Source organism: Adiantum capillus-veneris, chromosome 5 (genome assembly GCF_014529385.1).
Source record: "Adiantum capillus-veneris isolate H3 chromosome 5, ASM1452938v2, whole genome shotgun sequence".
Classification (NCBI taxonomy): Eukaryota; Viridiplantae; Streptophyta; class Polypodiopsida; order Polypodiales; family Pteridaceae; genus Adiantum; species Adiantum capillus-veneris.
The window spans coordinates 49744749-49816837 of record NC_140935.1 but is presented as its reverse complement, the minus strand read 5'-3'; the positions used below and the strand labels follow the sequence as shown (position 1 = coordinate 49816837).

Genomic DNA, 72089 nt, shown 5'->3' with positions numbered 1-72089 from the left:
ATTTTCACTCCAATGATCCAAATCTTACCAAATTTCATTTGTGTGCTTACTATAACATGCTAAAACCAGTGGTATGCTGGGTTAGTCAAAAAAGTTGAGAAAATTGACAAAAGTAAATAATTACGATTACACTTGTTTAACATTTCAATATAAGCCTCTAAGTCAAGTTTCACTAAGTTAACAAGATTTTCCCAATTCACACTCAAGTTCTCGACAATCAGTACATATTTTAGTTTTTATCAAGGTTTTGGTCAGTTTGGTGATCCAAATTCTATGGACCTTTACAAAAGATGTTTGTACACATGCATAGAGTCTCTGGTATCAACCTTGGTCACTTTTGAGCTGAAAGTAAATAATCGTGATTATTTACTTTTGATTGAAAATGAGCACTTTTTTCAACTTTTGCAGTGGACAGTCTTTTTATGATCTATTTTAAACCTCTGAGTCAAGTCAAAACTTAATTTGTCCTAAAATGTCAAGAAAAAGTAAATAATCTGAGTTTTTGCAAACTCTTGAAAATTTACCTCAAATACATCCTTCCCGAAGGATTCACCATGGAAAACTTAGCGCTTTGCAAGTTACATAAGCGTATAAGTTAGGATAGGCCCTCAGTTATTTATCTCCCAAGCTTAAAAATAAGGGAGGGGGTATCATATTTATGGTGGGGGAGGGGGGGAGTGAGAAAAGGGAAACATGAGAGACAGTTTTTGTGTTTCAAAAGTATGGCTTCTCTACCCTCGAACTTGTGAGTCACTAGCTACAAAGATACATGCAAGAACTAACATAGCTTTGTATATAGTTCATTTGTTGAGGGACGAAAGCTATAAAGAGTTTGTATAGATGCAAATTTACACGTAGAACCTAACAAAAGTTTATCACCATGTTTTTTGAGTAATTTAGATGGTTCAGAATTGGACGAGTACCTAGAGTGCAGGCTGAACGGGCACATAGTTTCAAAGTCAAACTAAAACACATTGAGGGTACATCTAGTTATCAATAGAATTGGTTGCTTAGTACGTTGCAGTTACTATGCTAGACGCTCTTTGACAAAGTTCTACTCAGTTAGATAATGTAAGACTAAAGTCTATACGTAAGATAGGGGTATGATAGTTTTTTGCATGGATTGTCGTATAAGCATAGCAAGGGGGGTCATATTCCCTAATATGAGTCGTATATAGGAGTTTTATCAAAGTTGTCCGCTTGCATTGCGCGCGTACGGTCCAGTTTTGTGAGCTCCATCTCCGAGCTTCATCTGGTGATTCGGTGAGCATACGTTGTCCGATTTCGCATTACAGCATATCCACGCGTTCGCATTGAGTAGAGCTACACATTAGGTACTTTTGATTTCGAAAACGACGACCTTAAAATTTCGGTCAGACATCCTACGTGATTCTGCACCAGGTGTTTTGGGTTGGCGTTTTGGTTCATAGACCTTAGGGAGAGCGACCTATTGGTTTTAGTAGGATCTCCTTCAAGTTCTGTGGTGTTTCGAGATTGTTTGATGGGTGTTCGGCTCTAGAAATCATTGTAGGAAGTTTCCTCGTATGCACTCCTGAAGGTTGTAGCTTAGACATTGGGTAGATACCTCTGTAGGAATTAGATAGGATTCGGTCGACTGTAGGTTGACACCCTATGCTTGCTTCCACGCGCCTACGGGTCGAGCTTCATCCTTAGCTGACAAATCTTGTTAGGTGAGTTCTCCCTATGCTGACGTCCGTCGTGGCGTATCCGTCCAACATTAGCGTCGCTGTCGGGGACGAAAACCTTAGGTAGGTGACCGAGACTAGTCCTTGAGGATAGAGATTCTTTGTCTTGCCAAGAGTCTCGTTTTACATTTAGATAGGATCAGAGGGTGGAGGACTCTTTAGGTCTTAGAGGGAGTCTAGGGAGCGTGCGTCTAGCCTAGATCCTTCGACTTAGGTAGATTTAGGTAAACTTAGGTAGTTTTTAGTTGGGTTGTGTTGTAAAGAGTAGGAGTTTGAGTGGTAGAAGCGGTGAAAGGAGAGCTTGAGAGTTCGGAGAGGCCAAGAAGCAACCAAAACACCATTATCACCATTTCACATGAGGAGGAGGAGTAGAGTAAGTAGGACATCATGATTCAGGATTTAGAGCACTTCATGCATGTATACTTGCTTGATAGATTCATCACAAGGTTGTTAAAGACGCAAAAGTGTGTTTGAAAGCTAAGGTGAAGTCCAAAAGTTATTGTGAGTGTTTCTGATAGAGCTGCAGAGCATCAGGAGCATTTCTGTCAGGAAAAAAAATAATTTTAAGCCAGGATACATCCTACGCGTAGGATATCTACAGGCTAATCTGGTGGGAATTTTTTAATTTTGAGTTGACCAGTGTGTTCAGAAGGTAGGTTTTACCCTATTTTTACCTAGAAAGTGGAAATTTGACCATATCTTGACAGGATAAGGCCCGACACACTGAAATTGCCAGACATCCTACCCAAATTGTGCCAAGGCATTATTTTAAGACCAAAACCATAGGATGGATGCATGAGCATGATCTGCATGATATATTGAGTGACTGAGAGAGGTTTCATCTCATTTGGGTGAGAAAATTGGGTTCTAAGCAGACTTTAGCACGTTTGACTGAAAAAGGCTAGAAGAGCTAAAATTGGGGACTTTTGAAATCCAAACCAAAATCTAAGCATACCACTAGGTTGCTGACATCAAGGGGAAGTTGTGGGTCAAGTCTGGGGTCAAACAGAACAAAAAGACATCCTACACGTAGGATGTCATCTATGTGATTTTGCACTCCAAACCTAATTTTGAGCATACCAAAGTGATCAACACCTCAAGAGGAGTCTGTGATTTGCATTTGAAGCTATTCTGAGTGAAAAGACATGCTACGCGTAGAATGTCTAAAGCAAGAAATTGAAGCCAGATACTGACTGTAGGCCTAGTAGGGTGTTGTATAGCCTCAGGCAAGCCTCCTAGTCCATTTTGGTCCAAATTGGAGTTGATTAGACTGATCCAGACCAACAGCAGGCTGTCGGAACAGATTTCTGATCCATTGACCAGCTCATAGGTGTCTAAATCAAAAAGTAAAAACAGTTGTGGACTCAACACATCAAGGGAAATCCATATTGCAAAAATCCAGGTAAAACTGAGTAGGAGACATCCTACGTGTAGGATGTCTACTGGGGCTTAGTGAAGAGAAAATTTAAATGAGCTTATACAGTGAGGTTCCATTTAACTTAAGGGTTCCAGAACTTCCTTCAGAAGTGAATTTGGACCTTGTTTGACCTTTTGACAGAGCAAAGACTGAATTCAGACTTTTCACGTAAATTGACCAATATTCGAGGGAAGTACAGTTCCAAATCAGCAGACCTATCCAGAACATCAGTAGTGTATAAAATACAGTAGTGGTTGAGGTTAACTCTCCAATTATACAAATCATTACTAAAATCACCTCTAGCGGTTAAATGCTTTGATTAGATTGGCGAAATTAAATGCTTGTGTACAGGTATATTCAGCGGGCGGCAAAGCAAGAAGTTGTGCGGAGAGTGATCCTTTTCCAGGTGAGTGGTTGGATTTGTGATAAATTACATTGATAATTTTGATGAATTTAAGATCAGGAAGATACATTTTTAGAGTGGCAGGTGACCAAGGTAGCTTAGTGTCCACCAAGGAGAGTGTAACTCAGGCAAGGTAGCTTAGTGTCCACCGAGGAGAGTGGAACTCAGGCAAGGCAAGACTAGCACCGATTATTGAGGAGAGTAGTGATACTGACAATTCATCAGACAAATCCTTCTTCATGCTGAGTAGTCAACAGCTATGAGGTTTCACCTATGACGGACAAATGCCAGGAGGAAGCACCTCCCTTAATCCTTTGAATGATTCCAAGTTCACTGTGATCTTCTTAGAAGGAATAAACTCGAGGGGAGCCCTAGTTTATTCTGACTATCGAGGACGCAAGTGTATTTGTATTGAAGAAAGGCTGGCTCAGAGATTGGAGATAATCTGAGTCTATGATGATGAAGATAGATTTCGAGACGAAAAGGGGAACCACTATCTGATAGTTAGTAACCCTGAAGATTACAACAGATATGGAGATAACGTGGTGAAGGGGGAAATGGTTTCAGAAACTCAAGAACCGCCTCCAAACATTGATCGACTTGGAGCGATTTTTATGTATGATAAGAAAACAATCAGGGTCTCAACTTATAATGAGAATGTGGGAATTTACAAGCATGAGAGCGAGGGAATAGTCTCTTACTTTCGTTGCAAAGAACCATGCCCAAACAAGCTAAGCAAAGACAAGGTTCTTTACTTATTCTCTTATGAAATTTCTATGGGTAAGGATATCGTTTTTGTTGATAGGTACGCGCAAGAATACCAACGTATTCTCCCAGAGGAGGTAGAAAGGGCAATAGTTCCAGGAGCATCAACATATGCCCCCGATGAAGTGCCAAGAGCCACCTACACCCCTAGCAAGTCGACAAATCCCTTTTCAGGGGAGGATGACGCGACCTCACATTCTACCCGACCGCAGACACTCAACAACCAAAACCAACCAGCAATTTAGCCATCATTGCAGGCATGGCTTCGACAGACTGCAACATTGGAGCAAGACCGAAACCGAGATGGTTATCAAGCTGTATGAGGGCTAAGGGATTTACAAGAACCACCACTCTATTCAAGGTATCAAGGAGAGAGTAAGCCAAAAACTCAAGGGTCAACAGAGCCTAGAAGACCACCCATAGAGAGAGTTCGGAGAGATGAACCATCTCGTGCAAGAACTGTTAGAAATTATGGCCTAGGAGCACCACTGGGAGAGGAACCATCCTACTACATAAGACCAAAGGAGATATATAGATTGGGAAGAGGAGATCAAATGATGAGATTTGTAGACCATCTTAGAATTAAACCTTCTCAAGTGCAAAAATGGGTAAACAAGAAATACACGGGAAACAGGGATCCTAGAGATCATGTAGCAGCCTTTGTGCGTGTAATTAGAGTGGAAGAGGTGTTGGACTTCCCTACCCAATTTGCAGGGTTTGGACTAACCCTAGAGGATGACGCTACTACTTGGTTTGACTCTGTGGAGCGTAGAGACTTTGAGTCTATGGAGGAGGTGTTTGACGAGTTTATCGAAGATTTCTCACAAAGGGGGATAGCTCATAATACGGTCTTACAAATCCATAAATTCAAACAGAAAGAATGGGGAATCTGTGTGAAAGGCACCCTTACGACGACTAAAAAGATATGTTAAGTTCTATCCTATGGAAGAACTGCGAACTCAGTCCAGACTTATGCTTATATTTATTCAAGGACTAAGGAATGCAGATCTCCAAAAGGACTTACATATGAAGAGTAGCACGACGTTGAATGAGTTAACTAAAGAGGCTCTTTACCTTGTGGACAATTGTGAGGTCTACAAAGAGGGTGAGTTCAAGGATCTTGATGATGATTCATCCTCACAACAAAGCGGAAGCAAGTCTTCTAAGACAGCACCGAAAGGAGACGTATCTGTAGACCAAGAGCAGCTTGTTGAGGAAGTGCTAAAAAAGATTAACTTGTAGGCCAAACCCCATGCTAAACAGCCCAAGTGGTGCGCTATTGAACAAAAATGGACAAACCATGGGATGGAGGAATGTTATTATAATAAGGGATATGTGAGAGAGAGACCTTATGCTCCCCAAGCTCAGGTAGCATCTCCTCAAGTTCCACCAATGCCTAGGTATCATGCAGGCAACCTACCAGGACCTGTAGGTGTAGAAAGACCACAATCAGTGTTGGGGCAACAACCACCCCTACCAGGATTATGACCAGTTGTCGGCGGCATAAGATACACACCAACCGTAACTGAATCAGAAGAGAAGGCTTTGGTTCCTATGCATGCATAATATGAAGATCCCAATGGATATGCTGCAAATCCTATCTATTATCCACCGGAAGAACCCTCAACACCAGAACCATGGAGCATGATGGGAGGTGCAGGACCACCAACTATTGCACAGGCAGCAGGAGAAAGAAGATATAGCTTGGATGAATGAACATTGTTGTTCATAGCCAACGGAGGCATGGGTGGGCAAAGACATGCATACCAATAAAGAGGAGCTCAAGGAGAACCTCAACAGCCTAAAGGACCCTGCTACAAGTGTGGTGGAGACCATTGGCTAAGAGACTGTCCTCATGATGAAATCATTAGAGTCAACGCATATTGCACCGAGTGTGGAGTTACTCATTTGATTCGTGATTGCCCTAAGAACCCGAGCAAAGGAGCAAAAACTACCTTGAACATGCTGGAAGCAGTGCCTTCCAGTGGAGGGTCCGAAAACAAAACAATAATACCTATTCAGGCAATGACACGAGCCCAAGCTCAAAGAATGACGAACGAACCCATAATTGAAGAGCCAAAAACCGATGCCCCAAGTTTAGAAACGAAAAATCAGAGAAGCACTTGGAAAGGTAGAAAAGCGCATATGAAATCCAGGAAAGAACGAGAGCAAAGGGCTCTATCCGAGGAGTTAAAACACACAAAGGATAGATTAGAGCGGTTAGACGATCTAGCAAGCCTAAGCTCACACACTGCGGCAACCATAGCACCCAAGGAAATAGCAGAACCCAAAAGTGCAAGATCAGGAGGATCAGTACTGGCCGACAAGTTAAATGAGCAGTTAGATGCACTTCTAAAAGCTTACAAATCCATACTCAAAAAGAACCAAACCCAAGATCAAAGATGGATGACTTATCCATATGATGAAATAAAATAACAGAGGTTGGAAATGTGTAGAAAGATGATTGAAACAGTTCAATCTTTGATAGAAAACATGTTTGGTAAACCTGCAAATTGGAATGAAGTACCAGCTCCAACCCCTATCACACCAGCTTTAGAGGAACAAGTAGAAACGAAGGAAAGACTCGCGAATGCTTATGAGTCTAGAGGAGAACCTATCATAGCGCCAAATACAACAGACGAGGCAAGTGACGGGTTCCAGCCTAAAACATTGGCAGAAATGGGCAAGGATTGTAACAGTCTAGATGATCTATGGAAGCAAATCCGTGAGGCCAACGAAGCTAACAGGGTGAGTTACCACATGAACAGCACGAAAAAAGAGAAAAGTGAGATCTTACCTCCTATTGAAGAATTTGAGGCAAGATCACAAATGAACTTTGATATACATTCACAAGGGGGAGACCAGGGGTCAATTAGTTCGGGGCAAAGCCAACCAGACTCGCTAAAAACTCTACCCTCTTACCTAGGAGAGTATGAAGCCAAGTCTGAGGTGAGAGAAATCCCATCTCAAAGACTTTCTTCTAACAAAGTGATGGATTCACAAGGGTTGATTGAGTTATTGTCCACCCCGATGGCATGCACAATCACATTAGCCGAACTCCTAAGGTTACGACCAAACATCTGGACCACAGTAGGCAAATGCTTAGAAAAATTTGGAGTGAAAGACCCCACCTCGAAGCTTCAGGAAGGGATCAGATAATTGGACAGGCCTCAACTAAACACTAGGCCAGTACCTTTAAACAAGGTTGGAGAGTATTGTGAGGGAGAAGATGGAAACACCACGCTACCAGTAGAATTCCAAGGAGTAGTTTCCAAGGCTATTCTTGACAGTGGAGCAGAGTTGTTATCGCCACCAAGGAAATCTGGAAAAAATGGGGAAAACCAGCTTTGAGAGCTACCAGAATGAAATTGCAATTGGCTGATGGGTTCATGGAGAAGCCTCTAGGACTCTTAGAAAAAGTGATTGTCATTTCATGCAGAATCGAGTATGAGCATACATTTGCAATAGTCGATTTTGACAAAAAGAACAATTATGAGAACATCTTAGGAAGACCATTCATGAGACAATTAAAGATGGTCCAGGATTGGAGTTACGGCCACATATAACTCAGACATGGTGAAACAACAACCAAAATACACCTAAAAGACCATAGTTACAAGGATGTGAACCAAACACCAGTGGAAGAGTTTGATTCAGCTACATTAGCAGGGTCGGAACTCCCAACATGTTTAGGGCAACAAAAAGAGCTATGGATGTGCGGAGCTTCATATTGTGGGAGCTTAAAAAGAGAGGAATGTGTCTTAGAAAGAGCGATTGAGGACAAGGAATATATTCCGGAACCTTTTCCTGAAGATTCCTTGGAACCTCTGGAATGGGAACACATACTAGCAACATTGAATGTTTGTACCATTACAGATAGTCCAACAACAAAATTTTGTGATAAGGATGGCTATGATGTGTTACCCTATTACATGGTAAGCATTATGCCAGGAGGAGATGAGATTGTAGAACCACTAGAACAAGAAGAGTTTTATAACTCCTCTAAACATCTGGAGGTAAATAACGATGCAGATAATGAGTATTCAGAAAGCGCAAGTGAGCATGGAGAGAAAACAGAGAATATCAAGTTTTATGATTTTGCCAATTAGCACCCTAGACGCCAAGAACGCTATAGGAGAAAACGAGCAGCAAAACGAGAGAGAACCTGATACCCAGGAGAAAAGATAAAACTCACTATCTAATGCTTGTGAAAGCAGAGGATTGTGTAAAAGATCAAATATCAGGAAGATTCTCAAAAGTTTGAAGGGAAGGAACGCGAGAGGAAATAAGACAAGTACGGAAAGCTAAAACAGAAACAAAATCGAAAAAAAGAAACAACAAAAGACCCAGAGTGGACCAAACTGGAGCGTAAACAGAAATACCAAGAACTGAAACAGTCTTTACGAGAGGAATGGACTACTGAGGGAGATAGTGATGGAAAAGGGGAGTCAGAAAAAGGAAACATGAATGTACCATCACACTATCGAAAATTCACCATCCAGGATAGAAAAATCATAATGACACCACCAATCAGGGAAAGAACAAACCAGGAATCTTACGATGGGCCGGAAAATGCGAAATGGATAGACCTTGCTAAACCAGGTGAAGAGCCTCAGCCGGTCTATATAGCAACTGATTTAGAGTCTGAAGAAGAAGAACAGCTAACACAACTTCTCAAGAAATATAAAGATGTGTTTGCATGGTCCTACAAAGACCTCAAAGGAGTTGATCCATCGATATGTCAACATACAATTCCTTTGAAATCAGATGCCAAACCTAGCGAACAGCGTCCTTATACATATAATGACACATTTTCTAAACGAATTAAAGAGGAGATTGACAAGTTGATGGATGTTGAATTCATCTATGAAATCGAACATACAGATTGGGTGTCACCCATTGTGGTAGTCCCCAAAAAGAATAGAAAATTACGAGTGTGTGTAAACCTCAAAAAGATAAATGCATCCACCATAAGGGACAATTATCCCTTGCCAATCACAGAACATGTACTTGAGAGGGTGGCCGAGAAACGGGCTTATTCCTTTCTAGATGGGTTTTCAGGATACAACCAACTGGCAATTGCAATAGAGGACCAACACAAAACAGTGTTTGCCACAGAATGGGGAATATATGCGTATAGAGTTATGCCGTTTGGCTTAACTAATGCCCCAGCTACCTTTCAAAGGTTAATGACGCATGCGTTTAAAGAATACCTGAGAATATTCTTAGAAATATACATGGATGACCTTTGTGTACACTCTCTACTACGAGAGGAACATATTGACCATTTGCAAAAGGTATTTGAAAAATACAGAACATATCGAATCTGTCTTAACCTGGAAAAGTGCATTTTCATGGTTAGGCAAGGCCGCATCTTAGGACACATTGTCTCCAGAAATGGCATAACCACAGACTTAGACAAAATCAAGGTCATAGTAGACCTGCCCAGGCCTACTAATGCAAAACAAGTGCAATCCTTCATGGGACACTATGGATATTATCGAAGATTCATATATATGTATGGAGTCATCGCACAACCTCTGTATCGATTGTTAGTCAATTTTGATTGGACTGAGGAGTGTGAAACTTCATTCCAAAAGCTGAAGGAAAACCTTGTATCAGCACCTGTACTTAAAGCACCGGATTGGAAAAAGTTGTTCCACGTTCACATTGATGCATCTGCATATGCAATCGGGAGTATTCTGGCTCAACCTGGAGACGGAACCATGGATTTTCTAGTTTGTTACGCAAGCCGACAGTTAAATAGTGCAGAAAAGAACTACACAACCACCGAAAGAGAGGGGTTAGGAATGATTTATGTTGTAAAGAAATTTCGGTACTATTTGCTCACAAACAAATTTGTGTTCTTCATAGATCATCAAACTCTCTTGTATCTGGTAAATAAACCATGCAATACAGGGAGAATTGTACGCTAGTTTATTATATTGCTAGAGTTTGATTTCACAGTGGTGGTCAAAAAGAGTAAAACTCATCTACGGGCGGATCATCTTTGAAGGCTACACAACGGGGAAGATCCTGAAGGAGTAGACGATGACATACCAGATGCTTATCTTTTCAATATTGAAATGATATCCAAATGGTCTCAAGAAATTGTTAGCATTCTTTCCTTTGGAGGTAGGTTTGATAACACGGAAGACAGATCCAAACAACAAACAATTCGACAAACAAAAAACTTCCAGTTGATTTGCAGGACGACTGTATCATCTAGGCTTGGACCAAATTCTAAGATTATGTATAAATCCGGAGGAATTTGAGTATTATCTTGAAGAAGCGCATGTCCAGGATTGTGCATTTCATTGTTCAACAGTGAAAACACACCAAAGACTGAAACAGTTAGGGGTTTATTGGCCAACTATGTATGTGGATACACATGCTTATGTTAACAATTGTACTATATGTAGTGCCAAACGACCAGTGGATCACGCGACATTGTTTCAGGTAAACATTGCACCTGCATGGAGTCAATATATCATTGATTTCTTAACCACAAGAAAGTTTCCTGAAAACATAACAAAAGCACGAAAAAGGGCTATAGAGCTGGAGGCTCATGACTTTCAGTTAATTGGAAACCAACTCTATAAGCGAAGAAAGGACAATCAACTTAGAATCTGTGCAAGTGAAAGTGAATACCTACTTATTCTAGAACACGCACATAGCGGAATAAGTGGAGGCCATTTTTCAGGCGGCAATAAGACGGCAAAAATTGTCTTAACCGCCGCAGGAATATGGTGGTCTACATTGCATATGGATGCACGAGTTTGTAAAGCGTTGTGTTTTACCGGAACCTTGACGCTTGTCAACGCGTCAAGGTTCCGGTAAAGAGAGATGAGATGCCACTACGGCCAATGATGGGAGCAAGGACATTTGCAAAACGGGGCATTGATTTTGTGGGACCTATTTCACCCCCTGCATATCGCACCCATACCCAATATATCATCGTGGCTACGGACTATCTCACAAGATGGGTGGAAGCCAAGACAACACAAAAAGCAGATGCACGAACAACTACACAATTTTTGTATGAGAATGTTTTTATACGATACAGTTTACCAATAGAAATTGTCAGTGATCGAGGAACACATTTTCTTAATGAAGTCGTTGAATATCTGCTAGAGGAATTCATGGTCATACATAGAAAATATGCTCCATATCATCCACAAGCAAATGGACAAGCTGAGGCCACAAATAAAACACTATGCACGGTTCTCACTAAAATTGTATCAGAGTCAAGAACAGACTGGGATCAACACTACACTCAAAATTATGGGCATACAGGGTAGCTTACAAAACATCGATAGGAACGACACCGTACAACATGGTGTTTGGCCTAAATGCTATATTACCCATAGAGTTTTTAATTCCAACTCTACGAGTAGTGAAACGCTTAGAATGGACAGGGTATGAGCTCTCTTCAAGAATAGATGATCTTGAAAAGCTAGATGAACTTCGCTTGAGAGTTGTAGCTTCGATCTATGCTAAAAAGAGAAGACAAAAGGAGTTTTTTGACAAGCATGCGACACGAAAGAGTTCAAAACAAGTGATTATGTACTTGTGTATACCTTGAAGCAACATGCCAAGAAACTTAAAAAGCGAGGGATGGGAACAAAGTGAAGCTGTCAAGCTTGCTACATTAGCCGGCGAAGAAATGCCAAATTGGATTAGTGGGTGTCGATTGAGAAAATATCATTTACCACTAACACAGGATATGCTTCAACAAATCCATCAAGAAAAACAACGGATGAAGGAGAAACAGAGGGTACGAGAAAAAGCTCAAGCAGAAGCAAAAGAACGCATTGCAAAAAGAAGACTTCTGCGACAACAACAAAAATGTGGATCACAGTTGTGAATCAATGCCATTCAACTAACGAATTTTGATGAAGACACAGTGGAGCCAATAATTGCAATCAAAGTGGGTAGCAATCGAGTCGAATCGACGGCATTGCTTGATTCTGGAGCTCAAGCAAATTTGATCTCTTACAGATTATACAAACAGCTCAAGCCCATAGGTCAGCTTCATCCTACTCCACAAGTTCTGGAAAGTAGTACATCACATTCACTGAAAACATTGGGTTGGACTATATTGCATGTACAAGTACATCAATATATTTACCCACACAAGTTTTATGTGGTTGACGATGAAAGTACACAACACCCCATGTTGTTGGGACAACCTTGGCAAAAAGAGTACAATGTGCAGATAGATTGGAATGCGAATGCAGTCAAGATTCAGCATGCACAAGAACAACAGGTAATATCCTTTGCTCAGCAACCCCGGAATAATCCGCTGCCAGCAATGCAATCACTGGATAAAAAGCCAAAAGGAAGGGTGCCACTAAAGCACAAACAAGGAACCGCCAACCATGTTCACTACAAGCACAAAAAGTCACCGACCGCAGTGCAAAGATCAAGGTTACCAACACGAGAAAACCAAATATGGGTGCGGAAGGATAGAAATGACATGGCAGACAAACCACAATACAAGAGAAGAATTCAACCGAAACAGATAGTTCAACCAAAACCCAAGGTAATTAAAAAGATATAGATCCCTAAGAAAATTCTCAGCACCAACTCAAATACGACTCACATCTGGATCCCAAAACCAAAGCAAAAGGAACTCCCTTCAGTACAAACACCATCGGAAGGCAGACAGCTGCATATGAAACCAACAAACCGACTTATGTGGATGCCAATCAGCAACAAAAAAAATGCACACAAGGAAGTAGCAATAAACCTACAAACACCGGCAAAACAAAGCTACAAATGGAAAGAGAAAGAGATAAGGTCTACGGCCATTCCGACCAAGCCAATTCTCTCCAAGGAGACAACTACGGCCATATCAACAGTAGCGGCAAAGCAAGCGACTTTTGCAAGAAAGATAATCAAACAGAGAGCAGTAGAGTTACAGCTTTTACTTGCAAAAAAAACAAGAAACCTCGACGGAGAATGCCAATAAGCATCTTGCTTATACCCTTCTCTTGCACAGCATTAATTTTTCCATGCATTGATCAAGTATGCATAATATAGGGCCACATTACACGGCCAAGCATTAGCACAATTTTTTCAACCCGTGCACGGCACATACTTCGAGGTGATACCTTGTCGTCCGGGAGGACTCCGGCTAGGAGGGGGGAAGACATTCTCAAATGCGGACCCAATGGCAGAAAGAGCAAAAAGGACATGTTTTTCGACTAATTTTAAGGGTTATCGTCTGATTGAAAAATTTTCTGGACTAACCCAAGTACGTATGCCCTTATACAACATGAATCTACAAGTATATGGGGCCAAACGCCAAATCAAGCCCTTAGGTGTGTGTGTGTATATACGTAAAAATAGCCATTTTTCAAGCAAAATATTGGTAAAGCGGAGAAATCCGGCCATAAAAATTGCAAATGAGTGTATATAATGTTTTGCGGTGATTTTTTTGATTTATTATGATTTTTGGGGATTCTTTGGATTTGATTTGCTATTTTTCTTTTAATTTTACTAATTTTCAGTAGAAAAACTTCAAAAATACAAAAAGCAGGTGAAAAAAAGTTGTAATGAAAAACAAAAAACATGGGGATGATCAGTGTATATAGGACAATCTATGGTACAATGGGGGTGCAATTATGAGACTGGAGCGGAAAGCGTGTTTTGGCCAGATTTTGACCGAAACGTCAAATTTCTTGTAAGCTGGGCAAATGAAGTCCAAATCAAGAAATTTTTGAACCTAAACTACATCTCGCAAAAATTTGGGAGCACATGTCAAATTTCATGAAAAGTGGTTCGGGGACCCCCATTATAAGAATTTTTCACTTCATTTTTAGCTCATTTCCACGATTGACCTTAGAGAGAGAGCTCCTTCCACCTAGAGCGAACGAAACTTCCAGCAGCTTCTACGATGCACACGACTACCCGACAGGCTTCAGACATGAAAGGTAGGCTCACCACCTTGAGCTTTTCGCGCATGTTTGTCGTTTTGTCGCGAAAACTAGCGTAGGGTTCACACAGAAAGCGGGCAGTAGAGACCTACAAGTAGAAGTGTCCACCTAACGGCTAAACCAAAAGCAATGAGACATCATCGGCAGCTTATCCTAGCATAGGAGACCAGTCTTGGATATCCAAAGGCAGTAGAAAGCCATCGGGAAAAACCCTAAGTCCTAGAGCCCCGCAAGAGGCCACCAAATGGGAAATCGGCGGAGAGGCACCCAAATGCTACCAAAATTCATGGGTAGGAGTATCTCGACATGCTCGACAAGTCTATGTAGCCCACATTACCAAAAGGTGACCCGAGGTGGCACTAAACTTCAGAAACAGGATCAGACTCACAAAGCGTCAAATAGCTCTCGCGGCCAAACCGCTTGTCCGTTTGCCACCAAACTTCACGAGCGGCTTTCCTAGACCATCAACAACCAAGTCCTATGATGGTAGACCACCACAAGTCATCGAATACATGTAAACGCAACCATGGGTGCTTCTAGAGCGACAAATTGCCAAACGGAGCTCTGGTGAAGCCAAAGTCGAACAAAACCATACAACAAGGATCCCCAAGGGAACGGGAAGCTATGGAGACCAACATCAAGAAATTTCATCGCCGAAAAGCAATCCAAAAGTCAGAAAACGGCTCGGAGGCTCTGAAATCCACACAGGGAATTATTTTATATGTATTTGACGTTTTTGGTTAAATTAGGCTTAAAAGGGACTCAAGGGGACTAAGGGCAGGCACTAGTGGCAGTTTCCATAAAACATAAAAAATTCGTCAGGAGACATCCTACATGTAGGATGTCTCAAGGCCATTTTTGGGCACAAAACCCAACATTTTTCATTGCATAAAGTTTCTAAATAGCCGTTACATGCTAGCCATCAAGTTTCATCACACTTGGACCAAAATTGACCTCATATGCATGAAAAAACGCAAAGTTAGGGCATAGAGGCAATAATGGGCCATAGACCTACCAAAACTTGTCCAAATCACATGAAACTTGCACAATACATTCATGAGAACATTGCCAACCAATCTGTGTGGTCACATGCAAAAAATGATGAAGTAGACATCCTACGCGTAGGATGTCTATGTTACATTTTTGGCCTACAGAGGGTGTTTTTCCATTTCAGATCTATTCATATCATCTTCAAGAGCTCACATATCAAGTTTGATGCCATTCTAATCATTTTTGACCCCCAACACCTCCAAGATACACTTTTTGAGCCCAAAAACACTACACATGGTCTTACCAACATCAAATCTTATCCAAATCAAAATCCAAGAGCATGGCCATGTTCCACATACCAAGAGCTACCCACAGAACAAATCCCAAGCAATTTTGATGAAATAGACATCCTACACGTAGGATGTCTCCATCTCATTTTTTACCTTTTGTGCAAACAATGACATCATGGGAGCCATTATCATGGTGCAAGGAGCCCATATATCAATTTTCAACCCATTTGGATATCATTTTCCACCTGTGTGGACATTCTACCCAATTTGTGAGCATAAAGCCTGAATCTACCCAAAATTCTACTTTATGATGCCTAAACCCAATTCCAATCACATAGCCTTGTTGCACAGGCCAAGGACCACCAGCATGCCAAGTATCATGCCAAGTATCACCAAAATCTGATGAAAAAGACATCCTACGCGTAGGATTTCTAGATGATAATTTTTTGCCAGAATTGCATTGTGAGCACATGCACAATTTCCCAAGTTCCTTTTAAGTTTTATTTTCAATTTTCAAGTCATTTGGATAGTTAAAACTCAGTTTCTCAGCTGATATGGAAAAAACGCTAACTTCGGACTACTGAGTGCAACAGGATCTATGGCAGTCGCAAAATCACCGGCAAAGAAGAAAAGGATGACCATAAAAGATTATTTGGAAGAAGTGGAGCCCTTTGTCATCCCAGAAGGAACTCTAAAGCCAACCAGCATGTGGATCCAAGAGGACTTGTTAGAGTCAAATGATTTGAAGATCTACCAGGGCGTGTTCAAAGACACCTAAGGAAATGTAATAGAGCTACCCATGCTACCACGGGAGCTCAATGAGTTTGTCAAAAGCAAAATGGCAGAGTACTTGGAGAAGATAGATCTCCACAATTATTTTGAAGTTTTGCCGGTAGGAATTGACATAAAAAGAGTATGGGAGTTTGTGACTACAATCAAAGAAGATGGAATGGCCAGAGTTACGGATCTACAAGGCAAGCCAAACACGGTGATTGAAATCACAGAAAAAGTAGTGGCAGCTGCACTAGACCTCTCCAACAAAGGGGATAGTGTAGCCAGAAGAAGAGACGAAGTAAAGGTGTACGCAGAAAAGAAAGGCAACTACACCTTTGAAGACATTGCCAACCCTAAAGTGGAAATCATGAGTCAGTTATACAACCATTACTTCCATATGTGTACAAAGCGGACACAAAAGTAAAAAATGCCGCCTGGAGAAATTGCCACAACCTTCACATGGGCAATGCAGAAAAGCAAGCCGAAGGTAATGAACTATGCAGCTTATATACATGACAATCTGGTGAAGATGGGCAACAAGAATCCCACATACATTGTGCCTAGTGAGTTAATCATGAAAGTAGTCTATGGGGCATTGCATGCCAAGGGAAGATGTCCCGACCCTTCATCACAGAATGACTGGCTAAGGCTCAATGAAGATAAGGAAGAGGAACATCCCAAAGCACCAAGGGTTGCCACTAGGTTGAAATGCCGGTTAGAGACCGTGCAAGAGGAGCAGCCAGAATTGAAGAAAGGAAAGAAAGAGAGTGTCCAAGTGCCTGTCAAAGAGACGAAATCACAGAAGGCGGCACGGTTAGAGCGGCTAATGGAAAGTTTCAGAGCCGAAAGAGCCCTAAAGGGAGATTTGAGCGAGCTATGGAAGCCGTCACTAGAAGCAATGTCGGGATCATCCCGAAGGGTGCACAGGGACAGATTTGAATACTATATTAAGAATTTTGAGATTCTGGATGCCACGGCGGAAAATATCCCACATGTACCATTTACAGAAGCAGAAGTGGAGGAAGTCCGACGGCAACTGCTAGAAGAGCAGGAAGGCCGAGAGAGAGAGAGAAAGACAAAGGCGAACAAGGACTTCAAGAAAAAGCCGGCAACTCCACCGTCCAGCCCTGAGTCCAGTCCACCACCATCACCACCTCCTCGTAGCCCTCCTCAAACTCAACAGAAGGAAGAGCTAGACAAACCTAAAGATTAGGAAGATTCAAGGCAAGAACAGAGCCAAGAACAAGAGCAAAAAGAAGAAGCGAATCCCAAAAGTGAGCAGCCAAAGCCAAATGAAGCAAGGTATAACACTTTTCTTTACCTACTAGCTGCTGGATATTCAAAAGAAGAGGCTGCCACAGTCGCATTTGACTTGGCAAGCATAGGGCCCAAAGAGCAGATGCAGAGCCTGCGATTAGTGGAGCTAAAAGAAATGGCCACTAATACAGTGGACCCGCACCCACCCACCAATGATTGGGATGTGGTGATGACCAAGCTAACCGGGCTAAGCGCACAATCATTGGCCACAGAAAGTGAAATGTCTAATCTCAAAGCCACTGAAGTGCAAATCAAGTATGAAGTCAACACTCTACACAAACAAAGCCAAAGGCATATAGAGAGAGAAGCAGAGCTGCAAGCCAGTCTGGCAAAGGCATTGCAAAGATGCCAAGAGATGGAAAGAGAGAATCAGGCGGCAGCTCAAAGACTGCAAGGAGCCAAAGAAGAATATAGAAAACTTAGCAATTCGTTGACAGATGCAGAGAGGGAAAGCGATAACCTAACCCTACAACTTGCTGAAGTGTTCAAGGAAGTGGAAGCAATGCGGAATGCCAAAGAGAAGGCAGAAATAGAGCAGGAGGCTAGCCAGGATGAGGTCATTGAGCTCAAGGACCAGATTAAAGTTAAAGATCAAACCATCCAACGGCTACGGGCTTCTCATGCCACAGTCAGAGCTACTAGCTCGATTCACACCACTTCGGAGAGTCAGATTTATAAAGAGCAAATGAAAGAGCTCCAGAAGAAGTTGACCTTAGAGAAGAAGCAAACGCTGATGATGGCCGAGGGGTCAGTGGTCATGCAAACCCGCATGGAAGAAGAGCACAAAGCAATGCAGGATGAGCTGGAAAACATCAAGAGAAAGCTCGAGGAGGCAGAGAAGATAAATGCCGATTTGAATGACCTCCTCGTGAACATGGGAGAGCAAGATAAAGCGGAAAAGCAAACTTTCCAAAAGCAAATAGAAAAGCTGAGAGGCCAGCAGACAGAAGAGCAGTTAAGCACAAGACCAGTAGCCATGGAAGGAATAGATTTAGAAAATGTGGCAGATCCTGTGGACACACCCATGCAAGAGGAAATCCTTGTAGGACCCTCTCAAGAGCCACAAGATTTGACACAAGAAGAAGAAGAGAAGCTGTGAAAGGCAATAGAAGCGGAAATCGAAGAAACGGCCAAAGAAGCCTTAGAATGGGAGCAGAGGGTTTTTAAATCCATGACTATTCAAAAGATAGATGCCAGCAACCTTCAGCATGAATGGCTACAGCCCTCTCTCCCATATCCTTTGCTAAAGTACGAAGCCGCCACAATCAACAAGAGAATCAGAGAAGAGCCAATAGTGCCACTGTACATAGCAGACATCTCCAAGCTTGAAGGGGTAAAGTTGATAGTTGCCAGCCCAGGTGGAGAAAGGCATGGCTGATGAAGTATCCACAGTATCTAATCCATTTGGAAGAGGCACAAAAAGTCATCAGAGATCATCTAAGTTTCTGCCCTCTACCAAGGATACGGACGTGGAAGGCCCATGAGCTACTGCAAAGAAGCCAACCTACTTGGCTAAACTATCCGAAGCTGTCGGGCTTGAAGACAGGCGAGAGAATAAGTGTTCAATACATGGTGAAAACCCTAACGGGCACCATCAAATTGTTCACTGGCTCGCGTGACCTATCTTGCATTATGATGAGGAAGATTTGCAAAACCCTTTTGGCAGTCTTCTAGACGTTCAAACCAGGTCAGGCGCCAGACAGTATCTTCTTTTTTCAAGATACTTACAGATGTGCATACAATCTATCTGGTGAGCCTTTCAAGGAGGTGATACATGCATTGTATCAAAGGATCATGTTTTTGCCATCCTATCACCTCCAGGACATTGAAGAAGCTTTCTACACCGGCTTCTTCACCATCAACACTGACATTTTTTGGCCCAACACTACTAGCTCAACATGGAAGATATGAGTCACTGCTCAAGATGCGAGAAACCCTAAGATGAAGAAGCAGCTCAACAGGCATGTCGGGGACCACATGAGAAAGGGGGGGGGGGGGAGTGTTAGAAGCTGGACACACCCTACGGAAAAGGACTACTCATCATCAGATTATTATTTTTTGTATCACCTCCTTTCAAGGAGGTGATACATGCATTGTATCAAAGGATCATGTTTTTGCCATCCTATCACCTCCAGGCCTTTGAAGAAGCTTTCTACACCGGCTTCTTCACCATCAACACTGACATTTTTGGCCCAACACTACTGGCTCAACATGGAAGATATGAGTCACTGCTCAAGATGCGAGAAACCCTAAGATGAAGAAGCAGCTCAACAGGCATGTCGGGGACGACATGAGAAAGGAGGGGGGGAGTGTTAGAAGCTGGACACACCCTACGGAAAAGGACTACTCATCATCAGATTATTATTTTTTGTAATTATTCATTTATTGAGAAAACCCGACATTTCACCTTGTAAATATTGGGGTTTACAAAAGTTTCCAGATTGTATCCCAGTTTTGACATTTAGATTGAGTAGATGGTTAAATTGGAACATTAGGGTTTGAGAATTGTAAGGTATTTCTACCACTTTTTGACCTTAATGAAAGACCTTTTTGTCATTTTAAAAAGTTTGAAGTCTGTGAGTGAGCGTACTATGTACGAGAGAGAGTGAGAGCTTCATCTTGACGCTACGCGCACATCGGTGGTCGGAATCAAGTGCGGAAAAGTGCAGTGTGTTGCCCCCGACGAGAGCTATGCGCCAATACCTACATTGCGTGCGTACGGTCCAGTTTTGTGAGCTTCATCTACGAGCTTCATCTGGTGATTCGGTGAGCATACGTTGTCCGATTTCGCATTACAGCATATCCACGCGTTTGCATTGAGTAGAGCTACACATTAGGCACTTTAGATTTTGGAAACGATGACCTGAAAATTTCGGCCAGACATCCTACGTGATTCTGCACCAGGTGTTTCGGGTTGGGGTTTTGGTTCATAGACCTTAGGGAGAGCGACCTATTGGTTTTAGTAGGATCTCCTTCAAGTTCTGTGGTGTTTCGAGATTGTTTGATGGGTGTTCGGCTCTAGAAATCATTGTAGGAAGTTTCCTCGTATGCACTCCTGAAGGTTGTAGCTTAGACATTGGGTAGATACCTCTGTAGGAATTAGATAGGATTCGGTCGAGTGTAGGTTGACACCCTATGCTTGCTTCCACGTGCCTGCGGGTCGAGCTTCATCCTTAGCTGACAAATCTTGTTATGTGAGTTCTCGCTGTGCTGACGTCCATCGCGGCGCATCCGTCCAAAAGTGTTTTAAGCCATAGACCTGAAATTTTGTAGCTTCACATAAACAACTTACAATTATTTTTATGGAGAGAGCAATGGTCTGAGATCCCACCTTGAATTCTACTTACCCTACTCCTAGATTCTACTACAATGGGGTTGCATTAGGAGAAAGTTGGACTCAATTTTGGGCCCTGTAAGAAACGCCAACTCGGCATAGAGAGACGTAATCCTGAAAAATACAAAAGTAGTTTTTTGGAATTATATTTCTCATAGTACATACATAAAAGTTTGCTCGATCACTTAAATGCATGCTCGTACAAAATGCTTTTCGAGAGCCCAACTTAAGTGTGCACCAAAATCCATGTTTGTGAATCTTAATGAGTGATGTGATGTGCGATGAGAGGAAACACATAAGAGATGTTTTCAAAATACAAAAAGAGCACCATGGATGCATGTGAAACGTCCAAAAACCTTAGGATAGCACTTTAGAACATTGAAATCTAATGTCTCTAGCTCAAGATACAACCGTTTTAAGATGAGGGGCTAATGAGGTCAGAACCAAGCGAATAGAGGTCCCCAAGACCCCTCATGGGCCTTTATTCGCTTGGTTTTGACTCCTTCATAGTCTTAAATAGTACATATCAATCGCTATCAAGTACAACCCATTCGCGTTTGAATTGCGAGTACCTCATAAAAAGGTGATTGATGCTTGTGCAAGATAGCAATGGCCGTTCAGAAAAAGACACTTGGCCCTTGTGCAAGATGTCACTATCAAGCGCCTCACTTTTCTCATGACAATGATAATTTCACCAAAATGTTTTTCATGGATATTTTTAAAAATGAGACAAAAGGCTTTTCAACGTTGTGAGCGGGATGGAAACACACAGAACGCCTCTATAACGACCCGACACACACTATTGGGAAGATACACACACACTAGGGGGCACCACTCGGCTTACACAACACCCCTGGCCGAGACAGGGAACACACCTCTGGAGTGAGAGGAGAGAGACTATCCACTTGCCCACTCCACACGGACACACACACACACACACCCAAAAAACTCATCTCAAAAGAGGATAATTTTCTATGTTTAGATACAATTGAGCTTGGGCCAACACCAATGGGGCAAATAGCTCACACAATATGGGTAAAATAAGCCAGATACAATCACAAACTAGAGCAGAAACTTCGCTCATAGAAGAAACTTACACAGAAAAACAACAGAAAAAGAGTGAGGAATTTGGCAAAATGGGCAGTGCCATCGCGTCCGGAACGGCCCCAAACCCCAGTCTACAATGTCAAAGTGCTCAAATCCGACCTCGGATGAGCAGTTTACGGCCAAAACAGGCTCCCAAAACCCCAAAAACACACCTACGGCTGTTCCTCCACTCTTCTCCACGTTTTTTCTGGTCTTCTCTCTGTTTTTTCAGTTCCCACACTTATCTTTTTTAGTTGGGCACCCTTGGCCTTTTCGATGACCTCAAACGGACCCCGAACAGGCCAAAAACTGACCTCGCAGTGCATAGTTGTCACCTTTTTGCATCATCCGCACACCTGGCACTCATTTCTTTTCAATAATGCGTCTCCCAACCACGTGAAGTGGCCCCAAAAAGTGGTCCTAATGATGACCTTTTTGCATAACTCTCACAAGAAAACACCCACGTTGTGTCCGTCCTCATCCGCATGCAAATATTGACCCCGTTCGCCCTCCCGACGTCACTAGATGCCATCTGACGCACCTGCTTACCTCAAGTCGTCGGCCCGCGGATAGCTTCCTCGAGAAGTTTTACGCGCTATAAACTCCTCATTATTGTAGAAAAAACATACTAGTACTGGTGATAGTGAAAATCGATGCACTATGTACATGATGTCCTACCTGTACACATGTGGGCCCCACGTAACCACCTGGCTCTGAAAAATGGGCACTTCTTTATTTGATGCACCATGCATGTATATGTACATATGCGCAATCCCTTGCTCCAAAAAAATCTTGGCATAATTTGCCCATCCCCTAGCCTGCTAGATCATTCATGATCAGCAGTAGCAAAGAGAGATATGAGACTCGCCGCATCACAGGTCTCCTCATCCCTCACCAACACTGCTTGATCCATAGACAGCTCATCTTGCTCCACCATCATCAATCTAGCATGATACAATTTAAGACGCAATCCATTTACCCTTGACTTATGTAGAACACCATCCAGGTTAGCCAGCTGATATGTGCCATTTGGAAAACACTCCACTACCTTGAAAGGGCCTTCCCACTTAATTTGAAACTTCTTTTGGAAGGTGTTGTCCAGCTTACTGTTGTAGCGCAAAACCAAGTCATGTTTCTTGATACCCTTACTTTTGACCTTTTCATTTATCTTTGCCAAAGCCTTATCCTGCATCTGCCCATAATGCTCCAATGCGCTCATCCTATCCAACTGAACCTCTTGTAACTACAAGAGCCTCTCTTTGAATGCATCACTAGGCGGCCCAAGCAACTTCTCTAACATCTTGACTGCAGGCAACTCTACCCCCACAGGCAATAGTGCTTCCTTTCCATACACCAAATAAAATGGTGTAAACCCTGTAGCTGTCTTCACCGAAGTACGGTAAGCCCATAATGCACTAGGCAATTCCAAATCCCAATTCTTTCCTTGGTGCTCTGTCACTTTCGAAATAATCTGTACCAACTCGCCATTGAATCTTTCATTTAATCCATTACACTGTGGGTAATAAGGAGTGGTATGCTGGTGCTTAATCTTCATCTTTGTGCATAAGAAGTCTAGCAGTTTAGCTCTAAATCCTAGCCCCTTATCTGAAAGTAGCTCTAATGGCACCCCAAACTTGCAACATATTTCATCATACACAAATTTTGCAACATCCTTTGCAGTGATCTGTTTTACTGCTATAGCCTCTACCCATCTAGAAAGATAGTCCACTCCCGTCAAGATATAGCTTTTGCCCCTGCTTGTGATACGTAACGGGCCTATTGGATCAATCCCCCACTTTTCAAACACATCAAACGCCATAATCGTTTTTCGTAGATCTGGCTTCAACACTCTCTTCCCAAATGCTTGACACCTAATGCAAGACCTACACCAATGGTGAACATCCTTGTGCAAACTAGGCCATACATACCCCTCTTGCAAAATCTTATGCAAGGTGATCTTTAGAGCAAAATGGCCACCACATGCGCCTTCGTGATTCTCTTCCAACACTCTGTAAAGCTCCTCCCGCCAAGGTACACGTCTCAACACGAGATCAGCCCCTTTCATGTATAAGACATCACCAATCAATTTGTACCTGTATGCTCTACGCACAAAGCTATACTTCTTAGACTTCTGAATCTCCTTTGGAATGATTCCTGTTAGCAAAAACTCCTCTTCTTGAGCCAAAATTTCCCGGCCATGATAAAGAGGTAAAGTGGTCCTCAACACAAATAGATCCCCAATCATGCCTTGAGCTACTTCATGTGCCTCTCCATTTAGAGCACGTTCAATGTGTCTGATGCTCCATGCTTCGAACTTTTTTAACAGGCCTTTAATTCTGAAGCACATTTCCTTCAATGAGGTGTTCTTGCTCTTCCACACACCGAGCACTTACTTCACCACTAACAAGGCATCACCTTTTATGCTCAACCTTCGAACCCCATGCTTCAAACAAATGTGTAATCCGGCTTCCAGAGTAGCATATTCAGCTTCATTGTTACTATGAGCATCCAATTTGAACCCTCTCTTCCATACTAGCTTCCCCTCTGGATCATAAAGTGCTATACCCCCTGAAGCTGCATCATGGCTCTTTCTGTATGAACCATCAAAGAACAAAACATGTGCATTGCTGATTTGTGGCACTTCTTCAACTACCTTTCTCACCACCTCTTCCTTAACAATAAGGGGATTCTCCTTGTAGGTCAACAAATCATCTAGGGTAGCCCTTGTACTATCTTCCACTAGAAAAAAGAACTCAAACTCCTGCAGCTCAATTACCCATTTCTTCACCACATTTGACATGTTAGTACCATTAATTAACTGTGGCAAAAAGGCATAACTCGTCAAGAAAACAAAAGGCCATGGCAGCAAGTAATGACAAAATCGTCGACAAGCAAATATTACACTGGCCATCACTAGCTCTACTTCCAAGAACTTTCTCTCCGCTACCAACTTCACTCGGCTTGCACAATACACTGGCCTCATATAATGGCTGCCCTTCTCCTTTTGCAATAGCATGGCTCCAATGGCATCATCCCCTACTGAGGGATTTACATAAAAAACATTCTCCCAATCAGGAGCCTACATGGCTGACAACCCCCCTAACACCTCTTTCAACTCTTGAAACACTTCTTCACACTTGTCATTCCATTGCAATGGATCATGCTTTGCCACTTGTTGTAATGGATAGAGAATCTGAGAAGACAATGGAATAAACCTTGCCATGTACTTCACTTTGTGTATAAAGGTTGCCAATTGCTTCGTACTCGTAGGTGATGGAAGAAGAATAATAGACTTAACCTTGTCTGGATCAGCCTCAATGCCATTTTCTGACACCATGTGGCCCAATAACTTCACCCTTGGCTGTGCTAGATGACATTTCTTTGGATTTATTTGTCCTCCACATTCATCATATCGAGCCAATACCATCTGCAGCTTCTCATGGTGTTCAGCCCTACTGCTATAAACACAGAAGTCATCCATAAAAGCTTTAACACAACTACCAATGAATGTTTCCAACACCCAATTTTCTCTCTCTTGATAGAAGGAAGGTCCATTTGACAACCCAAATGGAAATACTGTGTAGCAATAGCAGCCCCATGGCGTAATAAAAGTGGTCTTTGTGCGGTCTTTAAGAGCAATCTTCAATTGAAAATAGCCTGAAAAACCATCACACACACTGTACCTCTCATAACCTGCCACTGAATCCAAGATCTGATCGATGAATGGAAGAGGATATGGGTTCTTCTTAGTGGCTACGTTTAAGGGTTTAAAATCTACACAAATTCTCCACTTCCCATCCTTCTTTGGACTGACCACTACTGGACTCACCCATTTTGTGGTCTCTACTGGAACTATGAACCCTACCTTCAATAACTTGTCCACCTCTACCCGCAAGGCTTCCATTTGCTCTTGACCCATCCTTCTCAGCCTTTGCCGCACTGGCTTAGCACCTTCTTTCAGCTCTATATGCATCTCTTCGCCCTTGAACCCTCTGATCTCTTCATAAGAAGTAATGAACAAATCAGGAAAACTAACCAGCATGTGCAAATATATATCCTTCTCCATAGCTGAGAGGTCTCCACTAATCATTTGTGTCAACAATTCCTGCTCCTTTGACAACTCAACCTTGGTTGGCATCAGCCCTTCAATCACTTCATAAGGCCCTTCACTCTCATCTTCAACTTCATTCGCAAATGCAACTAAACCAGACTCCTGGATTTCTTTGTCCATCAAAAGAAATGCAACATCAACATCCTCATCATTGCTGGTAGTGCTATCACTGTCCTCATCTGTCACCGTGGAAGAGTCTTCATCACTAGACTCATCCTCAACTTCAGAAAGATCCTCTAATCGTTTCCTTGTGTCCATATTATAAAGCTTCTTGGTACCTGTCTTTCCATAGAGGCTAATCGTACTATGTCGCCAATCCTAAACAGCTCCCACTACACGTAACCATGGTCTGCCCAGTATAATAGGATATGCTCCCAACCCTGCTGGCATCACATGAAAATCAACCACTTCCTTTGCATCATATGCCTCCACTTCTAAGCTCTTTACAACACCCAAGCATTTTACTTTTTGATGGTTTGCCAATCTGATCCGAAAACCTCACACCCCAGCCACTGTGAGACCCATCTTCTCAACGCATGAGTGTGTTATGACGCATATTTGGGCTCCGCCATCCACATAACCTTGTCCCAAATTTTTTCTTTTATGCCACACTTCTACTATTGGACAAATGTCTGGTAGCTCATCCATTGCCAACACCTTTACTGAACCTCTCTCTGGCTCTTTCTCCATTGGGTTAACCATCCTCTTCCACTGTCGCTTTAGCTTAGGCACCATCTCTATAAGCTGCCCAAAAGTAACATCTGCCTTTCTGCTCGTCATATCCTTCTTCAAGTCATAGCTTAATTGCCCATCCCCTAGTGGAAAATCTGGAACATGAAACTTCCGACGAGCTCTCTTTTTCCTCTTGGCCTTGACATCCTCGCCTTCATGGCTCTTTCCTTTCTTCTTACTAGGACCTGGGGCACTTCTTCCTTCCTTATCCTCTGTGGTCCTCTTCCCAATAGGCATCACTAATGTATCCTCTAGCTTTGATGCCTTCTCCAAGGTGACTACACTTAGCACTTTTGTCTTTCCCTTTTCCTCCTGGGTCAGTCCACTAGTTCCTTCGTCTCCCTTAATTTCGATGCCATAATCATTTGACCTAGTTAGCACCTGTCTTGGCAATGGATACATGTCTCCCCCCATCCTTGGTGGCTTATCACATTGCGGGCTGATGTGACCCAACTCTCCACAATTATAACATGTGGGCGTCTGCCTCCAAAACCTACCATTGCTTTGTCCAACACCATTCCTAGGCCTTTCTTCACCTCCTGGCTGATTTGCAAACCTCCCTCGACCTCGATTATTTCCCACTTGACCTAGCATTTTTAGGTTGAGATTCTTCATCAAATCTACCACTTGCCTCATGTCTTGCCTTAGCCCATCATCTTGAGCTGCTGTAGTGACCACTGCTGGCATAACCTGAGTAGTAACAGGAACCACTGGTTCATGATGAACCCCTGACATGCGACCTTGTAAAGACTCTATAGGCTGAAAGTCAGACCTCATGGGCAAAGACTCCACCCCTAACTGGCTCATTTTCATCAACTTCCACTCTTTGTTCCTTGCTACCTCTAGTGCATCTTCATATGTCCTACACTTCTTTAGCTCCACTATCCAACGTATATTCTCCCAAAGACCAGCCAAGAACCTGTCCTTCTTCATCATGTCAGGCGGGGGTACCTGTGGTGCTAAGGCCTTGCACATTCGCTCCCATGCCAATGAAAACTTACGTATGGACGCATCTACTGGCTCACCTTCCTTTTGCACCAAAGCCTGTACTTCTTGCCACACTTTGTCAGGATCTTCTATCTTCACAAACTCCACTTCCAACCCATGTGATAGATTGTCCCAACTCAACCTTACAGGTGGATCAGCCACACGCAACTCCTCTTCAAATGCTTTAGACCAAACTCGTGCATCACTCTTCAAACAAATTTGGAGAAGGCGTAACATCTGCACAGGGTCATGAATCTGGTTGCTAATGCAGGCAATCTCCATCTTTTCCAAAAATTCTTCCACATCTTCATCACTTCTTCCATGAAACTCCGAATAAGAGAAAGCCATGGCTACCCAAGTTTCAATGCTTTGAGAACCCCTTTGAACACATGTGCAAGAACCCAAAACTTTTGACTACCCAATCCCCAGAAACTTCAATGGAGCTCAACTTTAGATAAGGACAAACACATGCACATCAAATGAGTTTTCATAGTTGATCATCGGAATTACAACAGGCAAAGGACATTCCAAGATCTCTCGTAATCTTCTTGGCCCGAACATAAAGACTATGCGCTGCAAGAAAAAAAATCTTCCAGGACACATGAACATTTATCTGGATTCTTTGAGTTAAATGAAATGGAGTGAATTGAGGGCCATTTTGATCATCTATTAAAGCCAACCATGAAGCTCCCAAGAAGGCACACCTGACTTAACCTCTGATTTTGCCAAAATTTCAGTAGCATAACAGCATAAATGGCTCAAAAGACCAAAAAACCAGCCATCATAACTTGGAAAAATTTTGGCAGAGTTTCCCCAGAAATAGAGCAGTAGGAACCCAAAATATAGACTATATATGTATGCATAAACTGTCAACAATAGAACTCGAGCATCGAGTAGGACTCACTAGTACATAGCCTATGGCGAGGTCACAAAAAGGGTGCTCCAGCTGCCTGTATCACCGAAAGGATCTCTACATTTGAGAATCCCCCAGCTCAATAAAAACCTCACGCTATCGACCCTCACACGAAGGCTAATGCAAATCGCGTATAGTCAAGTCTCAGAAATGACTATCTTCCAGACCAAGTCTCAGAAATGGCTAGGACTGCCAAATACAACCCAGCATGGCTCCACAAATGCGTACAATGGCAGTTTCCACAAGTAACGTACAATCCAGCAGACAATGCGCTCAAATAGGCGCCAAGTGATGCATACCCACAACAACTGCAAGTGACATCACTGCTAGTATATCATTGTACTCCAGCTACCTGTACCTGTGTGAATCACTTGTACCTGTACCTGTACCTGTCCCATTAACCTGTAACCTGTAACCTGTAACCTGTAGCCCCGAATCTCGAAGCTTCAAGCTCGAAGCAGAAGGTAGTCGAAGCAGATCCTTAGTGGGGGTGCCAAAAGAATGTGAGCGGGATAGAAACACACAGAACGCCTCTATAATGACCCAACACACACTCTTGGGAAGATACACACACACACACTAGGGGGCACCACTCGGCTTACACAACACCCGTGGCCGAGACAGGGAACACACCTCTGGAGTGAGAGGAGAGAGACTATCCACTTGCCCACTCCACACGGACACACACACACCCACCCAAAATACTCAGCTCAAAAGAGGATAATTTCTGATGTTTAGATACAATTGAGCTTGGGCCAATACCAATGGGGCAAATAGCTCACACAATATGGGTAAAATAAGCCAGATACAATCACAAACTAGAGCAGAAACTTCGCTCATAGGAGAAACTTACACAGAAAAACAACAGAAAAAGAGTGAGAAATTTGGCAAAATGGACAGAGCCATCGCGTCCGGAATGGCCCAAAACCCCAGTCTACAATGTCAAAGTGCTCAAATCCGACCTCGGATGAGTAGTTTACGGCCAAAACAGGCTCCCAAAACCCCAAAAACACACCTATGTCTATTCCTCCACTCTTCTCCACATTTTTTCTGGTCTTCTCTCTGTTTTTTCAGTTCCCACACTTATCTTTTTTAGTTGGGCACCCTTGGCCTTTTAGATGACCTCAAACGGACCCCGAACAGGCCAAAAGCTGACCTCGCAGTGCATAGTTGTCACCTTTTTGCATCATCCGCACACCTGGCACTCATTTCTTTTCAATAATGCGTTTCGCAACCACGTGAAGTGGCCCCAAAAAGTGGTCCTAATGATGACCTTTTTGCATAACTCTCATAAGAAAACACCCACGTTGTGTCCGTCCTCATCCGCGTGCAAATATTGACCCCGTTCGCCCTCCCGACGTCACTAGATGCCATCTGACGCACCTGCTTACCTCATGTCGTCAGCCCGCGGATAGCTTCCTCGAGAATTTTTACACGCTATAAACTCCTCATTATTGTAGAAAAAACATACTGGTACTGGTGATAGTGAAAATCGATGCACTATGTACATGCTGTCCTACCTGTACACATGTGGGCCCCACATAACCACCTGGCTCTGAAAAATGGGCAATTCTTTATTTGATGCACCATGCATGTATATGTACATATGCGCAATCCCTTGCTCCAAAAAACTTTTGACAACGTAACGTTAGCCTTCTTCCCATTGGCTAAAAGGCATTCTCTCACTAGAGCTAAAAGGCCCGAAAATGAGTCCATTTCTTTCCTAATGTGGAAAGTGTCCACAAACACTCGTTTTCTTGTTTTTATGGTTTTCTGAGCCTTGATCTTAAGATTTGTCTCGTCCACCATCAATCATTCTCAAAATCCAATCTAATCCTACGATCCTACGATCCTACAATCCTAAAAGGTACTTAGCAAGTACACTTACTTGAAAGCTATCTCTACACAGCAAAAGACGACAATCTTAAGCTATGCGGTTTTAAAAAGAAAGCTTTGACTCTAGGTGATCCTAGAGAAAGTTAAAGGACAACTACACAAGATGTTCGTGTTTTTTCCTAGCTTAGGTCTCTTCAATCCCCGACAGCGGTGCCAAATGTGGGACGGGTGTCTAACCTCACTCATATCTTATTGCAGATGTAGCGAGAACCACAAATATAATTGTCAATCCATGGGACGAAGCTGACTTGACTGGTGCATAGAGGTTACAAGAGGTTGTCAATCTCTTGGCAAACAACAGACAACTCGCATCTAACTCAAGCTACACTCAAATGACAGAAATCATCAAAAGCTAGTCGCTAATTGGTAAACAAATCATAACCGTTACAGCATCAAACCACATCCAAACATTACAAAACTTCTAGGACATGTTTATAAGATCTAAGCATACATGTTTATGGTCTCAAATCTCACTTTAGGTCAAGAAAAAATTGCGATTATTAACAACAATGATTTTTCGACCTAGAATGCATCTAAATGCTTAGGAATGATGCCCCAATACCCTGCCTATAGTTATTTTATGATTTTTAAGCTTAAATTCCTACTTATGATGAAATTAGGCAACAAGTCGGCGATGTCAAAAGCTACGGATTGCCATGAAATTCTTACGTTAACATGTAGAGCTCTTACCTGCGATTGCAATGCAATAGACGGCACTGCAATGTGACAAGCGAAAAGGGAGTAGGAAGTGTGAGAAGGAGAGAAGTGAGCGCCGTTAGGTCAGGTTGTGTTCTATTCTCCAAAACTTCCAAAATACTTACAAAAATTGGCTTTTATACCTTAGCCAAGGTTTTTGTGGTCAAAACTAATAATCTGGGAGCTCCAACTAAAGATAGGTTGATACAATCTGGAAGCTTGTAGCCCTGGCTCATCAATTACACTGTTTATCTGGAAAGTAGGATTTACAACATTCTCGATTCATCAAAATAATAAGTTTTTTTACAATAAAAGGTCCGAAAAATGTTATCCGAGTTAGCTTGTTGCTAACACCTGACGATTCCACAAGCACGCAATCGAAGCTACACGCAAAGAGAGGGATACAGAGAGCAAGACAGAACGAGGAAGAACATGCAAGCGCACCTCCTAGAGCGGAGTGCTACATCGGCACAAAGAGACAAAAGAGAGGAGAAGAGAGAAAAAGGACACAAGCACTGGGTGCAATCTCCGCCCGTGCAAGATTGAGCATTCCCTCTTGCATGTATTTGATTTATAGATTTCTTGAATGGTCAAATTGAGTACAAACTGGCTGGTCAGTCATAAATGGTCAAAGCTCATAAAAGAGCACTTGAATAATAGGATGTACATAAAATATATTTATCCGTTCGCATAGGCCTAGATCGATCAAGCCTTTTCTACCGGTCAGTTGCAATAAATAGTAAAATATCAACTCCATAGCATACCTCTCTGGTAGAAAGCAATTGTCCTCAATTGCAAAGATAAGAATCTGCAAACAATACTTGTCAAAAATAGTGATTAGTATTCTATGTTAGGAACGTGTCATAATAAAAGGAAGAAATTATTGAACCAAACAACATAGTTTATGTCTGCCGTCATCCTGATACTACCTATTCTAGTGTCCCATACCCCTAGAATAAGCAATATATGTCATATCCTGATGAATCAAGATATCATTGGTCACACTCATCATTTAATAATCCATTTTCATCATTCTTAAGTTCAATACTATCGCGATAGAAAATCATCATATATCTATTCCAAATCCAAATCCAAACATCTGCCAATAAAATGTACCCATTTAAAATCCAAATCCAAATATCCTTCATGTTGTATACCCGGGTAACAAAATCATACCAGTTACAATGGTGGCCAGCCACTGCAGCATGATTTTGTGCTTGGTGCTGCCTAAACCGGTGAATCTACACCTGATGTGCTACCTAAATCGGTGAATCGGCACTTGTGCTGCCTAAATTGGCGAATCTGCATTGATATTATGAAACTTCTGAATCTGTCGTGTGTTGTGTGCAGCCTAATTCAGCGGATCTTCACGGACATCTAGTGCTACCTAAATCGGTGAATCTACACCCGGATGAGCATTGATACACAACCTAAATTGGCGAATCTGTGTGCATGTGACCAATGGACTAAGCAAGGCATTAAAAAATTAAAAAAAATCCATCTATTTGACACCAACTTATAGTATGTTGCATTAGCAAAGCACTTACAATCTGTGACTTGATATCCCAGAGCACCCGAGCCCATATCAGGAGCTACATAGCTAATGAATAATCATGTCAATAAAAATTCCATACAGTCCAAGTAGTAAGTACAGTTAATAACATCAATTGATGAAAGAACATTAATTTATGAAGTCGTACGTAGATTCCAGAGGTTAAATGACAATAGGTTGCTAGCGATTAATACAGAGCATGACCCTTATGTACCTTGTTGGTTATCTAAAATGCCAACAATGATGAATATAAACATGGAAATAAAATTCAAATACTTGCGAAACAACAATGCCAAGGTCATTTAAAGTATTCTTTCAAAGGTACTTACGTTGAAGAGGTTCAACATAAATGTAAGCTGAGTATGTTAGTTGAAAAACTACTTAGAAATTGATTCTAATTAATGTAACTAGAGTGTTACATATTCTTACACTTGACTTAGAGTAGGGTTTGAGCAAACAAGAAATAACTTTTATTATGGAAGCACATCCTCATGGAATCTCTTATGCATGGGATTAAGATATGAAATGAGTCCGCAAAGACACAATGTACATGAGAAGTTTAAAAATAAAAACTTTACTTGTCTAAAGTCAAGTAAAACTATTGTTTACTACTGAACTGTACAAAATGTATCTTGTGTACACGTCGGGAGGTCACACGCAACTGCATGCTTACGGTGGAAAAAAAAAACATCATGAAAAGCATGGGATAAAAATCATAATGAAAATGAGAATGGAAAAGGATCAATAAGATCCTACCAAAAATGCAACAGAGGCTATCAGAGAGAGTAGAGAATTGTTTACTTTTCTTACTAGACGTTAATACTGTCCCATGGAAAGTGGGCTCAAGTGTTAAAAGCCTCTAATGGACGGCTAAGAGTGCCATAGATTGGAGATCTGATATGAGAGTGAAGTTGATTGCTCCACCTTTTGAAATCGGCCACAGATACTTTGTTCGCAATTAAGTATGTCCCATCATCCTTGCCCCTTGTACTGTACCTATGTATTGCCTTCTTCCCTTTTCCCAGTCGGCTATCGCATCACAGTGTTGGCGAGTAGCTTAATTTTGAACTCTATTAAGACATATCAATTGCAATGATTGGATCAATGATTGGTTTCATTGAAATTGACTGTAATGTAACTGGCTGGTTGGTAAAATAGCAATGATGATTTCCCACATTGTTGCATGCTCAAAACAACAACCGGATGGTATGTGGCAAGTTGAAGGACTTTGTTTGCAACCCAAGTTAAGAATTTTTATTAAAATAATAATAATAAAAATAATAACAAGATCGATGGTGCAATTATGATCAAATGGTCAAAGGTGACATTGCAGCAATGTGTGTAAAATGCACTCAAATATTAAAAGCTACCCAGTTGACAGGGATTTTTTAGTGGGGGTGCCGTGACAATGTTTTGTGCACAATAAAAGAAAGAGAATGAGTCTTATAAGACAAAAACATTGTTCATTTAAAATGCATTTTCATTTGCTTACTCTAGTGTAGCATTGTAAGCATTGACAAGGTTCATATTATCCTAAGCTAAGTTCCTTGCATCCATCTAGCATCTTTAAAAGGATAATTCTTGAACTTAACAAGATATCATTGGATAATTTTACCGTTTCTTAGTACCTTGTCTTTGTGTCGAAGAATCAATTTGGGTTGCAACACCTCTTCTTGAACTTTGATCTCTGGCGGGTCCTCCATTATTGGTTCTTTTTGTGGATCTCCTTTGTAAGGCTTCAGTAGGCTCACATGGTTAGAATTGTGAATGAGCCAATGGTTGGGAAACTTTAACTAATAAGCCATCTTATTGATTGGCTTAAGAATTCTAAAAGAAAGGACCATAGTATCTTTTTGCTAGTTTAGCATAATACTCCTGGTGGCTCGTAGGATTCTTGCCCGTAGTATGCCTTAGAGGAGCCTTGAGAAACTTTAGCAAGACCCAATCATTTTTCTTAAAGGCTAAGGCTCTTCTGTGCTTATTAGCAGCAGCCTTTTTTCCTTTGAGTGAGATGGAGATAACCTTTTTAATCTTTGGAAAAGATTCTTGTAAGTCTCGGCTATATTCATCAACAGCGAAGATCTTCCCATATATTTTAAGTAGTAAGGGACTTTTGGATCTTTCCTCTTTAACCTCAAAAGGTGCTTCCCCCATAGAAGTATGTACAATGTCATTGCACATACTCTATAAGAGGTAGGTACTTCTCTCATAGACAACATTGATCTACTTCCATGACATAGGCTTTTCGTAGATTCAAGAATGTTAGATTAGCTATTTCACTTTGGTCATCCGTTTGTGGATGATAGGCCGAAAGAGAAATTTAATCTACTTCCTAGATTCTCAGAGACCCTTCTAGAAATTACTGGTCATTCTAGGATCTTTGTCCGACACTATGGATGTTGGCAAGCCATAATACTTGAAAATTTGAGATCTAAAGAGGGTTGCCATTAGATGTGCCTTAATAGTCTTTTTGATAGGCATAGAGTGTGTTTTCTTGCTAAGCCTGTCGACTGAAACAATCCAAATTTCCTCCCCCGATCGAATTTCAATTTTTGGTATACCACTCATTTGGAAACATACTCTTGTATGTTTACTTTTCATGGTAGATCAACAGAAATACATATCTACTCCTCGAAGAGTAGATTATGTAATCGCTCTTTGCCTCGCATAAGGAGAAGCATGGGATTCATACATGACTTTCTTATTGTAACACATACCCTATTTCCATTTGGAAGATAGCCATCCTTCAAGGTGAATGGTTCTTTTTTCTTCCCTAATGTAAAGGTTGTAATTACCTAGTTAAAGTCTCAAACAATAGCACACTCATCTATCATAAAAGATAGATCATTGTGATTTGCTATAGACACCATATTTACCCTTGGCCATCGTGAAAGTGCATCGACCACTTGATTGTGCTTGCCAGCAATGTGAGCAATATGAAATGTAAATTGCTGAAGAAAATTTTCCCACCTCATTTGTTTGTCGGAGAGCTTGGTTTGCATCATGAAGTTATTGAGGCTTTGTGATCCATTCATAGGATGAATGGATCCCCCAAGAGATAGCACTTCCATGTGTCTAGGGCATATAGAACAACTAAAAGCTCTTTTTCGTATATGCCCAAGACCCGTTCATCGCCATTGAGCCTTCGGCTCTCATATGCTACGGCATGCCCTTCTTGAAGCAAAACTACTCCAAGGCAAGCACCACAAGCATCACATTGGACTCAAATGGCTTTGAGAGATCCGGAAGCATAAGGATTGGTTGGGAGGTAATCTTCTCTTTGAGCTTGTCAAAATCATTTTGTTCTTTAGCAGTCCATGAGTACTTAACGTTCTTCTTTGTTAAGTCATGCAATGGTCCTACTGTTTGAGATAATTTTGCTATGAAGCATCTATAGTATGCAGACATACCAATAAAGCTTCTTAGCTCATGTAGATTCCTTGGATTAGGCCATGCTTTTATCACCTCCAACTTTGATGGATCTATATGGATACCATCTTGAGATATAATGTGACCTAAATATTGAATCTCTTCTAAGAAAAAATCACTTTTCTTTTAATTAATGAAAAGCTTATTCTCTCCCACAACTTGAAAGATTACCTGAAGGTGTCAATTGTACTCCTCAAGAGAATTTGAGTGGCCTGAAGATTTTTGTCCATCGTGAGTTTGAATGCGGCTGGAGCATTTTTCATGCCAAAACTTGTAACTTATCAAATAGATCTTCTACCTGCGGCATGGAAAATCTCTATAGTCGACACACATGTGATATGTTCCATCTTTCTTTTGCACTAAAAGTACTCATGAACAGAGTGGAGAGGATCTAGGCCTCACCATCCCTTTTTCCACCAATTTATGCACTTTCCTCATGATCTCCTCTTGTTGAGCTTGTGAAACTCATTAAGGAGGTTTATTAGGTGGTGAGACTCCTAGTAGAATCTCTATTGCATGATCATCATCCCCTTGTTTTGGAAGTAGCTCACTAGGGATGTCATCAATGAAAATATCTTGGAATCCATAGGAAATTAGACAACTCTAATTCCTCTTGATTCCCTTTACTGCTACTTGTGAAAACAATAGAATCATTTACAAGCGTATTTACCAGGGATATGGTGTTCCTCAACTCATTAGCATCTATGTACATGCTATTTTCCCTGTAGGTAAAGTAGATTCCCCTTTCAGGGAAATTCATGTTGGCAGCCATGCGATTGAACCATGGTGCCCCTAAAATACATCCTCATGTTGGAGAGGAGAGATGAAAAAGTCTTTCTTTGTCGATGTAGCTTTAGACATGAACCCTCAACTTCCCAATCAAGGGAGTAACGGAGGCTTGATGTCACTTGAAAGATGCATCGGTAGTTACAATATCTCCCATATCAAAAGCTTGAATGCCAAACTTAGTGGCCAACTCCATTGATATGAAGTTGTGAGAATAAGGGCATCATGTTCCCTTACTTTTCCCCAAGCATAGGAGAGGGATGAGCCTTTGCAATGAGTATCCTCTTTTGGAGATTCAACCATGGAAGCTCTAGGAGTGTCATCGCATACATTCCTTTTGGGGCAAGAACAATAACCATGTCCTTGCCCCCCTCACTTAAAGCATTTATGATCTTTACGAAAGTCCTCTAATTCTTCAGGAGAGAGCTTATTTTTACCTTTGTAAGCTCCATTCTCCTTGGCCTTATTGTTGTTGGTTTGGTGTTGCCTTCTTGGGAAGACTTTTGAGCATTGCTCTTCCCTTTAGCTTCATTTCGATCCTTGTTTCCAATGGGCTTGAAATTTCTTCCCATCCCTTGTTGGAAATTTATCCTTGAAGAAACCATAGTGTGGTGGATGACTTTGATGATACTGCTAGGCCGTTGTGAGTTGACATACTCGGCCATTTCTTCAGGTAATCTTGCACAAAATTGTTTCTTTTGTTTGGTGAAGTCTATCCTTTAAAAGACAGTAACTTTGAGATGTAAATCGCAAAACTTGTCTACATATTTTTGGATAGACTTGTTGAAGAGCAACTTCAAGCTCCACCATTTGGTAGCACTTTGTCCTTTGCATCACTTGCAAGCAATTGCTTCATGATAAAAACTTGTAGATTTTTCCATGTCTTTGGGGCCTTGTTGTTGCCATGAAGGCTAGCCCACCATTGACGAGCAGACTTCTAGAAGTGCATAGCTACATGGTGTAGCTTGGAGGACTCCGTGAAGCCCTCGTCTCCAAAGGCCACATCAAATTGTTGGATGAAAGCCAATACTTTGTCGATGGCACCAAAGATGCCATCATAGGTGAGAAAAGAGATACTCTTTCCTCCCTCTTTGAATTTCTTGAGCTTTTGGGACCTTCGACATGCAAGGTAAGTTTTGCAATGTCCTCTCCTTTTGTATTCTCTAGGAGAATAACTATTGCTTTCTCCAGAAGAGGAGGAAGGTGAAGATGAAGGAGAAGAGGGTGAACTCTTTCTTGCCTTTTTCTTCCTTTGTTTCCTCTCTTCCCTTTTGGAATGACAAGGAGAAGGACTATGGGTTGACCATTTCCTCTTGGGAGGAGTTGGCTCTTCATGGAGCCACATCTTTAGAGGAACTTAGGAATTTTCTTATATTATTTTCTTTGGATTCCTCCTCTCTTATGGGAGAGAGTCTTCTTTTGGGAGTCTCATCAAGAGACCTCCTAAGCTCTATCTCCTCTTGGTGAGGAAGGGAAATCCCACAAGCACAAAGTTGTTGAGTAACTTCGGCTTGCAAAGCAGGGTTGCCCATAGCTTGATGCAACCTAGTAACAAGTGTAAGACTAGGGGAACTAGTGCCTTGGAGTCCACCTCCCACTATATAACAAGTGTAAGACTAGGGGAACTAGTGCCTTGGAGTCCACCTTTCCACACTGCTTAGTCTGGCCTTGCTCTTGTCTAGTCCGGCCTTGCCCTTGTCCTGACATTACTCCCCCCTTAAAGAAGATTTTTTGTCCTCAAAAACAAAAGTGGGAAACTTCTTCTTAAGAACACTAATGTTTTTCTAAGTGGCGCCTTCTTCAGGTCGATGTTTCCACTTGATTAAGACTTGTTGACGTACATGATGATGCGTACATAAATCATGATAGTCAAGAATTTGTTCAGGTTCATGCGGTAAGGTAGGATGTTTGACAAAATCGACCAGAATCTGTTGGCCAATGACATTGTCGTCCCCATGTAATCGCTTACGTGAATGGCTTACATGAAACACGAGATGAATACGAGAATGTGTAGGTAGTGATAGTTTGTAGACACGATCACCTACTCACTTGAGTATTTTTAAAGGCCCACAATATCGTGGAGATAATTTAGGTGTTGGCCCAGTTTTCAAAATTTTTGAATGTTCTGGCACACATAAAAATACTTCCTCCCCTTCCTCAAAGGTAACTTGCCAACGTTTCTCATCAGCGTACTTCTTATACCGATCATGCGCTTGTCGGACATTCTGATGAGCGAGTTTCAGCATATCCATGTAGTCTTGGAGAAAATCTATAACCTGTTGGAGTTTTTCGGTTGCCAACCCCACCATAACAGGCGACCTAGGTTGAAAACCATACATGACATGGTTAGCACTATTGTAGGAAAACTCGAGAATAGGTAAATATTCTTCCGAGTCTGACTGTTTCTTGCTAACGTATGCACGTAGCATATCCTCTAGTGCTTGGTTAACTTGTTTAGTCTAACCATCTATTTTTGGATGATCAGCTGTATTGAGGTTTAGTTGTGTACCCAATCATTTGAACACCGCCCTCCAAAAATGACTGTTAAACTTGGGATCACGATCACTGACAATGTTACTTGGCAAACCATACAACTTGTATAGGTTGTCCATAAATAACTTGGCTAGTTTTGGAGTCTTAATCATTGATTTGGTTGGAATAAGCTTACATAGTTTAGTCAACCGATCTACGACCACCCATACCGAGTCATGACCTCGTACAGTGGTTGGTAAACCCACAATAAAATCCATAGAGATACTTTCCCATTTACCATTGGGAATCTCCAAAGGATGTAAGAGTCCTCCTGCTTTCAGGCGCTCTGCTTTGTTAACTTGACATTTTTGGCAATGCAAGACATAATCTTGAACAAAGCCATGTAAACCTGGCCAGTAAAACTGTCGTCGTACGAGAGTATAAGTCTTTCTAATACCCGGGTGCCTTGCACTTGGGCTATCATGACATTCATAAAGAATTTGGCGCCGAATGTTTATGTCCGTCGGTACACAAACTCTCCCCTTATGGAGTAGGTACCCATTATCGATGGTGAAATGCTTCCATCGTTGTAGTTCATCACTCGACAGAGGAGAACTATGTATGGAGGTTAACGCTAGACTATCATCATTGGAGTGAGAAGGATCGCTCATTTGTACATGGCTCCACACTTTGGAATATGCATCGTCATGCTCATATTTTCCCTTTAGAGAATCCAAAAATTTACTACGAAGTTCCGTGAACAAGAGAGAATTGATCTCCAGCATACGACTTAGAGCGTCGGCCACCACATTGTATCGTCCTTTACGATGCCAGAGCTTGGCGTCATATTCCTGAAGAATCTCAGCCCACCTGGCTTTTCGACCCTTCAAATCAATTTGTTGTGTAAACCATTTGATGATTTCATGGTCAAACACAATCTCAAACTAAGCACCATACAAATAATGTCGCCATGTTTTTAAGGCAGACACTATTGCATAGAGTTTGCGTTCATAAGCAGAGTAGTTCTGATGTGCTGCATCAAGCATCTTGCTTTCAAGTGCACTTTGGCACCCGTCTTGTAACAGGACTGCTCCAATAGCACGGTCACTGGCATCCGTTTCCAAAACTAATGGTTTCAAAGGATCTACAATAGCTAGTATTGGAGATGTAGCTAATGCATCCTTGAGCGTATCGAATTTATGTTGTTGACCGGGTCCCCACTGAAAAGCTTTACCTTTGCCTTTCAGTTGGTCCGTCATGGGAACAACAATATTAGCATAGTTTTTAACGAGCCATCGATAAAAACCTGCAAATCCTTAAAAAATATGTAACTCTTCTAGATTTTTAGGAGAAGGACACTGCCGGATTGTATCCACTTTGGATTGATCCATATGTAGGCCCGTAGGCTGTAACAATTCGAACATCTGCCTCAGATGTTGTAAGTGTTCTTCTTCAGAAGCACTGTATACTAGAGTGTCATCGAGAAAAACGATGACTTCAAGACACTATCCATAAGTGTCATGAATGTTGCGGGTGCATTGGTTAACCCAAAAGGCATAACCAAAAACTCGTAGTGTCCAAACCTTGTTCAGAATGCAGTTTTGGGTATATCAACAAGTCGAATACGTACTTGGTGATAATCTGATCGCAAATCTATTTTCTTAAAAATACGAGCATGAGTGAGTTTGTCGAACAACTCATCCACGCGTTGCAATGGGTGCTTGTTCTACTTGATAATTACAGCTTTCTCCTACTTGTACCTCTCTCCCCATACACAAACTAGTATATATATTTTCAAATGCAGTACATCATTGAGGTATGTACATCCAATACCTCCCTGCTTTTCTTTTTCTCATGTTATCTTTTAAGCTATGAACCCAGCCATCTCTCATATTGTGGCTTTCACTTTGAACTAAATTCAATTGTTATTGAGCTCGAGGGGTGCACTATGTAATCATGTTAATGTATAACGTGAGTTCGAAAGAAGTGCAAAAATTTTAGGCAATTTAACAGAGATACATTAAAATAAGGGGTTTTTATATTCAATTTTGAAGAAAAAAAACTAAACATGTTCATTTTTTTCATTCAGACATGTTAAAAGCGGGACATTTTTAATACCCTACGAATGCACGTTATATAGGTGGCTACTGAATGTTGAACCCCCTGAGTTATTGAGAGCATTTAGTACTTTCCATAATCAACAACACTTTCTAAGTACTTTAATATACTCCAAAGTGGTGTCAAACAAATAGTAAATATTTTTCTCTTTTATGTTTTGTCTAGTCCATTGGTCACATGCACACAAATTCGTCGATTTAGGCAATGTGTCAATGCTCATCCTGGTGTAGATTTTTTTATTTAGGCAACACCACTTGTCAGTGTAGATTCGCCGGTTTAGGTAGCACACTGCTAAATAATACATTTACTATTTCCAATAATATTAAGTGCAAATCCATCGATTGAGGCAGCACAAGTGCCAATTCACCGTTTTATGCAGCACATCGGGTGTAGATTCCCCGATTTAGGCAACACCGATCACAAAATCATGTTGCAGTGTGGCTGGCCACCACTGTCCCGAGCATGCTTTTGTTACCTGGGTATACAAAATGAGGGATATTTGGATTTGGATTTGAAATGGGTACATCTTGGTAGATATCTGGATTTGGATTTGAAATTAGAGTTGGAATGAGTATATGATGCTTTTCTGTCGCAATAGTATTTATGGAATTGCAATTGATCTTGATGAGAATTGAATTATTGAACGATGAGTGTGACCAATGATATCCAGATTTATCAGGGTATGACATATACTGCTTATTCTAGTGGTATGGGAAACTAGAATAGGTAGAATATGAATGAAGACATGCATAAGCAACGTTGTTTGGTTTAATAAATTATTCTTTTTACTATGTGATATTTTGACACAGAATACTAATCACTATTTTTGACAAGTATGGTTTGCAGATTCTTATCTTCTCAACTGAGGATAGTTGCTTTCTAACGGAGAGATATGTAATGGAATTGATATTTTATGCAGTTGACATGTGAAAAGGGCTAAGGGTTACGCAAAAGGATATTATATTTTATGTATATTTGATTATTCAAGTTCTCTTTATGAGCTTTGGCCATTTATGTATGACCGGCCAATTTGTACTCATTTTGAGCATTCAAGAAATCTATAAGTAATTACGTGCAAAAGGAAAATGCTCACTCTTGCACGGAGGGGAGATTGCACCCAGCGTCAGTGTCATTCTTCTCTTCCCTCACTTCTCCTCTTGCCGTGCTGGTGCACCACTCTGCTCTAAGAGGTGCGCCTACACGTGCTCACGTGCTCTCTCACTCTCTCTCGCTCTCTGTCTCTCTCTGGTCACGTATATTGTTGATTATGTGCTCGTAGATGTGTCAGTATGCAATTTTATCAATTTTATGGCTTGCAACGTGTTCCTTTTAATATTTTGCAAGGCTTTCCTTGCATCCATTTGTAGCACCAATCACATGCATTAGACATATCAAGAAACCATGGTAGCATTTGGACAAGTGTCCTCCTTTCCCCTTTGAGAGAGAGGGCTTGAAAAATCTTAAACAGTTAATTAAATAAACTAAATTCTCATTGAGCCCCTTTAGAGGTCAACCAATAGGCTTTAGGCACTACATAGGGCAGCATGTGTAGGTGCTTGACATGTGTCCTTGTTGCCTCTTAGGTCTTGGGCTTGCCTTGAGTGAGTGAGTGTGTGTGTGTGTGTGTGTTCTCGACTCACCCCCCTTCTTGTAGGGATCGTGTTGACTTTGGAACACCTCACCTCTTGAGCACCTTAGTCATGAATCCTCTCAAGCACCTTAGTCATAAAACATGACAAGCACCTCGAGTACCTTAGTCAACAAGCACCTCAAGCACCTTAGTTAGCAAGCACGACAAGCACCTCGAGCACCTTAGTCAGCAAGCACGACAAGCACCTCAAGCTTGCACCGGGTTCCCACCTCAAGCTCAACCCTAGCACTAACCTTTTAGGTCTAAGGAATTTTAGCACTAACCTTTGGACTTATTTAATGAAGGTAACTCTAAGGTCTTTCAAGATCCATTAGCTATCATTTCTCTTCGACATACCATCTCTCATTTGGACCCATTGACTTTGGTCCCGTGTTGAGATAGATCCATAAACACATGTCTATATTCTAACTCTTGTTCCCATTTATTCTCCCACATTAAATTATTAGTTTAAAATTAGAAAATCATTTGGGTTAGTTAGATATTAGATTTTATGACAACAAATTTTTGGGATGAGTCGGTGAATGGTTCTAATATTTGCAAATCTGACCACAAAACATACTTAGAAGGATTGCGAGATAAAGATCAAAAAAATGTTGCAATGATTAGGAAGATTTCAATGAAAGGAACTGAGCCATTGTGGCCACCACTAACTAGATGTTTTTTGGGAGAGTTTCTTTACGACGTACGTTGCTTGCTTATGTGTGTTGTAATTTAATAAATCATTTACATATGTTTTAATGTGCAAGATATTCTTTTCCATGAACTAGGTGCAAATGACAAAAGAGTTTCATTCATAGATGCATCCACTTAAGCTAGCACTTTTTGATGAAGAGCTCAAAAAGGAAGAGGAGAAGGTTATGAATGACCTCTCCAACAAGTATGCAAGAAGAGTCGGCAAGGTACCATGTAAGCTTGATCCTCTATCTAGAACTTTGATTTTCAACACTTTTTTTTTGTGACATTGTTGATATGAATGGTATGGATTGTGTTATTTCACTTGGTTGCATAGGGAGAGCATTTTGGTCAAGTTTTTAGACAAAGTTTCTACACTTTGATCAAATTTTGTCAAGGCTCCAAATGGCATTATGGAGCCAAAGCATTGCAAATTTTCACACTACTATGGAGAAGTGAAGATTCAAGCTTGTGTCTATCTCTTTTCCATGGAGGTTGCATTAGAGTCTAGAACAAAAGATGCAGACATGCAAGCTTTAAAGAAACAAGATATCTCACTGCAAGAGGGATAGAGAATTCTATATAGGTACAATATAATGTTTGCAAAATAAGCTTGTTTTTAATTTTCTATTTGCTTCCTTTATGTATTCTTTATGTTGTTCAAGTACTTTCTACATCTCTTGTCCACCCCTCACATTGCTTTCATTCCAATTCCTTCAAAGCAATGTATTGATGCTTCTAGAGAATATGGTTGTATGTGTACTAACACTATGCAATATATTAGTAGTTGGGAGCATGAGCATCATTGACCATGGTGGATAGACATGTCAATTGGGCATGGGTTGATTGTGAGAAAGAGTTGCACAAAGAAATGCACGGAGACAAGATTGATCCTCCACCTCCGCCATCGGCTAATAATGTTTGCCAAGAGCCTTTGATGTAGAGTAAATATTTTCTAATATTGAAAATGCAGTTTATAGCATATGTATGCATTGTACTTGCCAAGTTTTTGAATTCAATATTATGGTAGAGTGACGCTCCATTGCTATGGGGAAGTAGCTCGTTGGCAATGTCGGTACATCTACTTTACCAAGTGGAGTAGGCTACATTGCGGTTGATTCTTTGGCTTCACATGATGAGATTAAGCGTGGTGATTGCCATATTTTGCATTTTTTTGGCCTTTTGTAATTGCATCCTTTTTTTTGTAGACAGCTCGATAGATGTTGCTAGACATGACTCTGGCTTTGGAAAATTTGTAGATGATGTTGCTTCTACTTTTGGTTTAACATCTATGCATGTAATTTTTTTTATTTAGGTTGCTATTTATGAGTCATTTCTCTAAGCTTTGAATTTATTGATTTTTACTTTTGTAGGGTTGGGTGGTCAGACTCTTAGGAGATCATTTTGCTGTACATATGCATTACAGGTTTTGATGTCTCACCCTAGCATTGGTGCAGAGGCTTGGAGCTATGTTTCATCTTTTGATTATATAGTTGTGGCAACCGGTTTGAATAGAAATTTTCTCGCCTGCTACACGAGCTCGCTTAGAGGGGGCTTGCTATACTTGTGGTGGGAGGCATGTCTCATGGGCTATATAATTCATCTTCCTTGACTTTCCATATATTGGATCACACATCACCTCAAGCATTGTGTCAATTTGGGATATTTGCATTGAGGAGCATGTTCTATCACGCGTTCATCTTACACACTCTAGTTGGTTTCTTGTTATGGCATCTACGGTTGGTGAGTATATTTAATGATTTGCATAATGCTACAAGTGCAATGAGTGTTTTAACTTTTTCAAATTACATGTAGGAGGTACTATTGGATGGCTCAAGAAAGTGCATCGAGCTTCACAGCTAATAGCAGATAGTTGCATTATAGTATTATATCACTCTGCTCACGACTTCGTTGAAAGTGTTGGAGGTTGCTCTGAGTTAATTTTTTAGTTTTTAGTTATGTGAAATAATGACTTTTCAATTGTCCTTATCGTGATTATGTTTGTTTTTAATTTTCTTGTTGTAGTGCCATTGCTCAGTAGTGTTCATGATTCATCTGTTGGAAATAGGGTTGCACAAAATAACACATAGCTTGGAGAAGCAAAGAAGTTGAAGACACACTGTAGAGAGTAGTATTACTCAGTGTGCAATGGAAAGATAAGTTATCCCTAAAGTGATGGGCGTATATACTAAGGCGGTCCAGGGCGGGCAACAAGAAGAGTGGCCTCTAAGCACTCTTCTAGGCTCCCGTGCTGCTCAATTGGGTTGGGGATTGGAAAAAAACAACAAACACACACACACAAACCCGCAACCTAACCCTACACAAATTTGGGGCACCACCTAGTTTTGGATGCGAACTAGGACGTGTAGAGAGAGAGAGAGAGAGAGAGAGAGAGAGAGAGAGAGAGAGAGAGATAATGCTCGGGCTGCTTTGAAATGTTTCGGTAGTGATCAAGCAAACACAATTATATATGTAAGAAAGAGAGAGAAGGGGGAGGGGGTGCTTGTTGCATTAATACCTTCTTACAAATCTATCATGACCAATCAAAGTGAGATTAGTACTTGTTCAACATAGCTTGAGTAAATTACACCACAACACGTCACAAGAAAAGCCACCCCAATCATTGTCTTAAGGCCATGGGAGTCCTCTCCGCCCTGTCCCCCTCTTACAGTATGTGGGATTTATGGCTAAATTGATGACAACACCCAGAGACAAGCTATCAAGAACTTAAAAAAACACCAAGACACTTAAACATCATTGTTGTCCATTACTTCACGTTGGAAGAGAGACAAAGTATCAAGCTTAGTCCAAATCCACCCTCCTTGATTCAGCAAATGTTGGGCTTACACTAGTAGGAGAAATGATAGATTTCCTACTCTCAATTGAATGATCACTCTCTCTTACAATGGCATAGAGTTCCCTTGCGAATCACCCCTAATACAACACATGCATATGCATAAGACAATGAGCTTCCACTCAAGAGCTCCTTCTAGAGAGGTTGAGCTTGGCTTCTCAAGCTATAGCATAGTGCTCTTGCTTATGGCTCCCCCCGCTTTTGTGCTAGCTACACCCTCCTTTTATAGCAATTTTGAGGGCTAGGGTTACTCCTCTAACCATGGTTGGGTTAGATTTTCAGCACTTATCTAATTTATTTTGCTTGGAATTATCAAGAAGTTGGTGTGGATAGATGAAGAAGAGAGAGGGGAGAGAAGTGGAAGTGATAGGACTTTTCATAGTAGGTTAGTGTTAGTAAATTAGTAGAGTTAGTATTTTTATTGATTTACAAATGGAATTGGATATTTACAATGGGAGTATCCAAGTAGGATACAAATAAGGAAGAAAAAACTCTTAATAGGTAAGAAAATATGGATTTCTTACAATGTTGATGCTCCAAGTGTCTTGAGTAGGGTCAATTTTGACGCTTGTTGACGGTCCACTAGCTTTGACGGTACGTTTTTTCTCCACTCTTGACCTTCCTTGGGAGCCAAGGTAAGTGAACGTGAGTAATCAATCAAAATGATGCTGTCTTTCAAAAGAAGAGGCTGAATTTTGTGGTTTTTTGATAGATATGGGTAATATGGATGAGGAAAAATGAGACTAGGTGGTCAAATTTGGAATGGAAGTGTGTGTAAGAGACATAAGTTCACCATGTTTCTCTTATTCTTCAAGGTTGAGAAGAAGGTGAGTAGGGTGCAGAGAGGAGTGGTGAGAGAGGTGGGGATGATGAGTGGAGGAAAGAGGAAAATGATAAAGTGGAAGAGGGAGTGTGGCTGCATAGCATGGGCAAACTGGGGTCCACCAATAAAATCATAGCTCACAGCTCGTAGCTCAAAAAAATATAAAAAAATTTGAGGTAGTAGTTCAGCTCACGAGCTACAACTTTTGTTTGTATCACCTTTTCAAATTCGGAGAGCATGTGATCTTTAAAATTTCAGCAAAACCGACTGTTGTTTTCCACTGCTCAAAGTCCTTGTGAGGTCCTTCTTTGGATGATTCTTTTAAATATCTCCAAGAGTGAGCCCCCCATGGTGCATGCATACATTCCACATACCCTTAACCTTATTTGGTAGGTCTATAATTGAAGATATTGTTGAGATCATGATATAAGTGAATAGTACAACTAAGAAAATCAAATATTGAGGGGTCTAAAAAAAATATGTACATGTCAAATATAAACAATATAAGTGGAAAAAAATATAAAGGGGTCAAAATAAATCTCTCTTATTATAAGTCTACCATAAAAGATGAATTTTTTTGGTGGTCTAATTTATGAGATTAATAGAGAATAGATGTAGGAAGGAAAAAATCACAATAGTGAAAAAATATACACATAAATAGAACTAGTTTTTTTGGATTTTTATTGGGATGAAGTTACACCAAAAATAAGAGAAGCTTGCATGAAATTATTTTTATATAGAATAAAGAGCATGCAAAATGGTAAGAAAAAATATGGTAATGGTGAGTCAATGTACATAGCATAAATAACACACCCTAGGTAGAAATATCTAAATAAATACCAAAATAATTATGAAAATTCCTTTTATTTAGGCCCTATATACAATGAAATATTTACACACAAATGGGCCATAATATACTTATAATTTTTATTTTATTATTTTATTTTTTTGGCTCAACTAGCCCAGTGACTAGCTAATTGAGGGTTTTTTAAGAAGATATGGGAAAAGTCCCCCTAACTCACACACACCTATATACAGTGAAAGGGTGAGGGTAACCACAGTGTTTGAGTGGTTTGATAGGGTGAGGTAACTTGCTATGGAAATTATAGAGAGCCGAAAAACGGCTATCAATACATTGCATGGGGGAAAAACCTCCTAGTGAGAGAAAAAATGTCCCAACGATCCTAAGTGTGTTCACACACACCACTACCACATATGTATGGAAACAAATCCCCCCACCCCCTTATCACACTGCTTAGATTGTATGCCCAAGTAATGATGCAACAGTCCCAAATCTTTCACCTTGAAAGAAGCATTCAAATCAGCTTTAAATTTAGCAATGTGTTTCTCATTTGGACCATTGATCAGCAAATCATCCACATATAGAACAACAATGAGAAGTACATCATCCTCATGCTTTACATACAATGTTTTCTGTTGGTCTGTTGTTACAAAATCCTCGTTTGACTAAATGAGTGTCAGCTTTCTCATACCAAGCACGAGGAGATTGCTTCGACCCATACAAAGCTTTCTTACATTTGCACACTTTATCCTCTTGTCCTTTCTTGACAAAACCGCAAGGTTGTGCTACATAAACTTTCTCAAATATGTCGCCATTCAAGAAAGTAGTAACAATGTTTGATTTATGTACATTCCATCCAAAATGAGCTCCCAATGCACATAGAAAACATTCAATAGTCATACGACTAGTGGGAGTAAAAGTCTCTTCATAATCTATGACTTTTGGTTGTGCATAGCCTTTTGCAACAAGTCTCCGGGGATTCACCTCCTAGACATGTAAGTTACCACGTGAGTTCAAATGAATGGGTTTTTTAATTGCCAAAATTATAAAGTTTTAACAGGATTATATTGACAGAAGGGGTTTTTTTAATTGATTTAGAGAAAAACTTGTAAGTTCTTGAAGAAAAAGGGGTCATTTTATTACCTTGCGCATGTAACTAGAGGGTTTTTTTCAATACCCATTGAATGCATGTTATATGAATAATTTCTTAAAGGTGCACCCCCTAAGCAACAAGTCAAGCCTTATAGTGATCAATCTCGCCATCCGGTTTGCATTTCAACTTGTAAAACTACTTTGTACCAATGGCCTTTTTGCCAAGAGGAAAATCACATAAAGTCCATGTGTCATTTTCTATAAGTGCATCATATTCTCATTGCATGGTAGCCATCCAATTTTATTCTCATTGCATGGTAGCATCATATTCTCATCGCATGGTAGCCATCATATTCCCATTGCATGGTAGCCATCCAATTTTTTGAATTATGTGCTTCATCAAAAGATAGAGTTTCCTCTACGTCACATAGGCTAAAAATAGCCAAAGCATAACAATACGATGCATAATATGCATAGCAAGAACTTGAACGAGTATGACTAGACAACGATGCATCCAATTTACTGTCATGCAAAGTATGAACCATCTGTTTTGGCATACCTCTAGCCTGCTCATTCTCAACCCGCATCAAAAATAGGATGATCCATAGGTTGTACATTTTCCTCATTAAAATTTACATTCAAGATTCCCACCACTAAACCAAGGCAACAAACTGTCATAAATATATGTCATGTGAGCTTACATTGTTGTCTCTAGTACATGATAGTAAAGGCTGAACACAATCTTCCACAAACACAACATCATGTGAAACCGAGATACGCTTCATTTGTGGATGGTATAATTGATAACCTTTTCTTTCAGTACTATAACCAAAACAATTGTATTTGACAGCCTTATCATCAAATTTTTTGCACTATATTTGTGGCCCCAAAGCCCTATCACCCACAAGCAAATGGACAAACTGAGCACAAGAATAAAACTCTTAGCTAAGAGTGGTTAGTTTAGGATGGACTGACTGGGAAATGAATCTCCATGCCACTCTATGGGCTTATAGAATTTCGTTTAAGATAGATTTAATTGCTACACTCTTTAACCATGTTTATGGTCTTGATGCCATATTGCCGATAGAATTTCTATCGCCGACACTAAGGGTATCTAAGGATCTTGAGTGGACCAGACATGAATTGTCAGAGAGGCTTGAAGATTTAGAAAATCTTGATGAGCAAAGGCTAACAACTGTAGCTCACATCTATGCACAAAAGCAGAAACAAAAACAGTTTTTTGATTCCCATCTAATCACAAAGATCTTCAAAAAAGAGAACTTAGTTCTAGTCTACTTCCTTAAACAACACATTCCCAAGTTTAATAAGAAGGGAAATGGGCCATTTATCATTGAAGATGTATCCCCAAGTGGAGCAGTTTAGTTGTCCACTCTAGATGGTGAACCAATGGCTAATTGGATTAGTGGATGCCGTTTAAAGAACTACAATTTTCTAGTAACCAATGAACTGCTAGAAAAGATGAATGCAGCAAAGCAAAGAAAGATGAAACAACAACAGGTCATTGATGACGCCCAAGAGGAATCTCGTCTTTGAGTATTCAAAAGGAAAGATGCTCTCCAAAATCAACAAAGACCTATTCCCATCAACACTCTGGAACTAGATGAATGACTATGGGAATTACAAAAGGATGCACTGTCAACAAATGATGAATGGTTAGATGGAATGGACCTTCGCATCAATGTACAGCTGAACAATCATAGCACAAATGCATTGGTCAATACAGGAGCTCGAGTAAATGCAGTCAGCTATTCCACTTACAAGAAATCAATGAATCATTCTTTGACATCGGGAATATTTGCTATCAAAGGATGCAACAAGAACCCAACACCTACATTAGGAGTAGTCAACTTAAATGTGATAGTACATGGATATTCATGCCCTCATCAGTTTGCATGCTTACCAAATGAACACATGAATGAAACAATGGTTCTTGGAATCTCATGGATGCGGACTTACAAGGTAGTACCAAACTGGGATACCAATCAACTCAAGCTATCACCTAAAGGAGGAGAACTCATTGTTCCAATTGCACCAAACAAAGAGGAATGCAAAAAAGGTTACCAGCAAAATAATCCATGAAGCAATCAATCTTCTCCATCCTATGGACAAGAAAATGCTACAAGTAGCATGCAAGGAGTCCGGCATATCTGGGTACCAAACGCACAACTCAAGGACAAGCGGTTTCAAATTTGGGTGCCATAAACATCATCTACTGCACCAAAGAAGATTCCAAGGTTCAAAACACAAAGAAGTGCATCTTTGAGAAGGGAACCTAAAACAAGATGGATTTGGAGGAAAAAGGAGCACTTATATTCTACGCAAATTGTAAAACCGATGAAGCAATGGAGAGTTAAGTCTCAAAACACTCAACCACAACATTTCATCAAAGAAAAACCAAGATACTAATGGCGAGTTAAAGCTCAACAATCGTCATCATTGATACCAACACCTCACGGAATTAGCTTGCCAAAGCATCCTGACGGTACAATAAAGCAAAGAGCACACAAGCTACAAGATTTTCTCTTTGGGAAACAACACAAGAAAACCTCGACCTCAGAAACCCTTGAGTTAATTACTCAAGAACCAACTCTTGCACAGCATAATGGTTTGAATTGCATTGCTCTTTGAAGCATGATAGAGCCAACCAAGGCTACGCATAGACAAGATTGTTCAACCCATGCACACGGACGTCCTGGAGTACGCCATTTACTAGGAGGGTGGAAGGGAACTAAGTAATTAAGGGCAATGTTTGAAGAGGAAGGAAAAAGTTGGATGTTAACGTGTGATTTTTTACAAAATTATCTGATTATAACCTTACAAATTCATCAACAGGGGAAATTTAACTGATAACATCTCCCCAATGAGTGCAAATAGTGTATATACTATCAGAAAATCATCAAAAACTTAGCCTTTTTTTGTTATTTTTATCATTTTTCTTTATATCGGGACTTAAAAATGAAGAAATCCACCAAAAAACAATAAGATAGTGTTTCTCAATGGATTTTCTTAATTATTATTTTTTTCACTTTGCTTTTTTAGCGCATTTTATTATTTTCTTTGAATTTTTTCAATAAACAGGTCAAAAATTAATAATAAATAGCAAATGAGCTCAGATGGAGAAACTGCAGATACGCTGATGATCAGAATGACAAGGCGAATAGGCACAAACAATTTCAATCGAATCGACAAATGGAAGCGGGAAGCCTAAATTAGGCCACCAAGGTCTACTTTCGTAAATTCTTTCAGAATGAGCTAACACAAAAATCCGATTGAAGAAATTTTTGAGTCTAACATAGATTTCATGGCCTAGTAGGACTAATAGGGGAATTTGGGAAAAAGTAGTTTGGGAAGTCCGAGTATAGATATCCAAGGTAGCCCAAAATTACCTCATTTCCACTAGTCACTCTTGGAGGAGAAAGCTTTCTGCCTTCTTCACGTGCGATTTTCGGAGTCTACAGTTGCCTATTTACAGCGCCGTCTCACACGAGACATGAGAAGTAAGTTCTAAACTTATCAATGAACAATTATATATGGCCAGGTAGCAAGTCTAGCTCAAGAAAAAACCCTAGAAACCTAGCTGTGCACAAAGTCCTACGACACAAAAATGACCATAACAGCTCTGAATTTGTCAAAAAACACACCAAAGTCTTTTCAATCCAATTTTTTACCTAACTGTCACATTTTTCAATCCAAATCACCCCATATCTCACGCACAGACTCTACATCATGTCTAGAACCAAGTTGCAACAAAAAATGTAAAATTTGATGAAAAAGTTAATAATCGTGATTATTTACTTTTTTGGCAAAATGGGTGCAATTTGCAACTTTGACCTTATGGGACTAAAGAACATGATGTCCCAAGTCCACTATTCAAGTTTGAGCAAGTTTGGATCTCAAAAACTCAAAATCTCTTTTTATCAACTGTTTTAGAGTTTGAAAGCCTAAATCTGACACCATTTCCACCCAATGCACTCAAATGAGCCCACACTTCACTCAGAGTCCCTAAATGCCATATGTTTCAAGCCTATGATGTCAAAAATGTAAAAAGCTGAAAAAAATTCTCAGTTGTAAGTAATCACGATTATTTACTTTTGTTGCAATTTTTGCTTGAACTGTATGATTTTGATCTCTACATGTTTTTATGCATCTATACATGCTCCAAAATTGATTTGAAGCAAAATGGACATCATTTGTCAATAATTCAAAATTAGGGCATTTCAGAGTGGAGTTTGCAAAATTTTCTAGCTTTGACACTGTATTCACTTAACAGGAGCAATGCAAGCGGCCAAGAAGGCAAAGAAAAGCGTGTCACAGAAAGAAAAGTTGCAAGAGTTGCCACCATACCAATTAGATCCAAGCTTAGTGAAGACAGCAAAGGCAACTTACTTGTCTAAATAATAGCTCGAAGAAAACAACACAACGGTTTTCACTGGCAGATTCAAGAGCGAAGGACACCAGGTAGAATTGCAAATGCTACCAAAGGAGGTATATGATGTAGCGGCAAAGCCAGACACCAAGGGAGCCAACAAAAGGCTAGGACTAAGAGATTTCTACGACCAGGAACCATGCGGAGTGGACTTCCAAAAAGCATATGAATTGCTATCCTCAATCAAGGGAGATGGCTGAACCCAAATCACTCAAGCGGCATTTCTAAGACAAATAAGAGAAATCCCCATTGTAGCCTCAATCAAGTGAACATATGAAGTCTACAAGACTCTAGAAAAGAGAAACAATGACCTTGAGCTTGAGCTGAAGCTGAAGCTGGAACAAATGCAAAGACAAGACCTTGCATTGATGCGGGTTTAAAGAGAAGAGCAATTGCTCAAGGAAATAGAAGAATTGAACTTAGAGTCAATTAGCAGCTAAGAGAGGGACAAACAGAAACTCAAGATGAAGCAGGAACCTCTAAACAACCAACCATCGACATACCCTCAGTCTCTTTTGTTGATATGGAAACACAACCGTCATAAGGGCTTGCAGGAGAGTTAGATTTTCAAGTACCAATCACTGAAGCCAAGCAAGTGCCAATGGTCCACCTTTCAAAAGCTGAGGAAGATGCACTAAAAGAGCAGATTTTCCAAGAAGTAGATGCTGAATGGAAAGCAGCAATGGATTGGGAGTTGAGAGTTCTCCACTCAGTAAATGTAACTCAGCTCACTCCCAACCAAATCAATGCTCAATGGCATCATCAATCACTACCCTACCCATTGATAAAAGTGGAGCTACTACATGTTAAAGAAAGACTTTACAAAGATATGTAGGAAGAAGGCTCAGATGATATCCACCCAAAATGGAGAAAAAACTGGTTGAACAAGAACTCCAGATACCTAATTTTGTTCACAAGAGCACCTCCAGCCCTACAAAAGGACCCAACATTCTGTCATGTACCAAGGGTAAGGACATGGCAGGAACACAATGCATTGAAGAAGAAGAGGCTAACATGGCTAAATTACCCACAACTGCCAACTCCAGAACAGGGACTAGCAATGAAAGAATACATGGTGAAAACCCTAACGTGTGCCATGACCTTCTTCAAGAGCCTCCTTGACCTCTCGTGTGCAATGCTTTATAAGATCTACAGAATGCTGCTCACCTGCATTCAAACTTTTCACGAGCGTGAGCAAGCAGGAGCACCATGGATGTCTTTCCTCGAAGACAACAAAGGTCTATGTTATGATTTAAGTGGACAGCCTTCATAAGAAGTCCTCTACGGCTTCTACGCCAGATGTATATTTCTGCCATCTAGCAATATGTTGGCATTTGAAGAGGCTTTTTATACAGGTTTCTTCACATGGAGAACAAAGATATTTGGGCCAGTGATCAATAACCTTACATCAAGGTTTGCTGGCTATTCAGCCATTGAACTTAAAAACAAAGTCACCATGCAGTTTTTGCAAGTCCCAGACAAAGAAAGACAAATCAGATATAAAAAAGCCCTACCTGCGCTTAAAGACCACCTCTGCAGCTGTCAACCCAAAGATTACTTTAGTCCATCAAGGGACGACACAGTTGAGTAGGGGGGATGTTAGCAGCAAGCTAATTCGGATAACTTTTATTGGAGCTTTTATTGTAAAAACACTTATTATTTTGATGAATCGAGAATGTTGTAACTCCTACTTTCGAGATAAACAAAGTAATTGATGAGCCGGGGCTACAAGCTTCCAGATTGTATCAACCTATCTTTAGTTAGAGCTTCCAGATTATTAGTTTTGACCACAAAAGCTAAGGTATTAAAGCCAATTTTTGTAAGTATTTTATAAGTTTTGGATATTAGAACACAGTGTGAGCTAACGACGCTCACTTGTCTCCTTCTCACGCTTCCAACTCCCTTTCTGATTATCACATTGCAGTGTCGTCTGTTGCGTTACAACCGCAGGTAAGAGCTCTACGTGTCGATGTAAGCATTTCATGGTAATCCATAGCTTTTGGCGTTGCCGATCCGAGACCTAATTTCATCATAACTAGGAATTTAAGCTTAAAAATCATAAAATAAGTATAGGCAGGGTATTGGGGCATCGTTGCTAAGCATTTAGATGCATTGTGGGTTGAAAATGACTAGGTCCAAAAAACTCACTGCTATTGTTAATAATCGCGATTTTTGGACTTAACCTAAAGTGAGATTTGAGACCATAAGCATGTGTGCTTAGGTCTTGTAAACATGTCCTAGAAGTTTTATAACGTTTGGATGTCGTTTGATGTTGTAACGGTTATGATTTGTTTGCCAATTAGCGACTAGCTTTTGATTATTTCTGTCATTTGAGTGTAGTTTGAGTTAGATGCGAGTTGTTTGTTGTTTTCCAAGAGATTGACAACCTCTTGTAGCCTCTATGCACTAGTCGAGTCTGCTTTGTCCCATGGATTGACAATTATATTCGTTGTTCTCGTTATGTCTGCGAGCAATAAGATAAGAGTGAGGTTAGACACTTGTCCCACATCAGGTATGTAGATCTGTTTACTTATGGCTTGTGAGCTTACATTACTGTCTCTAGTATATGATGGCAAGGTCTGAACATAATATTCCGCAAAGACAACATCTCGTGAAACTAGAATACGCTTTGCTTGTGGATGATACAACCTGTAACCTTTGCTTTCAGCGCTATAACCAACAAAAACACATTTAACAGCCTTATCATCCAATTTTCTGCGCTGTGTTTGTGGCACTAAAGCATATGCCAAACAACCAAAAACACGCATGTGCTCATTAGAAGGATTTCTATCATGCCATGCTTCATATGGAGTAATAGATTGCAAATATTTCATACGACACCTGTTGAGTACATAAGTGACACACATGAGGGCTTCGAACCAAAACAAATGTGGTAAAGCTTGACTCTTGACCATACATCGTTTCATTTTCGTAAGAGACCTATTTTTCCTCTTAGCAACACCGTTTTGCTGAGGCATATACAGTGTTGTACATTGGTGTTTTATCCCACGACTAGCCCAAAATGCATTAAATTCATGAGACATATACTCCCCCCCTCGATCGGAACGGAGGGTGCCCAAAGTACATTTTGAGACATTTTCAATCATAGCCAAAAATTGTTTGAAGCACATAAATACTTCGGACTTTGATATAGGTGAAAATACCAATCATCAATGAAAGTCACGAAGTAAAGATAATTGCCCAAGCACGGAGTGTGCATGAGCCCACAAACATCACTATGCACAAGCTGCAATCTACATGTGGCCCTAACTGAACCATCCTTTGGAAACTTAGAATGTTGCATCTTACCCAAAATATAGCCTTCACAAACATGTTTGACAGGTGCTTCAAGAGGCGGCAAAGAAGAAACCATATCAATTTTTTGCAAATGCAGCAAGCTGGCAAAATTCAGATGCCCAAAACGTGCATGCCAAAGTTTTGCATCTGAAAAAGCCTTTAAATCCAAAACTGTACTTGCAAAATTTTTCCCACACTTGTCATACAAAGTGAGCTTATACAATCCACGACATAAAATGCCAGATGCAACAATTTCATCACCAAAACTAATATCATGTACTATACATATGTCATCCATAAATCTTAAGCCAAACATCCACCAACAACATGCATGTGATCAATAGATGGCTTTTTTTCATTCCATGCTTCATATGGAGTCATAAACTGCAAAGCTTTTGTAGGACACCGGTTAAGTACATAACTAGCACCATGATGGCCTCAAGACAAAGTGAATGTGGCAAAGCTTGACTCTTGACCATACATTGTGCCATCTCCATAAGCAACCTATTTTTCCTTTCAGCAAAACCATTTTGCTGAGGTGTATATGGCATTGTACATTGGTGTTTTAGCCCACGACTAGCCAGAAATGCATTAAGCTCATGAGACATATACTCCCCCCTCAATCTGCACGGAGGGTGCCCATAGTACATTTAAAGACATTTTCAGCCATAGCCAGAATTTTCTTGAAGCACATAAACACTTTGGACTTAGCTTTAAGCAGATACACCCATGCATGGGAGCTTGCATGGGCCCACAAACATTCATATGCACAAGCTTCAACCTTCATGTAGCCCTAACTTGAACATCCTTTGGAAACTTCAAATGTTGGATTTCGCCCAAAATATGGCCTTCACAAACATGCTTCAAGAGGTGGCAAAGAAGCAACCATATCAGATTTTTGCAACGTAGCAAATTGGAAAAATTTTGATGCACAAAACATACATGCCAAAGTTTTTCATCTCAAACATCCTTTGAATCCACAACTGCATTTGCAAATTTCTGTCAACTTGTCATACAAAATGAGCTTATACAGCCCACGTCATAAAATATCAAGTGCAACAATTTCATCACCAAAACTGTGATCATGAATCATACATCTGTCATCCATAAATTTCACAACAAGACAAATTCTAGCAAGTGCAGATATAAGCAAAAGGTTCATTTTATCCCGGGTACATAAAGTGCATCAATTAGCGTAAAAAAACTACCATTCACAGTAGCCAGCACAATCTTTCCAACTCCCTTGATAGTATAAGAAGCATTGTTGGAACAAGTGATTGAATTCCCATGAGGAACATCCTCAAGAGAGGTAAACAAGTCACAATGAGAGGTAATGTGCTGTGTACCACATTGCCAAAGTACCACACATGAGCATCTACAGTAAAATGACATACATGCATCATGGACAGAAGGATTAGAAGTGCACTTTGCACTAAAAGCCCATTGTGCATCTACATCAGCATCAGAATCTCCTTTTGTAGAAGACTCTACAATAGTTGCACTTGTAGTGGAACCAGTCTCTTTGGCCTTTAACTTAGGACATTGCTTGATCAAGTGATGATTAGCTTTATAATAATGGCAGCACATCTTCTTTTTTCCCCTCACTCTAATTCCTAGACAAAATGCTTCTAGCAAAAGCATTAGGGACATGTGATTTACCATTCGCAAAAGAACCATGAGAAGTGGCTACATTCTTGTTAACACTTTTTCTTTGAGCAGCAATAAAGGCATGTTCAATTGCACACTGTTTAGCCCTATTTTTTCTTGAAAGTGACTCTTGCAATAGAAATGTTCATAATGCATCAAACTTGGCAACATCAAGATTTCCTTGGGTCATAAGTCTCCTAGTACTAGCAACAGTCTGGTAAGAATCTGGCAAAGCATCAAGAACAGTCTACACAAGGGAACTGTCATAAATGACTTCGCCTGCAAAAATAGATTGCTCATTAATATCCTTGATACCAGCAAGGAAAGTTTCCATTTCATCTTGCTCATGCACAGTCTTTGATTCTAGCTCTTTACGTAGCAATGCAATTTTAGCCTCATTGCGACTTGCATAAAGACCAGCCAGAATATCCCAAGCCTGTTTTATAGGTTTAGCTCAGTGAACGTGAGGAGTCATAGTGCGCTTCATAGATAATGAAATCAATTATTGAGCATGCATATCTCTAACATCCCAATGAGCTTGCTCAATAGTAGGAAAAATAGCTCTGGTGACAGCAAACCTGCCACCAAAACCTACAATATCCTCACCATCATTTGTATCCTCAGAACCAGGGTGTACTTCAATCAATGCCTTCACAACATTCCAAACTCCCTTTGACACAAGAACATGTTGCGTCTTGTAAGCCCACATTGGGTAATCATCCCCATCCAATTTATCCTCATCAGCAAACATCTTGAACATAATTGTGTTGTTGTTAGCCATGGCGAGTGCCTACACCTAATGTGGAAACTGCCCGAAAAGAGGAAAAATGAAGCAATGCCAACACATGCTATAAAGAACAATCCAAAGAAGACTCTAAGAAACCTATTACACAGAGAATGGTACTGATAGAAATTTTGCACAAAAGGACACAATTGCCTGCATAATATTCCATGTAGTGGAAACGAAGACCGAAATGAGCCCGAATGGAAAAATCTGAACAGATGAAGCTCTACAAGTTGTCCCAAAGTATTGGTTGAAATGCTGACACTCACCAAAGCTCACCAAAATCTAAGAAAGTATGTGTGATGGCAATGCTGGAGACTAAGCCCGGGAGGACGCAACCTGCTACGATACCGATTGTTGGAAATAGGGTTGCACAAAAGCACACACACCTTGGAGAAGGCAAAGAAGCTCAAGACACCTAAGTTGCATTGTACGTTGACATGCAGCCCCGCTTGCATGATGGGAAAAATATCAGAAGGATGCACATTGTGCTTGATTGAAGCCTACATGATTGTTGACTAGTGGTCAGCAGGGCTTGATAACAAGCTACTTTCATAAAAACTGTATGCCCAATGCGGCTTTAAAGGGCCAAAAGTTAACTTGATTAATGTTAAAAGAGAGTATGCTTGAAGCACTAATGGGATTTTATAGACTAGAATGGTAGTACTCAAGGTGCTCTACAGGTATGTCTTTATGGCTCATTGATTGGAGCTACGCAGAGGAAGTTATGGCAGTTTGAAGTTTAAGTAGTTTGCATATCTCTACCGAATTCGGCAGCTACATATGAAGGATCAAGGGTGAAGTAAGTCCATGAACCTAAAGTGTTCAACTTGTGGAGAGCTTTGGTCTTTTTAGATTGGCAATCGGAGTTCTATTTGCCAAGATACTACCAGTTTAATTTTCATCGGGGGTCAGTTCTGTGCCAGATTGGTCGCCTCAGTTAATGTGCCAAGTGAAGTTTTTGCAACCTCACTAGGGATTGTATGTGAAGTATGTGGTATTTGAAGGCATAAGAATTTACAACTCATCAATCGGTGCTGGGGTCGGTGAAATATTGCAGTCCAAAGTCGAGGGCAATTACCTGTTGTACGACGTTAGATGATTTTTTCTAGTCTTTGTCACCTCAGTTGGAGGGCTCGACAATGTCCAAGAGTGGTGGAGTCAGCACGGTCTAAGGTTGACTAGTAGGGTCTTCAATAGGATTTGGCGGCTTGAAAAGAGGATCCCTAGGCACTTTGTGGCAAGAGATTTAAGCAGTGGGAAATAGAAGCATTTTTTGGGATTTTATGAAGTTGTTGGGGGACTTTGGGGATCAAATCAATCGTGGTTTCCACGTGGTAGTGAATAAAGCCGCATGGGTGGTTGGGGGAAAAGGGCCATGCTATAAGAGCTGAAGCATGTGCCACTTATGGCCAATGGAGTGAGGAGATAGAGCTCCTTGCCTTGTTGGATATGGCACTAGCTCGTGGCGGCCCTTTAGGTGTTGTGTGTGGCCATGTTTCAGCGTGCTAGTGGCACCTCTATCACAATGGGTGATCATGACCAATGAATGTCAGGCATTCGTATGATGATGTGGTAGTACCTAATGTCAGGCATTCATATGATGATGCGGTAGTACCTACGGGCTTGTTATCGCGCGCCCAATCTTTTGAAGGCAAAGAAATAAGGGGGCGACTCCCACCAGTAGCGCCGGTGTAACTGCTTGCTTAGCAAAGGGGGGGGGGGGGGGGGTCTCTCATGATCCCGTGATGCCCAAGCAAGCCAAACATAGAAAGCGGGGTGTCACATGGCAAAAGGCAAGCCAAAAATAGTGGTGTGTCTCACATGAAAAGAGAGGAGAAACACACGCCCATAAGGGAAAAAAATTGCAAAAAATAAGGGTGCGAGTTTTTTTTTAGAGAGGACCAATACAGAGGGAGCTTTCGAAGAGCTCTTTCCAGGGATTTGAAGAAGAGAAGAATGACGAGAGAGAAGAGAGAGTGGATAGAGCTCTTGTGTTCTAGAAATTGGAGAAGAGGAGAAGAAGGAAACGACAAAAATAGAGAGAGCTTTGGAGAGCTCACAAAATAGGATTTGGGGCTCTCCTTTGTGACAAAAGGGGAGAGGAGCTTCATCACCAACACCGGGCATTCAATTCCATTAGCGGACGCTCTTAATCAGTGTTATTACTGTAATTTGTGAAGGAGCATAAAGTCCTTATTCAAACATTAATCCAATTTTTGTGTCGTTAATGGCATCGCTTGGGTAAACAAGTGTCGGTTTTTGTGTGTGGTTCCAATTTCAATTGTCTTCATGATTTGTTTTCATTGCAAAGAGGTTCTAGTCTATCGTGGAGTGTTGTGCATCTTCTCTCTCACCTTTTTCTTACAGCTAGAGGCCTCGTCCCTTCCTGGCTTGCCATTCAAACCCAATATCGCCGGACAACTTGGTGAACCCAATGCAAAATCGAGCCGGGATGGGAAATTTATTTGGAGGAAGATGTCTACACCACAAGAGGCAGCCATGCAACAGATGATAGAGCAGTTTGTGGATTATATGTAGGAACAATAGGCTATCCAACTACGGTATAATCTGTAGGAGCAAATTTGTAGAGCTCGACAGACAGTCACAGATAAACTACAGCGGTTTGAAGGCCAGGATATTAGCAAATTTGGCAATATCTACAAGCAGGCAATGGAGGATAATGGGATTGAAAATCAAAATCCAATTGAAGGGTTTCATATAATTGCAGTGTCTAAACTTAGGGCTCGAAAGAGTTCATGAAGGCACTGCAAGAGGAATATTTTCTCAAAGATTCTCAAAGGGTAAACAGGCAAATCTTCTTGAAGTGGGTGCAGAAGAAGAAAAAAAATGTCTCTGTACGAGAGCTGCTACAAGAATTTGAGAAGAAATTCAACCAATTATCCTCGACAGAGCAGTGTTCAATGAAGGATCAGAAGCTTGAATTGTTTATTCAGGCTACTGATCCACGAATTCAGAAAAGTTTGGTACAATTGTTGGAAGATTCAACAGTTTAATTGGGCTTAACGTTTGATTGGAAGATAGTCCCTGAAGTGGTGAATATGATTGTGAAACGGCAGATGAGGGTTGACAAGCTGATTGTGGCTGATGTCATGGATGTTGTGGAAGAGAAAACTAAGGAGAAATCATCCTCAACAATACCCCAAGTGGAGGAGCTGGTTCTTGACAAACAGGTGAAAGATATTCAAGAGTTAAATTGAATTTCAAAACTAAAAATCTGAAGGGTTAGCTGCAAACGGGTCTACTTTTGAGCCGAGATGCAACCTCCATGCAAAGGTTGGGATCAATGCATGTGGTGCGATAGTGAATACCATAGATATGTTAAGGAGTGTGATGAGTTTGATGAATCTTACAAAAGGAATGTGGTTTTATGGAAGGACAAGAAGATTCACCTCAGGGCAACAGGTGAGATGCTCCGTTTGAACTTTGGTAGGGGCGGCATGAAAAAGCTAGTACAAGAAATACATCATAATGTTTCTCTTGTGGAAGTATCTATGTATGGACTGCAGGTTTATGGAAAGGGAAATGATGATGGTGCATGTGAAACGGGCCAACTATGGCCTTATGCTTTAAAGATAGCAGAAGCAGGTAAGGCAACTTATGGGAAACTATAGCAAGTAGGGAATTCTATTTGAGAAACCACAAGGTGGACTGATCTAGTGGATTCCATCTCAGTATATACATTTATTGCTAAGTCTCAAGCTAATGAGGCTACGGTGAAGAAAAGCGAAAAAGGGATGAAGAAGTAGCAGGGACATCAACAAGGGCAATGAGATTTAGCAGCAAGAAAGAGGAAGGGCCTACTCCTAAGTCCGCTCCCAAAGTGGTTATGGAGAAGGCACCAAAGGACAAAAAGCAAGGTAAGCCTAGGGGACCCTCGTATAAGCTTAAATCTGATATTGAATTGGCTACAGATCTAAAGAAATTTTTTGAAGAGTGCATCTTGAATAGTAAAGTGGAGCTCACATTGGGTGATATCCTGGGAATTTTCAAGCACGAATTCCATGAGGAGATCATCGATACTATCAAGATACCAAGTGAGCAAGAGCCAGAATCAGTTAAGAGCCAGATGATTCGACATATTGAAGCAATTTTGGATGATTGTGAAGAAGCATTTGAAGAGCTTTAAGATGAAGAGTTGAGGTATGTGGTGGTTTCAAACCCAATTGTACACGAGGTAAGAAATTTGCATTTCAATGATGAGGGAGATAGTGAAATTATTCCCAGGATTCATTTTTCAAGGACTCATTGGGCAAGAGCAACAAGGACTGAAACTGTGGTAAAGCTTAGCAACATTGAGGAGCCGGTCTTAGCACTTATAGACCATGGTTCAGAAATCAATCTTATGGAAAAAAGCTTGCACCATAAGGGAAAGTGGCCTATTGATGTGGACCATGGTTGCCGGATATGAGCTACCAACATGCTTCCAGGCAATCTTTATGGTGCATGTGCAAATGTCAAGGTAACTATTGGGGATGTAAGTGATGACCAAAACTTCTTTATACAGGAGCATTTCTCCTACCCACTAATTTTGGGACAACCCTACATTATGGTTGTGTGAATGGAAACCAAGGTTCTATATAATGGCTCGCCCTATGCCAGGGTTCAGAGCCGAGATGGTAAGAAAGCGGTTCAATTTTTGACTATATGTGTTGACCATGCCAGGAACAAGGACAGTTTACGTGATCATCCAATGCCAAAGGTACGCAAAGAGTTCAAAGAACATAGTTTTGCAGAGGATTTTCTCGGGATGCCACTATAAAGCGGGGCTATGGTGGTACAGAGACAAAGTACAAGACTGATGCAAGAAAAGTGACACCAGTGGCTACACCTCTACCTGAAGGAAGTGATGGGGTGATCAATGAAGCTTCTCAACAGCCTATGCATAGAAATCCAAAGAACATTGGACATAAATTCACTAATGAGACATTGCAGCAGTTGAAGATTGGAAAAGATGGTTTCCTCAATGAAGAGGAGATCAAATGCTTTCAAGGTATGCTCAAAAAACATGGTAAAGCTTTTTCTTTTGAGCCGAGGGAGATTGGGTGTGTGGATCCAAGTGTTGTTTCACCTATGGTTATATTCATTGTTTCTCACATGCCATGGAGCTTACGTCCCATTCCAATTCCTAAAGCTCACTTGCCAAAGCTCATCAATTTTCTTAATGAGAAGATACAAATGGGAATTTTGGGGACATCGTGTGCACCATACTCTAATTGACCATTCACTATTCTGAAGAAAAATGGTACTTTAAGGTTCATATAGGACATGCAGTCGGCTAACAAGGTAACAATCCGCAATGTGGGTACTAGCCCAATCGTGGACGAATTTATTGAGGCCTTTGTAGGTAGATCTATTTACTCCATGCGTGATCTTTACTCTGGATATGATCAGTTTCAATTAGCTTTGGAGATCAGGGATCTTACTATGATGCACACTCCTCTCGGTTTGGTAAGGATGTGTACTCTGCCACAGGGTGCAACTAATTCAGTATCTTATATGATGAACGGCATGCATAAGGTTGTGGGACGGGTGTCTAACCTCACTCCTATCTTATTGTAGGCGTAGCGAGAACCCCGAATATAATTGTCAATCCATGGAACGAGCTGACTCGATTAGTGCATAGAGGCTACAAGAGGTTGTCAATCTCTTGGAAAACAACAAACAACTTGCATCTAACTCAAGCTACACACAAATGACATAAATCACCAAAAGCTAATCGCTCATCGGCAAACAAATCACATCCATTGCAGCACCAAACGACATCCAAACATTACAAAACTTTGAGGACATGTTTATAAGACCTAAACACACATGCTTATGGTCTCAAATCTCACTTTTGGTCAAGTGTAAAAATTGTGATTATTAACAGTGAATTTTGACCTAGTTGTTTTCGGCCCAAAATGCATCTAAATGCTTAGCAATGATGCCCCAAGATCCCGCCTATACTTAGTTTTTGATTTTAAAGCTTAAATTCCTACTTATCATGAGATTAGGCCACGCGTTCGCAACGCCAAAAGCTACGGATTACCATGAAATGCTTACATCAATGCCTAGAGCTCTTACCTGCAGTTGCAATGCAACAGACAACGCGACTGCAATGTGACAACCGGGGAGGGAGTAGGAAGCGCGAGAAGGAGAGAAGTGAGCACCGTTAGCTCATGCTGTGTTTCTACTATCCAAAACTTGTCAAAAAACTTACAAAAATTGGCTTTTATACCTTAGCCAAGGTTTTTGGTGGTCAAAACTAATAATTTGGGAGCTCTAACTAAAGCTAGGTTGATACAATCTGGAAGCTTGTAGCCCCGGCTCATCAATTACAATGTTTATCTAGAAAGTAGGAGTTACAATATTCCCGATTCATCAAAATAATAATTTTTTTTACAATAAAAGCTCCAAAAAATAGTGTTTGAGTTAGCTTGCTGCTAACATCCCCCCCCTCCTTGACTGTGTCGTCCCTTGACACAGCTTCATGGGATGATGTAGTCTTCGGGTTGACGACTTGTGAGGCGGTCTTTAAGCGCTTTTGGGAAACAAGCAAACTAAAACACCTCTATAGCGATGTCACCCAAGAACATTGAAAGAGAACTGCAAGACACCAAAATATTTGCAAAATCACATTGAAACACCACAAGTCTGATAAGAGCAGACCCTTGGGAATTTACTAGCCGTCGCCACCCAAGAGACTATGTCACCTAGGAGCAAAACCCTATCAAAGCACGGATTTACAGCACATGCCGACCAATGCATATGAATACAAGAGCCTCTCCTTTTACAATTGAACATCACAAACCCACAACTTCAACATCAATTCCACAATACATAGATACATGCCCTCCCAATCTGCCTATACACAATTTGCCACTAGGCTGCCATAGCCATAACCCTACAGAGAACTAGTCGTAACCTGAAGAGCACAACTCCAATTGGGGCACTTTAAAGCTTGAGAAAAATCTTGAAAAATGACTAGCAAGAAAGTTGAAGATGACCAAATTTGAGTTTGCACTCCGCTACATGCAAAATTGATGTGAACAAGGAGCTGTCCCAACACGACTACACGTAGAGTAGGCAAGGCGAGGGCAAAAACTGCAATAGAAACCATCAAGAAGTCACAACAAGCTCAAACCTGCAATTTTCTGAACTTTTCTTAAGTTTATACATGAGTTTAAGTTATATACAAGTCTCGCTTCAAAAAACTCACTCACGGGCACTTATAGTAGCCCGACAGTTGTCCCTAGACTAGCGACTTGGACTGCATGTACATGTGCTTGCTAAAGCAAGCTAGAAAACCCACAAAACAAAATCCCACACACCCTTTTGACATCAGGGTTCATGTCCGTATGTACAAATTTACAAAAAAAATTGGGTGTCAGAAATGCACCCAACATATTTTGCCACATCCCAGCCTGCTAGATCATTCATGATCAGCAGCGCAAAAGAGATCATGTAAACCACATGAGTGAGTCTTCACTTCATCTTCATCATTAGCCACATGATCAGAAAATTCTTCAAAAGAAGGCTCATCCTCAATCACAGTCATCAACCTTGCAATATACTTCTTCAACCTGTAGCCATTCACACGTGCTTTATGTGGGGTACCATCCAAGTCAGCAAGATGATATATGCCATTTGGAAACATGTTTAAGACCAAGAGAGGACCTTGCCACTTGATTTGAAATTTCTTTTGAAAAGTTATATCAAGCTTACTATTGTAACGAAGCACCATGTCACCCTTCTTGATGTCCTTGTCTTTCACCTTTTTATTTTCCTTTGCTTGATTATTCTTCAAGACCTGCTCATAATGCTCAAAAGCCAACAACCTATCCAACTGTACACATTGCAAATATAAAAGCCTTTCCTTGAATGCATCATTGGGCTCTTCTTCAAGCTTTAGAATCATCTTCAAAGCTGGTATTTCCACCTCAATAGGAAGTAAAGCCTCTTTGCCAAAAACTAGATGGAAGGGAGAGAAACAAGTGCCTGATTTGATGGTAGTCCTGTAAGTCCATAGAGCACAAGGTAGCTCTAAATCCTAAGTCTTCACATTGTTTCTTGTCATCTTTGTAAGCATTATTATGAGCTCTCCATTAAACCTTTCATTCATGCCATTTCATTGGGGATAATATGGAGTAGTAAACCTGCGATGCACATGAAGCTTCTCACATAGATAGTCCACCAGCTCTCCCCTGAAACCTGGACCCTTGTCAGAAAGTAAATCCAATGGCATGCCAAATTTGTAGCAAATATCTTCATATATAAATAAGAAAACATCTTTACTTGTGATGTGCTTAACGGCCTTGGATTTGGCCCACCTAGATAGATAGTCAACAGCAGTAAGTATGTAACATTTGCCTCTAGCTGTCATAGGTAGAGTACCTATTACATCAATACCCCACTTCTCAAACACATCATAAGCCACAATGGTGCCTCTAATATCTGATTTGAGAACCCTATTTTCCATGCTTTGACACTCTTTACAAGACTTTCACCAATGATGAACATCACGTTGAACGATTGGCCACACATAACCTTCCTGCAAAACTTTATGCAAAGTGATCTTTGAAGCAAAGTGACCACCACAATAACTCTCATGATTCTCTTCTAAAATTTTGTAAATTTCCTCTTTCCAAGGAACTTTTCTCATCACAAGATTGGCCCCCTTCATATATAAGGCATCACCAAGTAGCACATACCTTTTGGCACGACATAGGAAGGCGTACTTTTTTTACTTCTCCAACTCTAATGGAAGCATACATGTTTGTAGAAACTCTTCCTCCCTCTCTAAAGCTTCCCTTCCCAAATAAAGAGGAGAATCAGCCCTTATCACATACAATTGCCCAATTGAAGCTTGCGCTGCACCGTGTGCTTCTTCATTTTGAGACATGTCCACATGCCTTAAGCTCCAAGCTTCAAAATGCTTAAGAAAATTCTTCACTTGAAAACACATAATTTTCAGCCTTGGATTCTTACTTTGCCACACCCCAAGTACTTGCTTAACCACCAAAAGAGCGTCACCTCTTACCCTTACACGATGGATGCCAAGCTCAAGGCAAAGGTTGAGACCTTTCTCCAAAGTAGCATACTTAGCTTCATTGTTGCTTTGTGCTGTAATCTTCAAACTCCTTTTAGTTACCAAAGCACCTTGAGGATCATAAATTACCACATGTCCTAAAGCTTCACCCATGCGCTTTCCTGTAAGAGCCATCAAAAAACAATAGATAGGCATTGTCTATGTCAAGAGATTTCATGTGTTGCTTCTTCACTGCATCCTCCTTAAGAAGAAGAGGGCTTTCCTTATAATTAAGCAAATCAGCCAATGTAGCCCTTGTACTCTCCTCAACAAGAAAAGATAATTGGAATTCTTGTAGCTCCACAATCCACTTCATAATCCTCTTTGACAAAATAGGGCTATTCATCAATTGAGGTAGAAGAGTGTAGCTAGTGAGGAATGTGAATGGTTTAGGGAGAAGGTAGTTCCTAAACCTTCTACATGCAGAAATCACACTCACCATGATGAGCTCCACCTAGGTATACCCTCTTTCCACCTCTAGCTTCACCCTGCTAGCACAATAGACAAGCTTCATGTAGTGGGAATTGTTACCTCGTTGAAGAAGCATAGCTCCAATAGCATCCTCACCTACTGATGGATTCACATAAAACTCCTTATCCCAATTAGGATCTTGCATACCAGGAAGAGAACCAAGAGACTCTTTGATACCTTGAAAAACCTCTTCACATTCATTTGTCCATTGTAGAGGATCCAACCTTGCTACTTGTTGTAAAGGATAAAGAAGTTGAGAGGACAAAGGAATGAACCTTGCCATATACTTCACCTTTTGAATGAAAGTAGAAAGTTTCTTTGTATCTTGGGTGATGGGAGGAGCACCAAATCCTTCACTTTGTCAGGATCCGCTTCAATCCCATTCTCTGAGATCATATGCCCCAAAAACTTCACTCTTGATTGAGATAGATGACACTTCTTTGGGTTGAGTTGACCTCCACTTTCATCATATTGCTTCAATGCCATCCCAAGCTTTACAGAATGATCCTTTCTAAAGCTATAAACACAAAAGTCATCAATAAGATCCTTCACAAACTTGCCAAGAAAGGGAGAGAACACCTTATTGACGCGCTTTTGATACCACGCACAGCCATTCATAAGACCAAAAGGAAGCACACAATAACAAAATCATCCCCATCATGTGATAAATGTGGTCTTCTTTCAATCTTCTAAAGCCAAGGTGAGCTGAGCTGAAAATATCCAGAGAATCCATCACATACACTATACTCTTATGCCCTGCAATAGAATCAAGTATGTCATCTATGAAAGGAAGAGGGTATGGATCCCTCTTCATGGCTGCATTTAGGGGCTTAAAATCAACACATATCCTCCACTTTCCATCCTTCTTTGGTGTAACAAAAACAGGACTCACCAATTCTGCAGTACTCACAGGACATATGAAACCTGCTTCAAGAAGCTTGTCTACCTCTTCCTTTAAATCATTAAGTTGTACCTCTCCCATTCTTCTTAGCTTTTGGCGTACGGGCTGAGCTCCTTCCTTGATTGGAATGTGAATTTCCTCTCCCTTAAAGCCTCTAATTTCCTCATAAGAAGTGATGAATAAATGGGGAAATTGTTGTATCATATGTAGGTACTCACCCTTCTCATGACTAGTCAAGTCGGGAGACAACATACCTTGTATCAGCTTCTGTTTGACATTAGGTTGAACTTTGGGTTGCATCAGCTCTTCAATTTGCTCATAAGGACCAGAGATATCCACATTCTCCATAAAGCCAATGTTAGCAGCAAGCTAACGCGGACACCATTTTTCAGAGTTCTCCTTGTAAAACAATTATTATTTTGATAAATCGGGAATATTGTAACTCCTATTTTCTTGGTAAACTTTGTAATTAATGAGCTGGGGCTACAGGCTTCCAGATTGTATTAGCCAGTCAATTCCCAGCTTTGGTAGAACTCCAAATTATTACTTTTGACCACCCAAACCTTGGCTAAGCTATAAAAGCCAATTTTTTTAAGTTTTTGGATAAGAAATACACAGCGTGAGCTAAAGGTGCTCGCTTATCTCCTTCTCACGCTTCCTACTCCCTCTCCGGTTGTCACATTGCGAATGCGTTTGTTGCATTGCAACCACAGGTAAGAGCTCTACGCATTGATGTAAGCCATTCACAGTATTTCGTAACTTTTGGCGTCGCCGACCTGCGGCCTAATTTCATCATAGCTAGGAATTTACACTTTTAAAACGAAAACTAAGCATAGGCGGGATATTGGGGCATCATTGTTAAGCATTTAGATGCATTCTGGGTCAAAAACGACTAGGTCAAAAATCCACTGTTGTTAATAATCGCGATTTTGGAACTTGACGTAAAGTGGAGTTTGAGGCCATAGGCATGTGTTCTTAGGTCTTAGAAACTTGTCCTAGAAGTTTCGTTATGTTTGGATGTCATTTGATGCTGTAATGGATGTGACTTGCTTGTCGATGAGCGATTGGTTTTTGGTGATTTCAGTCACTTGAGTGTAGCTTGAGTTAGATGCGAGTTGTTAGTTGTTTTCCCAGAGATTGACAACCTCTTGTAGCCTCTATGCACTAGTCGAGTCAGCTTCGTCCCATGGTTTGACAAATTAATCGTGGTTCTCGCTAATACTGCAATAAGATAGGATGGTGAGGTTAGACATGCGTCCCACATTTGGCGCCGTTGTCGGGGATCGAAGAGACCTAAACTAGGAAAAAATACGAGCATCTTGTGTAATTGTCCTTTAACTTCCTCTAGGTTCTCCTAGAGTTCAAAAATCTCTTTTAGAAATCGCATAGCTTAAGATTGTCGTCTTTTGCTGTGTAGAGGTAGCTTGGAAGTAAGCGTACTTGATGAGTACCTTTAGGACTGTAGGACTGTAGATTTAGATTAGGATTTGGAGAATGATTGGTAGACGAGACAAGTCTTAAGATCAAGACTCTAAAAAACATAAAAAACACAAGAAAACGAGTGTTTGTGAACACGTTCCACAACCCCATTGCATGAGAAACTAGGAGTAGGGTAAGTAGGATCCAAGGTGGATTTCATAGCATTGCTCTCTCTGAAAGAATCAAGTGTGAGTTTTTATGTAAAGTTACAAAATTTCAGGTCTACAGCTAGAAATAGCACGAAAAGATTCGAATTCACTCAATCCAACTGGGGAGTAAGCCTAAGAGTTGTCCGAACCACTGGGTAAGCTCAAGGACACTTCGAGGTAAAAATTTCACGAAGTTGACCAAAACTCAAATTAT

The 72089-nt window shown here is 40.8% G+C and overlaps 1 pseudogene; it reads left to right on the top strand.

Annotated features, from left to right (window-relative positions):
- The first annotated feature begins 39014 nt into the window (after positions 1-39014).
- LOC147457287 (uncharacterized) lies at positions 39015-46128 on the top strand (annotated as a pseudogene).
- The last annotated feature ends 25961 nt before the right edge of the window (positions 46129-72089 follow it).